This window comes from Oncorhynchus keta, chromosome 12, assembly GCF_023373465.1.
Source record: "Oncorhynchus keta strain PuntledgeMale-10-30-2019 chromosome 12, Oket_V2, whole genome shotgun sequence".
NCBI lineage: Eukaryota > Metazoa > Chordata > Actinopteri > Salmoniformes > Salmonidae > Oncorhynchus > Oncorhynchus keta.
This window is the reverse complement of record NC_068432.1, coordinates 21,124,377-21,187,119: the sequence shown is the minus strand read 5'-3', so window position 1 is coordinate 21,187,119 and position 62,743 is coordinate 21,124,377. Positions and strand designations below refer to the sequence as shown.

At 42.4% G+C, this 62,743-nt stretch overlaps 4 protein-coding genes and 1 non-coding gene across 11 annotated transcripts; 3 read left to right on the top strand and 2 right to left on the bottom strand.

Moving 5' to 3' along the window:
* The first annotated feature begins 2,272 nt into the window (after window positions 1-2,272).
* Window positions 2,273-36,890, top strand: LOC118391120 (histone-lysine N-methyltransferase NSD2). Of its 5 annotated transcripts, none has more exons than XM_035782160.2 (23): window positions 2,273-2,342; window positions 4,616-5,418; window positions 7,394-7,535; window positions 7,754-7,926; window positions 8,059-9,997; window positions 10,233-10,345; window positions 10,438-10,693; window positions 10,894-10,991; window positions 14,933-14,978; window positions 15,152-15,354; window positions 15,609-15,746; window positions 21,599-21,722; window positions 21,981-22,181; window positions 24,739-24,918; window positions 25,154-25,310; window positions 25,621-25,826; window positions 25,984-26,096; window positions 27,182-27,451; window positions 27,947-28,063; window positions 31,034-31,175; window positions 32,647-32,753; window positions 33,003-33,204; window positions 33,478-36,890. In XM_035782160.2, exons 2-23 carry the CDS (start codon window positions 4,633-4,635, stop codon window positions 34,062-34,064), a joined length of 6,300 nt encoding a protein of 2,099 aa, XP_035638053.2. In that variant the 5' UTR covers window positions 2,273-2,342; window positions 4,616-4,632; the 3' UTR covers window positions 34,065-36,890. The 5 variants fall into 5 exon arrangements, with proteins under 5 accessions (XP_035638053.2, XP_035638054.2, XP_035638056.2 ...); XM_035782161.2 differs by lacking the exon at window positions 2,273-2,342 and adding an exon at window positions 3,525-3,611; XM_035782163.2 differs by lacking the exon at window positions 2,273-2,342 and adding an exon at window positions 3,543-3,887 and having other exon boundaries at window positions 4,616-5,265.
* A 1,978-nt stretch (window positions 36,891-38,868) lies between these two features.
* Window positions 38,869-45,813, bottom strand: LOC118391118 (ras-related protein Rab-24-like). 2 transcript variants are annotated; one of them, XM_035782155.2, is made up of 9 exons: window positions 45,065-45,813; window positions 43,910-44,096; window positions 43,701-43,769; window positions 43,425-43,503; window positions 42,871-42,938; window positions 42,665-42,764; window positions 42,436-42,486; window positions 42,256-42,315; window positions 38,869-42,083 (listed from the first exon to the last, which is right to left on the bottom strand). In XM_035782155.2, exons 1-9 carry the CDS (start codon window positions 45,094-45,096, stop codon window positions 42,019-42,021), a joined length of 711 nt encoding a protein of 236 aa, XP_035638048.1. In that variant the 5' UTR covers window positions 45,097-45,813; the 3' UTR covers window positions 38,869-42,018. The 2 variants fall into 2 exon arrangements, with proteins under 2 accessions (XP_035638048.1, XP_035638049.1); XM_035782156.2 differs by having other exon boundaries at window positions 44,776-45,810.
* Window positions 45,814-46,334: 521 nt separating this feature from the next.
* Window positions 46,335-49,280, top strand: LOC118391119 (membrane-associated progesterone receptor component 1). The gene is made up of 3 exons (XM_035782157.2): window positions 46,335-46,675; window positions 47,541-47,696; window positions 48,324-49,280. Exons 1-3 carry the CDS (start codon window positions 46,381-46,383, stop codon window positions 48,416-48,418), a joined length of 546 nt encoding a protein of 181 aa, XP_035638050.1. The 5' UTR covers window positions 46,335-46,380; the 3' UTR covers window positions 48,419-49,280.
* Window positions 49,281-57,232: 7,952 nt separating this feature from the next.
* On the bottom strand, window positions 57,233-57,343 carry trnal-caa (transfer RNA leucine (anticodon CAA)). The gene is made up of 2 exons: window positions 57,306-57,343; window positions 57,233-57,278 (listed from the first exon to the last, which is right to left on the bottom strand). It is a non-coding gene; the product is annotated as a tRNA-Leu (tRNA).
* A 187-nt stretch (window positions 57,344-57,530) lies between these two features.
* LOC118391117 (cytochrome c oxidase subunit 7B, mitochondrial) lies at window positions 57,531-59,002 on the top strand. Of its 2 annotated transcripts, none has more exons than XM_035782154.2 (3): window positions 57,531-57,683; window positions 58,373-58,491; window positions 58,747-59,002. In XM_035782154.2, the coding sequence occupies exons 1-3, from the start codon at window positions 57,542-57,544 to the stop codon at window positions 58,828-58,830; spliced, it is 345 nt and encodes a 114-aa protein (XP_035638047.1). In that variant the 5' UTR covers window positions 57,531-57,541; the 3' UTR covers window positions 58,831-59,002. The 2 variants fall into 2 exon arrangements, with proteins under 2 accessions (XP_035638047.1, XP_052313795.1); XM_052457835.1 differs by having other exon boundaries at window positions 57,533-57,683; window positions 58,376-58,491.
* The last annotated feature ends 3,741 nt before the right edge of the window (window positions 59,003-62,743 follow it).

Genomic DNA, 62,743 nt, shown 5'->3' with positions numbered 1-62,743 from the left:
ACAAGTACAGTATGTCCGCTCTTCTACTTCTTCTACTTCTAGTGTCTACTTCCTTTTTTGAGGAGCATGAGAGAGGTTGTATTTTGTCAATATAGTAGAAATCTCACTATAATAGTGCAATTTAATAGATATATGTTATACAGAAAAGGTATGGTGCTTTCTATGTAACCAAACAACTTGTGATTAAAGTGCAAAAACTTTTTTAAAGGATCTTATCTAAAATGTATTCTATTGCACTGGATGTTTAAATAATTAAGAGTAGGAGTTGTAAGGTCTTCGTGATTCTAATGTTCATAAGTACAGCTGCATGTCCTCTGAGCCAACGGGCTCATGTCTCATACACAATGCTGCAGGTGGAAGGGGGAAGAAATGGCGCGCCACTAACTAAGCGACGGCCTAGTTCCTGTTCCCAAGGCCGCAGGAAACAACCTCCATACGTCCTCCCTCCTTCCCTTTCTCTCTGGCCTCCACAGGAGCGACAGAGCGTGGCAGGAGCCTGGGAGTAAAACAACCAGGGCTTTAACAAGCTGCTGCATCCACCGCACAAATAGACAACAATAATAACGCACTGGATGCACCGTTTTTTACACACAACATGTTACATATGGTGGGTGGGTGGTTCTACCCACTTCCTTCCCCACCTGAATAAATGTCTGCTTTAAAGAACACTTTATGGTGTTACGCTCCAATGGCTCAGGTGAAGCACTGATTCTTATGGAGGAGAAGGAGAGATTGTTTTGTTCAAGGACACTGGTAGCAACGTGACAGATGACAGAAATAGAAACTGTTACTCCTCTGAGGCATGTCATTTACTTGTAATAACAACCGTTTCTGTTTCTTTGCCAGATGAGTCATGACTCATAAGCAGGTTGGGAAGGTGATGGAGAGCAGGGAGGAGTATGGCATCATCATTAAGGTGACAGCGTCACAGTAGATTTGAAGAGGTGACTGTCACCATCCTCAGAGCACAAAACCTCATTTAAGCAGTAACTGCTGTTAAAAGCTCTAATTTGCAGTTACACAATTACACTCATGCAATCAGGAGGTCGTATTAAGTATAATCAATGCATCATGACTTAGTTGTTTACTTTTCAGGGTTTTGCATTCACCACCACCAATAGCTGTTAGATCTGATTGACCCACTGACCTCGAATTATCAATGGGCCAATTACAGTTTTCAATGTGTTTAGTAGTGTATTGAAAAAAAGAGTTACATTTTATACTACAAATAACACTGTTATAAAAATGACATTACTTAATGTCATTAACAGTCATGACTGTTGGTGTGCGCTTGTGACACTGTTAATTCAATCAAATGTAGTTATAAAGCCCTTCTTACATCAGCTGATCTCACAAAGTGCTGTATAGAAACCCAGCCTAAAACCCCAAACAGAAAGCAATGCAGGTGTAGAAGCACAGTGGCTAGGAAAAACTCCCTAGAAAGGACAGAACCTAGGAAGAAACCTAGAGAGAAACCAGGCTATGAAGGTGGCCAGTCCTCTTCTGGCTGTGTCAGAATTGCCTAGGTCAGTTGGGCTATTTTAAACCTAGCTAATTACTTCATTGTGGCATATGCCATCATAAGTCACACAAGCTAAACTAATGTAGTAGGCGTAGAAATACGCCAGAGCGGAGTCCCCACTTCCCCTTTTCAGGGGAAACAGCAGTTAGGTTTGAAATACTGTATCCCTGAAAACCGGCAACTTCCGCTTTCTTACAACACTGCTAAGGGTGGTTATAAACTGACTTCAAAAGCTTACTGTTAATAACACATGGCAGTGTTAAAAGTGTTATAGGCCTAACAGTGTTATGTAGCCCTTATGACACAGAGTTTTAGTAAAGGGTTACCAAATAAAGCACGAGTATGGATACTGACATATGACTGAATTACATTATAGTCCTGTCATGGACTCATAGAGGACAGTTCATTAACATAAGTGACTAAATCAAGCTGTCAGTAAGTAGGCTAATAGGCAGTGACAGACTTTAGAATGGGCCTGTCAATCACTCTCCCCACAAAGAGGCATGATGAACTCGTTTACAGATAAGATACTTGTAAGAGTCCACATTGTACAGGTGAAGAGTGAAAACAACTCGTGTAGAGGTGGAGGAGCACAGGTGTATAAATCAGGCATGGCAGCATGTGGTGTAAAATAAGATAAGAATAAAGTGGTCCATAAAAAGGCTTACTTAAACCTGACTAACTTCATCAGAAACTCATGTGCTCCTGTCTCAAACCACCATTGTCTTCTGCTATGACTGACTTTGCCGACATTACGAACTGCACAGACACAGAGACAGCACAGCACAGAGGAACACACGGCTCACAACAAGATGATGATGTAAGAGTTTACTTTAAGTCGATTTCTTGACGGATATGTAAATAGATAGGCTTTACATCGTGTTATATATATTTTTCTCGTTACAGTGCAGTCTAAAAGGAAAGAAAGACGCGTTTAGTAGGGCTTGTAGACGCATGAACGTGTTTGATCTGTCGGGGCGCTATTTTGACTGTGTGTGTGCCCATCGCCGTACACTGCAGGCCCTCTCTCCCACCAGGCTCATGCGAGCGAGGCTGAGCAGGCAGCGCAGCTCTTCCGTGAGGCTTCAGATTTCCCCCTCGATCAAAAATATCGCAATTAATTTTATGGAGAGTGTGAAGACATAGCTTGCCTTCTCGAAATATAGAACTGTTATTTGATTAACATCTTTGCATATTTAATGGTTGTACATGTATCTAGGACGACTCCACTCCACCCCCTATCCACGGTCTCTACCAATATAATTTCCTTTGCAACAATCCACACAAATAAGACAATACGTGATTCAAACTCTCTTTTTACGTTCAGGGCATGATGGAGTTTATGGAAATGCCTGCGAATTATGGAACACTGTCTCCCTACAACACACACCAGTTACATTTGCCCGTCGTGAACCTTTCTTCTGTAACCTGACATATGATATACACTAAATATTATTGTGGAAAGTGGTTTATTCAATGGTGTTTAATGAATGAATGCAGCTTTGCATTGAGGCTTTGGAATGTTTTGGATGGATTGGAAATGTGTGCGTTGCGGTTCAATCTTTTTCGCTTTGATGTGAACTTCATATCGAGCATATTAACACTTTGTGGCCTGTTTTTTCTGAACCGACTCCATTTTGAAGGACCCGGTGAGCAGAGAAAAAGGTTTTGCAACTCGTATAAAGACAAGGAAGCCATCTGTTTTCTGGGTAGCCTATATTAGAATGCATTTACATGAAAACATTCTAATCCCATAATTTAAAAGCGCATGAGATGTCCATATGGGGTATGATATGATGCCATTGTTGGCACAGATTGAGCAAATGACAGGCATGTCATAGTGATTAATGTGAATGACAGCAATTGAAAATCTATGTGATAATTAAAAACCAGTAGAGCGGAATATGCCCGTAATTTTTCCATCCCAAATATTTTTGGTGGAACTCAAAGCCTCAGCATTACTCCAAACTGGGGGTTGGGAGGCAGTGCCGATTGGTCCGCTCTCACACAGACACGGGCAGGCAGGGGCTGCAAGGGGCAGGTCGACAGCTAGGAAATAGTCATAATTTAATAATGCATTGAATATGAGGTAACAAGGAATTAGAAACTTATAGCACTGTATGATATGTCGCTGTAAATGGGTGGTTCTCTCAGTAAGTGAAATGCATGCATATATTTATCGTTTGAAGGGGCCGCCGGTGGTGTAAGAGCTATCGCAAGTAGAGTATATGTCCACAGGATCCTGGCCTAGTATTGCTGCTGCTGGGATTCTCCTCATCCGCTTTCACAAAATTCGAAAATAGCATATTTAATGATAGAAATGAAAGGTTTGACAGTTGTTTTTGCGGTGACCGACATTTAAATGGTAAGATTCTCGCGGCATATCATTGTCATACGTGTTTTTATTTGTTTAAACATTCCGTCATTGTGCACAGTATACATCTGTCGGTGGAAGTCTGTACGTATGTGTGGTAGTGTGAACTTGTGTTTCGATACTGTATGTTCGCGTGCCAGCTATGCACTGAACCGATATCTCTGTGGTGCCTCGTGAGCCATGGCACACAGAGTTGATGCACAGGCGCTGTCAGGAGCTGTCCATTTTATTCTTGGTTTCGCGATTTCTTCATCAGTCTTTTGAAATCAACTTAACCCTTCGTTGTTGCTGGGCAGGACAGCGTGTCATTACAGGTACTCTGGTCTAATTTTAACATGACCAGCGGCCTGCCAAACGCGCAATAGGTTGCCACAATTCCACGTACTTGGCGGTGTAGCGAGGAGTGGAATGCCTAATACTTTATTTTCATTTTTTTTAGGTGGGGAAAGATAACCATATCACACTTTTATATATAACGAAACTCAGTCATTTAAAACTTTCCTAATTTTACAACACTATTGTTTTTTTTATAACATTTTTAATAACTTTTCAATAATATACCATTACCATCCCCATTTTTGCCACCTTCTATAATAGCTAACGACGAACAGTAAAACAAATTGTATGTGATCAATAATTGCAAATCCATGCAATTAAAGTTGCTATCACTTATTTTTAAAAATATTGTTTTGGCCTATTTTCTGTTTTTTCCTGTTTAGGATGGAGCCTTACCAGGATGAGTCAGCCCTATGAACTACCCATCAGCAATGCTCAGGCCTGTCACACTGACCCAACAGTGACCTCTGCCCCCAATGACCCCTTCTCTCCCTCCTCAAAGCACAATAACCCCAATTCTAGACTAGACCCTCCACGTGCCATGCAGCTGTCCACCACCCCTGCCCTCAAACCTCCATCCACCTATGGGTTCATGCCCAAGAACCTATCCTCTTCCTACAGTCCTCTGAGAAGGCTACAGCACCTGACCACCATCGTCAGCCACCCGGACCCGATACAGGTTGGAGAGGGGGAGAGGGAGGTCTCGCACACCCGGAATGCTGTTGGGAAAACTAACTTTGGGAATTCCTTGGCCCTCACAGCTCCCCAGCCAGGCAGGAGAGACACAGACACCAGTAAGACTAATCCTAGTGTGGAGAAGAAGAGTGACTGTTGCTTCTCTGACCCACCTAGTCCAGACTTTTCACTGGATAGCAATAGCCCTTTTGCGAATGGCTGCCTGCACTTTGAGTCCACTTTGTTTGATGATGATGATGATGAAGATGAGGATGAGGATACAGCTTTACCTCTGACAGACAGACATAGCAAAGTTGGAAAGTCACCTGAACCTCTTCCTGAATTGTTTAACTTGAAGGTAAAGAAATTACTGAAGCCAGGGCTATCTGTGGGTAAAGGCTTGCAGTCCCCTAGTGTCCCCCCATTAACGGCACATGAAGGTTCAGACGAGGACTGGGGGAGTAACTGTGAGCCGCTCTCTCTTGGGAATAGCCCCTCTGGGCCTCCAATGGCAAGTCCTACTACTGTTATGAACCTTTTACATAACATGGCTATTGACAGCAACATCATGCAGTACCCAACAGCCCTCAAATGTAATCCTGTAACATGTCACAGTTCTGGCCTGGGTACTTCCTTTTCAGTCCAGATCACCTGTTTTACTGTGCAACATAAATTGTCAAGCTTATTGGTTTTGATTATATGTGAAATGTCAATGAAGATAGTGAGAGGCCTAAATCCTAACTAATTAGCAAGAAAGGTCAAGCGAGGTCACTTCCTCTACAATAGATAAGATCCTCAGAGCTGGAGATGATCCATGTAATTCCATCATATCATATGGTGAATTACAATCAATAGTTGAAATTATACCTTTTGAAATACCTTTTGAAATTAATAAAACACCTGCACAGAGAAAAGTCATTAGTCAGGCCATATCCAGAGCTTTGTTTAGTGGCTGGAATGTTATGCATGATCAGTTGATACACGTTTAGTAAGGTTGACTGACATCTAGGCTAGAGAGTGTGCACAGAGCTGATATATTCATTTTAGTGTTTAAAAGATAGTTGGTAATATAATGTGGATTTGCACATCTTGCATCTGGTGAAAATTAGGATAGAGTTGCAGGGATTTAACTTTACCTAACCTAATTTACAAGGACTTTGGTCCTGGCAACTCAGCAACCGTATAGTCTTGGAAAATATTGGAATGCTTGCACATGTTCACATTTGCGTATATAAATTGGCATGTAAATTCTGATGTAATACTTTTTTTACTTACAGTACCAGTCAAAAGTTTAGACACACCTACTCATTCAAAGGTTTTTCTGTATTTTGTACTATTTTCTACATTGTAGAATAATAGTGAAGACATCAAAAATATGAAATAACACATATGGAATAATGTAGTAACCAAAAAAGTGTTAAACAAATCAAAATATACTTTATATTTTAGATTCCTCAAAGTAGCCACCTTTTGCCTTGATTGCAGCTTTGCATGCTCTTGGCATTTTCTCAACCATCTTCATGAGGTAGTCACCTGGAATGCTTTTCCAACCGTCTTGAAGGAGTTCCCACACATGCTGAGCACTTGTTGGCTGCTTTTCCTTCACTCTGTAGTCCAACTCATCCCAAACCATCTCAATTGGGTTGAAGTCGGGTAATTGTGGAGGCCAGGTCATCCGATGGAGCACTCCATCAATCTCCTTCTTGGTCAAATAGCCCTTACACAGCCTGGAGGTGTGTTGGGTCATTGTCCTGTTGAAAAACAAATGATAGTCCCACTAAGCTCAAACAAGATGAGATGGCGTATCGCTGCTGAATGCTGTTGTAGCCATGCTGGTTAAGTGTGCCTTGAATTCGAAATAAATCACTGACAGTGTCACCAGAAATGCACCCCCACACCATGCTTCACGATTGGAACCACACATGTGGAGATCATCCGTACACCTACTCTGCGTCTCACAAAGACACAGCGGTTGGAAACAAAAATCTGAAATTTAGACTCATCAGACTATTATTTTTAACTGTTCTTGCCATAATATGGACTTGGTCTTTTACCAAATATGGCTATCTTCTGTATACCCCCTACCTTGTCACATCACAACTGATTGGCTCAAAAGCATTGAGATGGAAAGAAATTGCACAAATGAACATTTAACAAGGCACACCTGTTAATTCAAATGCATTCCTGGTGACTGTCTCATGAAGCTGGTTGAGAGAATGCCAAGAGTGTGCAAAGCTGTCATCAAGTCAAAGGGTGGCTACTTTGAAGAATCTTAAATCTAAAATGCATTTTGATTTGTTTAACACTTTTTTGGTTGCTACACGATTCCATATCTGATATTTCATAGTTTTGATGTCTTCACTATTCTAGAAAATAGTAAAATAAAATAAAAACTTGAATGAGTAGGTGTGTCCAAACATTTGACTTGTACTGCATATAACATGAATTAAAACATTTCTTGAAGTAATTTAAATATTGATCAACAGATGGACAGCCCAAAGAAGAAGTCCCTTCCACCTGTAAAGTTTTTAGAGGGTGAAGTTATATGGGCAAAGTTCAACCGAAGACCCTGGTGGCCTTGTGAGATGACAGTTGACCCAGTACAGGGAACCTATCACAAAATGAAAGGTAGGCCCTGGTCCTGGGTATTATTTTAACAACTTATATATTTTTTTAACTGATCTTGTAGAACATATTTGTACTAGCTTGGAAGTGTTATATTTCACAATCCACTTTACATTGAAATGGACACATCTCTTCTTGCAAAATGTATTTTATACCTGTGATAAAGGTTAAATGAATATGAAATCTACCGGATCCTTTGCTCCTGTGTGGTGATGTTTCAGAGCCCAGTGATAGGCCTTGTCGGCAGTACCACATCAGGACCTTTGGAGAGCCGTTGGAACTGGCCTGGGTCGCAGGAAAAGCTACACACACTTTTCATGGAGGCTTTGAGTTTGAACAGCTCCCCTTGATACGCAGGAGAGGAAGGCAAAGAGACAAAGACTACAAATACACTGTAATTATCAATGTGAATCAAACATTTGGCTCAGCTTTTTTGGATGTTGGACAATAACCAATCATGTTTTACCTGAATATATCCAAAATACAAATATTTGTGATTACAAAAACACTTTATTTTCCTCCATAGATACCCAAGCGTTTTAAAGCATCTTGGGGAAAAAGTGTGGCTGAGGCAGAAGCTGTCCTCCCAGAGCGGCCCAAAATGGGGCCCTCTAGACCTGACTCCATAGATACAACCCTCCATGATGGGTCCATATTAGAGAACAAGGACCTTCCAATTCCCCCTTCCTCCATTCCATCTGCCTCTATATCCCCTGCACCAAGTCACATAAGAAACGGAACTGTGTCACCACAAAGTAAATCTTCCCCAAAAGGAAGCATTTTCAAGAAGCCTCAGAGGAAGAAGAATCTAACTAAAGCATCAAAAGCTAAAAATGAGTTCTTCAACACCGAAACATTTGGAAGCACTGACAAGCCAGAGGGGGACATCAAAGAATGTCCGTATTTGGACATTGACTCTATCCCCAATATTTTGTGTCCTAAAGCACTTGAGCGTCAATCCAAGCCCTCTCAGACTCAGCCCTCAGTTCCAGTAGTAGAAAAAGTGAAGAAGCAGCCTGAAGTCCAAACTGGCCTGTGGTTCAGCAAACCAGGAAAAGACAGGCGACTCATCACTACCACCTCCATATCTAAACACAATTCCTTTAGCAAGGGCCCCTGCAAGAAAAATACTCAAACTGCAGCTGCTGTCAACAGACAGACACAAGTGTCCAGTGTGGCAATCAAGGAATGCTCTAGTCATCAGTTGAAGACTTCAGTGTCCAGTGTAATAGTCAAAGAACGCCCTGCTGATCAGTCGAAGACTCCAGTGTCCAATGCAACAGTCAAAGAAATGACTGGTAATCAGTTTAAGACTCCAGTCTTAAGTGTGCCCAAGCTCACGGATCAGTCGAAGGACCTGGGCAAGCAGCCTGTGCATCTGCCCGCTAGCAACCGCCTCATGACCAGAGCTCTTAAAGCTATGGAGGAAGCTGAGCGGAAGGTCTCATCTTCCACAAACACGCCCTCTGATAAACCAGAGACCAAAACAAACTGTTATACAGAGGACAAACCTTCAAAGGTTGACAACGATAATCAGATCATGGCTTTTCCAAATGGCTCTTCATCAAAGTTCACCAGGTCGAAAGACTTTGAGGCAGAGGTTAAGACAGAAAATGAGAGCTTCTTTGTATCCCAGATGCCTGCGGATTTCATACCTCTAACTTCTGGGAAGGAAAAGAAAGAGAACCGTGTGTCTCACATCTCCTCCTGTTCCTCTCCCTCGCCATGCTTCTCTCCCATCAATGTCTTCAAAGACATCAAAGAGTTATCCTTCAAGTCCCTGGAATCAAGTGATGGTGATGGAAAACATGTGTCTTTTAAACCAGACACTAACTACAAGTTCAGTACTTTCCTCATGCTGCTGAAGGACGAGCACGATACCAGGGAGAAACATGGTACACCCTTGGAGCTGGAAATCGGACCACCCACTGCCCATGTAAAAGAGGAGCCTTCAGTAATTCCACCCTTACTAGGAGAGGAGTCACTCAGTCAAGGCCCTAGTCTCAGTAAAAGTCAACAGTGCAAGGGCAAGACAAAGGCCAAACCCAAGCTCAAGTCTTCTCTGAAAGTAGAAATCCCACAACTTGAAGGCAGCATAAACCAGGACTTGAAAAGGTCAGCCAAAAAGAGAGGCTTGTCTGGGACTAAAAATAACCCTAATGGAAAAGAGCCTTGTGGTAAGAGGTCTCCTGGACCTGGCTACCTTGGGATGGAGGCCTCACACCATCTTTCTAGCAATGCCTGTCTGAAGTTTAACCATGATTCAGGGACATTAGGGGGGTTGGGGGAGGGCTGCAGTGGGCTAATGAATGAGAGACTACAGAACATGGTGCCTTTGGAGCAGGGTGGTGCAGACCCATCGGTGTCCTTTCAGACAAAGAAAAGGTTGGACCAGCAGATTATCCCTGCCATCAATTCTGCAAACACTACACAAAGTACTGGGGAAGGCCAGGAGGCTCCCACAGGTAAGGAATAGTTTTTTTCTTCTTCTTGGTTTGACAGAAGGGTATCCCAAATGAGATTATGACTGATCAATGCATTGACTTTGCTTTGGGAATTATACCATAATGAAAATATCAAAAGCTATAATGTGATAGCGTCCGATTTAGGGCCATGATGCCAAATTCTGTAGATCATGAAATGTCATGGTTTTTACATGTGTGGCATATTCATACTTTTTGCACACTTGTCCTTCATCAGCACATAAACGAATTAGAAAACCAAGCAAAAGACTCATAGAATGGACAGAAGAGTATGATCAGATATTCTCCACAAGGAAGAAACCGAAAAAGGCCCTGCAGTCTTTGGGAAAGGTAGCTCACTCAAACATACAGTATTACATCTCTTGGATTTTCAGGGTTTTGTATCATGATACCAGTTCTATACCCTCTTCATGTTTTTCCAGGTGGCACAGTCCAACAGCAACAAACCAGATCCCCTACCATCAGAGAAACCCACACATGACCATGCCCCTCTGAACCCACTTCCTGAAATACAATCCCTGTCCCCAGAGGAACCATCCAAGACCCCAAATGGACAAGCCCCTCCCCGAATAGAGAACACTCTCCCTCAGGATGCACCTATCCTGTCCATAGATACTCTAACCCTGCCTCCTGAAGCAGACCCTTCGCTGTTGTGTGACAGTCTTACAAAGAATGTTGGTGAGAAACCATTTACATATCAAATGTATACTTTGGTTGAATTGCAAAAAATTACAAAATGTTTTCGGAAGCAATGTGCCCTGAAACCAAGGAATTACTGGTTTTATTACATTACTCCTCTGTAGTAGTGGTCTTAGATCCTAAACACCTCATTATCCCAGATGTGTGTAAAGGTCCATAATAATGCTGTCCTGTGGCAGGTGACGTTCCTTACTTGGAAACCATCCGTAAGAGACAGAGAAAACCCACTCTGAAGATTCTGGAATACTCAGAGGCTGCCACAATCCCAAAGAAAAAGGTATGGAGGGGTTAGGGAATGGTTGTGCTTTGTTCATTAACCTTTTTGGTATAGGGGGCAGCATTTTCACTTTTGGATGAATAGCATGCCCAGAGTGAACTGCCTCCTACTCTGTCCCAGATGCTAATATATCATATTAGTATTAGTATCGGATAGAAAACACTCTGAAGTTTCTAAAACTGTTTGAATGATGTCTGTGAGTATAACAGAGCTCATATGGCAGGCAAAAACCTGAGAAAAATCCAACCAGGAAGTGGGACATCTGAGGTTTGTAGTTTTTCAAAGCTTGGCCACCGAATATACAGTGGGATATGGATAAAGTTGCACTTCCTACGGCTTCCACTAGATGTCAACCGTCTTTTAGAAACTTGAATGAGGATTCTACTATAAAGGAGGGGCTCATGAGACCTCTTTGAGTCAGTGGTCTGGCAGAGTGCCTTGGTCTCATGGCCTGCGCTCCCGACAGAGTTACCTCTCGTTCCAGTGCTTTTCTGAAGACAAAGGAATTCTCCGGTTGGAACATTATTGATGGTTTATGTTAAAAAACATCCTAAAGATTGATTGCATACATCGTTTGACATGTTTCTAAAGGATTGTAACGGAACTTTTCGAGTTTTTGTCTGGACGAAGTGTCTGCGCCTCATGAAGATGGATTATTGGGCTGAACACGCTAACAACAAGTGGCTATTTGGACATAAATGATGGATCTTATGGAACTTTATGGAACAAATCAGTCATTTATTGTCGAACTGAGTGCCGTTCTTAGATTATGCTTTTTCCGTAAAGATTTTTTAAAATCTGACACAGCGGTTGCATTAAGGAGAAGTCTATCTTTAATTCTGTGAATAACACTTGTATCTTTTATCAATGTTTATTATGAGTATTTCTGCAAAATCACCGGATGATTTGGAATCAAAACATTACTGCACGTAAGGTGCCAATGTAAACAGATATTTTTGGGTATAAATATGCACATTATGGAACAAAACATACATGTATTGTGTAACATGATGTCCTATGAGTGTCATCTGATGAAGATCATCAAAGTTTAGTGATTAATTTTATCTATATTTCTGCTTTTTGTGACTCCTATCTTTGGCTGGAAAAATGGCTGTGTTTTTTCGACTTGGCTATGACCTAACATAATCATATGTTGTGCTTTCGCTGTAAAGCATTTTTGATATCGGACACAATGGGTAGATTAACAAGATGTTTATCTTTCATTTGGCTGTATTGGACTTGTTAATGTTGGAAAGTTACATATTTCAAAAAAATATTTTTGAATTTCGCGGTTAAAACTTCTTATGGCTTGTGGGCAGTATTTCGACATCTGGATGAGAAGCGTGCCCAAAGTAAACTGCCTGTTACTTAGGCCCAGAAGCTTTGATTTGCATATAATTGGTAGATTTGGATAGAAAACTCTCTTAAGTTTCCAATTAAAAACAAAATGTCTATGAGTATAACAGAACTGATATGGCAGGCGAAAACCTGAGGAAGATCCATCCGGGTAGTGGGATTTTTTAGATGTGGGTCGTTTTCAATTGAAGAGAGTATAGAGTATCTATTGTGTTAGGACCCAGATTGCCGTTCCTATGGCTTCCACTAGATGTCAACAGTCTTTAGACATTGTCTCAGGCTTGTTTTCTGAAAAATTAAGAAGAATGAGACCTTTCTGTCAGTGGACTGCAGAATCATGCAGTGCTGGTTTGTGCGTGTGACCAAGTGCGCACCCTTTGTTGTTTTTCCTTTCTATTGAATACGCTTTTGTCCGGTTGAAATATTATCGAAATATTATCGATTATTTAGACAATTGACAACATGAGGATTAATTTTAAACATCGTTTGACATGTTTCGACAAACTTTACCGGTACTATTAGGATGTATTTGTCTGTATTTTTTTGATCGCCTTTGAGCCAGTTGATTACTGAACAAAACGCGCCAACAAAACTGAGTTTTTGGGATATAAAGAGGGACTTTATCGAACAAAACAAACATTTATTGTGTAGCTGGGACTGTTGTGACTGCAACTATATGAAAATCTTCAAAGGTAAGTGATTCATTTTACCGCTATTTCTGACTTTTGTAATTCCTTTACTTGGTTGTAAAATGTTTGTCTGCTTTTGTGGGGCGCTGTCCTCAGATAATCGCATAGTATGCTTTCGCCGTAAAGCCTTTTTGAAATCTGAAAAAGTGGCTGGATTAACAAGAAGTTAATCTTCAAGCCGATGTATAACATTTGTATTTTTTATAAATATTTATTATGACTATTTCTGTATTTTGAATTTGGCGCTCTGCAATTTCACCGGATGTTGTCGAGGTGGGTCATTACATTTACATTTAAGTCATTTAGCAGACGCTCTTATCCAGAACATCCAGTAGAACAGTCACTTTACAATAGTGCATCTAAATCTTAAAGGGGGGGGGGGGTGAGAAGGATTACTTATCCTATCCTAGGTATTCCTTAAAGAGGTGGGGTTTCAGGTGTCTCTGGAAGGTGGTGATTGACTCCGCTGTCCTGGCGTCGTGAGGAGTTTGTTCCACCATTGGGGGCCAGAGCAGCGAACAGTTTTGACTGGGCTGAGCGGGAACTGTACTTCCTCAGTGGTAGGGAGGCGAGCAGGCCAGAGGTGGATGAACGCAGTGCCCTTGTTTGGGTGTAGGGCCTGATCAGAGCCTGGAGGTACTGAGGTGCCGTTCCCCTCACAGCTCCGTAGGCAAGCACCATGGTCTTGTAGCGGATGCAAGCTTCAACTGGAAGCCAGTGGAGAGAGCGGAGGAGCGGGGTGACGTGAGAGAACTTGGGAAGGTTGAACACCAGACGGGCTGCGGCGTTCTGGATGAGTTGTAGGGGTTTAATGGCACAGGCAGGGAGCCCAGCCAACAGCGAGTTGCAGTAATCCAGACGGGAGATGACAAGTGCCTGGATTAGGACCTGCGCCGCTTCCTGTGTGAGGCAGGGTCGTACTCTGCGGATGTTGTAGAGCATGAACCTACAGGAACGGGCCACCGCCTTGATGTTAGTTGAGAACGACAGGGTGTTGTCCAGGATCACGCCAAGGTTCTTAGCGCTCTGGGAGGAGGACACAATGTAGTTGTCAACCGTGATGGCGAGATCATGGAACGGGCAGTCCTTCCCCGGGAGGAAGAGCAGCTCCGTCTTGCCGAGGTTCAGCTTGAGGTGGTGATCCGTCATCCACACTGATATGTCTGCCAGACATGCAGAGATGCGATTCGCCACCTGGTCATCAGAAGTTGGAAAGGAGAAGATTAATTGTGTGTCGTCTGCATAGCAATGATAGGAGAGACCATGTGAGGTTATGACAGAGCCAAGTGACTTGGTGTATAGCGAGAATAGGAGAGGGCCTAGAACAGAGCCCTGGGGGACACCAGTGGTGAGAGCGCGTGGTGAGGAGACAGATTCTCGCCACGCCACCTGGTAGGAGCGACCTGTCAGGTAGCAGAACGCCTGTGCGAGAAAGATTAAGGGGACAATGTGCAGTCCAATCAATAACAAAGCATACACCCCACCACCTTTTTGGGTAAAGAGCTTAGGAATGGAGCTGGAGAAATGTAACCACCAAATTTATAGATGGGGCAATGGATGCAAGGACCGACCATCTATGAGATCAAAATTATAGTTTTAATCATGTTTTTAAGCTATACAGTGTTTGTTTACAATGACATTGTTTACAAACAGTGGAGGGAAAAATATATATATTTTGGGTCTGATGGGGTTAGACAGTTGAAATAAGCTCATGAGGCATTTATACGTTACATTCTTCAAGAAACAATTGCTATATATAATTAATTTTAAAGTAAAGAAAAAAATGTACCAATTACAGATTGCCCCTTTAAGGATTTGTGTATCTTATGGGTCCATTGATTTTCACAGTAGTGAAGGCCTTACAGCAGGGGTTGACTGGTTAATTGTGTATTACAGGTCAAGTCCCTGAAGTCCAGCTCATCAAGCCAGGCTGTTCATTCAGGTCAGTCAGGCCACTGTTGTGTAAGATGTGTACAGGAAAAGCATTAAGAAATGTAAGGCTATACACTGTTTATCACAATGCTTTGAGATACTGCTTTCATTTACCTCATGATTGTCAATTCAAAGGTTTGATTGGTCTTGGGGTCAAAGTTGACTTGACTGTTTTTTCCCCAGGCTCTGGACAACACTCCTTTAAATCAAAGATCAAGCAACCAATGACATCCACCACTACATCCTCCACAATGTTGCCCTGCAACCCTGCACCCTGCCCCCAGACACAGAGTTGCATGGAGAGGGGGTCAGACATCGACCTCACCACGCCCCCCACTAAGGACACTAATCTCCATGACGATGGGAGGGACACCATAGACCCAGAGGTCAGACAAGAGGTTAAATCTGCAGCTTAATTTGATGGTCCATATGTTTTACCTGATAATAACATAGAACTTACATGGTCAAATTGTAATTACAAAATAACGACCCAAAAAAGAAAACAATAACACTAAAACATGCATCAATATGTACCTGAAAAAAACCATTCTGCATCGAATAGTGTTACGGCATGATTGCTTGCAATGTGGCTTTCGGTGCTTGAACTGTCCTGCTGATTGTCTTCTTATTTGCACCTCAGGGTTTTGCATCCAGTTTCGATGACAGCTTTTCATCCATGAGGGAGGAGTCTTCACAGTGCGATGACACACTCTTCCCCAATAAGAAGATCATAGTGGACAGAGGGGGCGTGGCCTCATTGAAGGAGAATGTGTGTCAGGTGAGTACGTCTAACATCACCAATATAAGAGTGGTAAGGGGCCTCCAGAGTGGCGCAGTGGTCTAAGGCAAATTGGGGGACTACGAAAAAATCTGGGGAAAAAATATAAAAAGAGTGGTTACCTTGTGTTTATTTAACCCTTTGACATGTACCAACAAACGGGTGTGATCATTCTACAGTGGTCCCTGCAGGATATGCTCAAACCGGTGTGATTAGAACTATAATTTAGAACGTCCAGTTTCGATTGACGAAACAGTCTGCGATTGAGCTGGCCACACTGTTTTTTCACAGAAACATTTTGCACAAACACAGTCCTCACAAAGTTATGTCCTGAATGTGAGCAGTGTATTTTTGGATGCAATGTTCAGACATTCACAGAAGTAGCAACGTCATAACACAATCATTCAGCCGGGAAAATGTAGGCTACATTAGTCCTAGCACTAACTCTCGGCTGACAGAAACCACAATATGAATTATCTAATAGCAATTACTATTTATAATTCATCACATCATGGGTGAGCTCACCATTGATCGAAATAATTGAGTAAAACACTTTCTAAAAATCTTAAGTAATCCAGCGATATTTCGTTTGTGCACGCCACCATGTTTGTTTTTTCACTCCAACCAAAGATGTGAAGAGGAGGCAAGATGAGTTTGGTCTGTTTGCAGTATGCATGTTGAAGTGGTGTGTCGTCTACGATCAATCACTTCCATTCAATTGCGGAAGTTTACTCGAAAGATAAGTGAACCATTCCTTCATCTCATTATAACATCTTTGGTCTGACAGATGTTTACGTGACACCCAGAATGCATTGTATAATGTCAACAAACATGGTGCCACACATAGCTGGCAAATACTTTAGCATTAGCTCATCATAATTTGTACAACCTTAAAAGAGTATTTTACACATATCGCAGGTATCTATTACAATCTATGCAATAATCGGAATGCATTATTTGTCACAAGTACATGTCTGTAACGTCGTTCTTCGTTTGTCGAAAGAGAGTCGGACCGAAATGCAGCGTGATTGTTACTCATGTTCTTTAATGAATGAAATGACGATACATGAAATAACTATACAAAATACAAAACAACAAACGGAACGTGAAACCTATTACAGCCTATCTGGTGAACACTACACAGAGACAGGAACAATCACCCACGAAATACAAAGCGAAACCAGGCTACCTAAATACGGTTCCCAATCAGAGACAACGAGAATCACCTGACTCTGATTGAGAACCGCCTCAGGCAGCCAAGTCTATACAACACCCCTAATCAGCCACGATCCCAAATACTACAAACCCCAATACGAACATACAATATAACATAAAAACATGTCACACCCTGGCCTGATCAAATAATTAAGAAAACACAAAATACTAAGACCACGGCGTGACAGAACCCCCCCCTAAGGTGCGGACTCCCGGACGCACCTCAAAACCATAGGGAGGGTCCGGGTGGGCGTCTGTCCATGGTGGCGGTTCCGGCTCGGGACGTGGACCCCACTCCATTAAAGTCATAGTTCCTCCCCTTCGCGTCCTGGGATAATCCACCCTCGCCGCCGACCATGGCCTAATAGTCCTCACCCAGAACCCCACAGAACTGAGGAGCAGCTCGTGACTGAGGGGCATCTCGGGACTGAGGGACAGCTCGGGACTGAGGGGCAGCTCGGGACTGAGGGGCAGCTCGGGACTGAGGGGCAGCTCGGGACTGAGGGGCAGCCCGGAACTGAGGGGAAGCCCAGTACTGAGAGGAAGCCCAGTACTGAGAGGAAGCCCAGTACTGAGAGGAAGCCCAGTATTGAGAGGAAGCCCAGTACTGAGATGAAGCTCAGGCAGGTAGTAGGCTCCGGTAGATCCTGGCTGGCTGGCAGATCTGGAAGAGACTGGTTGACTGGCAGATCTGGAAGAGACTGGTTGACTGGCAGATCTGGAAGAGACTGGTTGACTGGCAGATCTGGAAGAGGCTGGTTGACTGGCAGATCTGGAAGAATCTGGTTGACTGGCAGATCTAGAAGATCATGGCTGACTGGCGGATCTAGCTGCTCTATGCAGACTGACAGCTCCTTGCAGACTGACAGCTCTGGCAGCTCCATGCAGGCTGACAGCTCCTTGCAGACTGGCAGCTGTTTGCAGACTGACAGCTCTTTGCAGACTGACAGCTCTGGCTGCTTCATGCAGACTGACAGCTCTGGCTGCTTCGAACAGACTGACAGCTTTGACTGCTCCATGCAGGCTGACAGCTCTGGCTGCTTTATGCAGACTGACAGCTCTTTGCAGACTGACAGCTCTGGCTGCGTCATGCAGACTGACAGCTCTGACTGCTCCATGCAGGCTGACAGCACTCTGCAGACTGGCAGCTCCTTGCAGACTGGCAGCTCTTTGCAGACTGGCAGCTCTGGCTGCTTCATGCAGACTGACAGCTCAGGCTGCTCCATGCAGACTGACAGCTCAGGCTGCTCCGAACAGGCAGGAGGCTCCGGCAGCGCTGTAGAGGAGGAAGGCTCTGATAGCGCTGAACAGGCGGGAGACTCCGACAGCGCAGGAGGGAAGGAAGGCTCTGGCTGTGCTGAACAGGCGGGAGACTCCGACAGCGCAGGAGGGAAGGAAGGCTCTGGCTGTGCTGAACAGGCGAGGCGCACAGAAGGCCTGGTGCGTGGTGCTGGAACTGGTGCTACAGGATCGAGGACACGCACAGGAAGCCTGGTGCGGGGAGCTGCTACCAGAGGACTGGTGTGTGTGGAGGTGGCTCTGGATAGACCGGACCGTGCAGGCGCACTGGAGCTCTTGAGCACCGAGCCTGCCCAAGCTTACCTGGCTCGATGCCCACTCTAGCCCGGCCAATAGGAAGGGCTGGTATGAACCGCACCGGGCTATGCACCTGCACTGGAAACACTGTGTGCTCCATAGCATAACACGGTGTCTGCTCGGTCTCTCTAGCCCACCGGTGAGCACAGGGAGTTTGCGCAGGTCTCCTACCTGGCATAGCCATACTCCCATTCAGCCCCCCCAATCATTTTTTTGGGCTGCTTTTCGGGCTTCCATCCGCGTCGCCGTGCTGCCTCCTCATACCAGCGCCTCTCCGCTTTTTCCGCCTCTATTTCCTCCTTGGGGTGGCGATATTCACCAGGCTGAGCCCAGGGTCCTTTTCCGTCCAGTTCCTCCTCCCATGTCCAATTCTCCAAGTGGTGCAGCCTCTCCCACTGCAACTGCTCTTCACAATTAACAGGGAGAGTTGGCTCAGGTCTGACTCCTGACTCAGCCACTCTCTCTCTGAGCCCTCCCCCAATAAATATTTGGGGGTGACTTTCGGTTTTCGCTCTGCGCTGCCGTGTCTTTCTTTTCGACTCCATTCGCCTATAGCCCTCTTCGCACTGCTCCAGCGAATCCCAGGCGGACTCCTGCACTCTCTCTGGGTCGGCCCACCTGTCGATTTCTTCCCACGTCGTATACTCCATGCCTCTGCTGTCCATAACGTCCTCCCTTCGCTGTTCAAGCTGTCGCTGCCTGTTAACACGCTGCTCGGTCCGTGTGTGGTGGGTGATTCTGTAACGTCGTTCTTCGTTTGTCGAAAGAGAGTCGGACTGAAATGCAGTGTGATTGTTACTCATGTTCTTTAATGAATGAAATGACGATAAATGAAATAACTACAAAATACAAAACAACAAACGGAACGTGAAACCTATGACAGCCTATCTGGTGAACACTACACAGAGACAGGAACAATCACCTACGAAATACAAAGCGAAACCAGGCTACCTAAATACGGTTCCCAATCAGAGACAACGAGAATCACCTGACTCTGATTGAGAACCGCCTCAGGCAGCCAAGCCTATACAACACCCCTAATCAGCCACGATCCCAAATACTACAAACCCCAATACGAACATACAATATAACATAAACCCATGTCACACCCTGGCCTGATCAAATAATTAAGAAAACACAAAATACTAAGACCACGGCGTGGCATGTCAATGTGAATAAAACTGTAAATACATTATGCTCTACATATACTGTACATACAGTACCAGTCAAAAATGTGGACACACCTACTCATTCAAGGGTTTTTCTTTATTTTGTACTATTTTCTACATTGTAGAAACTATGAAATAACACATATGGAATCATGTAGTAACCAACAAAGTGTTAAACAAATCTAAATATATTTTATGTTATAGATTCATCGACATTGCCACCCTTTGCCTTGATGACAGCTTTGCACACTCTTGGCATTCTCTCAACCAGCTTCATGAGGTAGTCACCTGGAATGCATTTGAATTAACATGTGTGCCTTGTTAAAAGTTCATTTGTGGAATTTATTTCCTTCTTAATGCGTTTGAGCCAATCAGTTGTCTTGTGACAAGGTAGGGTTGGTATACAGAAGATAGCCCTATTTTGTAAAAGACCAAGTCCATATTATGGCAAGAGCATCTTAAATAAGCAAAGAGAAACGCCAATCCATCATTACTTTAAGACATGCAGCTCAGTCAATACAGATAATTTGAAGAACTTTGAAAGTTTCTTCAAGTGCAGTCGCAGAAACCATCAAGCACTATGATGAAACTGCCTCTCATGAGGACCACCACAGGAAAGGAAGACCCAGAGTTACGTCTGCTGCAGAGGATAAATTCAGTTACCAACCTTAGAAATTGCAGCCCAAATAAATGCTTCACAGACACATCTCAACATCAACTGGTCAGAGGACACTGTGTGAATCAGGCCTCCCTGGTCTAATTGCTGCAAAGAAACCACCACTAATAAGAAGAAGAGACTTGCTTGGGCCAAGAAACACGAGCAATGGACATTAGATGGGTGGAAATCTGTCCTTTGGTCTGATGACCTGCATCAGATGACCTGGCCTCCACAATCACCCTATCTTAACCAAATTGAGATGGTTTGGAATGAGTTGGAGCGCAGAGTGAAGGAAAAGCAGCCAACAAGTGTTCAGCATATGTGGGAACTCCTTCAAGACTGTTGGAAAAGCATTCCAGGTGAAGCTGATTCTGAGAATGCCAAGAGTGTGCAAAGTTGTCATCAAGGCAAAGGGTGGCAACTTTGAAGAATCTCAAATATAAAATAGATTTTGATTTGTTTAACACTTATTAGTTAACTACATGATTCCATATGTGCTATTTCATAGTTTTGATGTCTTCACGATTATTCTACAATGTAGAAAAACCCTTGACTGAGTAGGTGTGTCCAAACTCTTGACTGGTACTGTACTGTGAAACGACAACATGCTATACAGAAAATAAGGCACTTACTTTGATAGCAACACACATGGCCAAAGTTATAATTTTTGGGGAAAACAACAATAGTGGCATTGTGAGCGCCAGCCAAAAAAAATGTGCCAGAGGGAAAAAGTTTGTGCAAGACTGGGTAAATGTCTGCATACTTGATCTGCGTAACACTGAGGAAGTGCTTGGGCTCTCCTTGAAGAAATTTGTCCAGCTCAGTAAAGCCTCAAACATAAATTGTCTGCAACAGTGAAATGGGATACTTCTATGTGAATTAATGAGGAGGCGGAACACACCTCAATTCAAACTGTTGTTAGAGAATAAAACTTGATAGAAAATCATTTGAAATTGACAAGTTGAAACATAACCTACAGATAATTATCAGGCAGCATGTGATAACTATCACGTTGCGAAACAATCCCATTTTGGAATGTGCATAAAACAACTCACGCTGGGGTGACCGTTAGGGATATTTGGAATTCACATGTGAAAAGGTTAAAGTGCTATAAGTGATTGTGGAGTCTATTTGCTCTTTGCCCATCAGAAAGTTTCAGACAGCTGTGTACATTGTTCTAATGTTGTGTAAACCTTTATGGACTGTACGGGTAGGTATGTGAGAAGACTGGGGAGCTTCTGCTGTGTGATGGCCAGTGTTGTGGGGCCTTCCACCTCCAGTGTAGCGGCCTCACAGAGCCTCCTAAAGGGAAGTTCGTCTGCCAGGAGTGCAAGTCTGGTGGGTCAAGCATATATTCTGTAAAAACACAACCACTGTATCCTCATTAACATATTTTTTATGCCTCATTCCTACTTGGACAAAATTGTGGAAAGACTATTATTAGTTGCATCTAGAGTTATCAGTGTGCTATCTGATTGTTTCACACATAATTTTGCTGATTCTCTCCCCTCAGTTGCCCTCTCATCCTAACATCCACCATTCTCTCTGGCTTGTAAAAGCAAACCAGTTTATTAAACTTGATATGTTTGTTGCTAGGTGTCCATACCTGTTTTGCGTGTAAGAAGCCCGGGGAGAACGTGAGGCGCTGTATGATCCCAGTGTGTGGGAAGTTCTACCATGGAGAGTGTATCGCCAATCACGCTCCCGTTGCCCCCCTGCACGGGGGCTTCCGCTGCTCCCTCCACGTCTGTCTGTCCTGCTTCATCACTAACCCTGTCAACCCCTCCGTCCCCAAAGGTGTGTGCTGCTCCGCTCCACCCAGCACAGTTCAGTTTAATTAGATTTTATGCGAATCTTCTCAATTGCAATCACCTTACCCTGGTAACTCTACAGGAGAAAGGGATGAGGTTAGAGTTGGAAAACTGAAAAATGTTTGCAAACATATGTTTTCTCAAATAATTTTCATTTTGCACAAGAAATTCAGCTAGTTCATATCAACACCATGATAGAAAGACCCACTACTTGAAATTAGTTGTGGGAAGTAAATATACATTACCAGTCAAAAGTTTGGACACAACTACTCATTCATGGGTTTTTATTTATTTTGACAGTTTTCTACATTGTAGAATAAAGTGAAGATATCAAAACTAAGAAATAACACATGGAGTCATGTAGTAAAAAAAAAAGTGTTGAACAAATCCAAATATATTTTATATCTGAGATTCTTCAAAGTAGCTACCCACTGCCTTGATGACAGCTTTGCAGACTCCTGGCATTCTCTCAACCAGCTTCACGAGGAATGCTTTTCCAACAGTTCCCACATATGCTGAGCACTTGTTTGCTGCTTTTCCTTCACTCTACGGTCCAACTCATCCCAAACCATCTCAATTGGGTTGAGGTCTGGTGATTGTGGATTCCAGGGCATCTGATGCAGCACTCCATCACTCTCTTTGGTCAAGTACAGCCTGGAGCTGTGTTTTGGGTCATTGTCCTGTTGAAAAACAAATGATAGTCCCACTAAGAGCAAACCAGATGGGATGGAGTATCACTGCAGAATGCTGTGCTAGCCATGCTGGTTAAGTGTACCTTGAATTCTAAATAAATCACTGACAGTGTCACCAGCAAAGCACCATCACACCTCCTCCGACATGCTACACTGTGGGAACCACACATGCAGACATCATCCGTTCACCTACTCTGTGTCTCACAAAGACACGGCGGATGGAACAGAAATCTCAAATTTGGACTCATCAGACCAAAGGACCGATTTCCACCGGTCTAATGTCCATTGCTCGTGTTTCTTGGCCCAAACAAGTCTCTTCTTATTATCGGTGTCCTTTAGTCGTGGTTTCTTTGCAGCAATTTGACCATGAAGGCCTGATTCATGCATTCTCCTCTGAACAGTTGATGTTGAGATGTGTCTGTTAGTTGAACTCTGTGAAGCATTTATTTAGGCTGCAATCTGAGGTGCAGTTAACTAACAATTTATCCTCAGTAGCAGAGGTAACTCTAGGTCTTCCTTTCCTGTGACAGTCCTCATGAGAGCCAGTTTCATCATAGCGCTTGATGGGTTTTTCGACTGCACTTGAAGAAACTTTCAGTTCTTCAAATTTTCCATATTGACTGACCTGCCTGTCTTAACCTCTCTTGGGTAGAGGGCAGTATTGTAAGTGTTACTCCAGGTGGACTCTACTGTTTTGGTGTGCATGAACTGGAGCACGCTTCACGTTGTTTTTATCCGGTATTAGAAACAGTTTATTCCGTCTTAAATTGTATTGATTATTTACGTTTTAGGGTACCTGAGGTTGGATTAGGAATGTTGTTTGAAATGTTTCGACCAAGTTTACAGGTAACTTATTAGATACTTTGTAGCCATGTTGGACGAGTTGAAACCAGTGTATTTCTGAATCAAACACGCTAAATAAATTGACATTTTTGAGACATAAAGAAGGACATTATCGAACAAAAGGACGTTTTGTGATGTTTCTGGGAAGAATATCTTCAAAGGTAAAACATTAATTATATCACTATTTCTGACTTTTGTGGCGCACCTTCCTGGTTGAGATATGATGTTCATGTGTTTATATGCGGGGTTCTGTCCTCAGATAATCGCATGGTTTGTTTTCGCCGTAAAGCCTTTTTGAAATCTGACACAGCGGCTGGATTAACAAGAAGTTAAGCTTTATGTTGATGCATAACACATATATTTTCAAGAATGTTAAATATTTGAATTTGGTATTTCTGAATTTCGCGCTCTACAATTTCACCGGATGTTGGCCAGGTGGTACGCTACCGTCCCACCTGCCCATAAGAAGTTAAAGTAATAATGGACTGTCGTTTCTCCTTGCTTATTTGAGCTGTTCTTGCCATAATATGGACTTGGTCTTTTACCAAATAGGGCTATCTCCTGTATACCAATCATACCTTGTCCCAACACAACTGATTGGCTCAAATGCATAAAGAAGGAAACAAATTCCACAAATGAACTTTAAACAAGGCACACCTGTTAATTGAAATGCATTCCAGGTAATTACCTCATAAAGCTGGTTCTGAGAATGCCAAGAGTGTGCAAAGCTGTTGGCAAGGCAAAGGGTGGCTACTTTGAAGAATCTGAAATTTAAAATATATTTTAATTTGTTTAACTATTTTTTGGTTACTACATGATTCCATATTTGTTATTTCATAGTTTTGATGTCTTCACTATTATTCTACAATGTAGAAAATACTAACAAATAAATAAAAACTCTTGAATGAGTAGGTGTGTCCAAACTTTCGATGGGTACTGTATGTGTACTAGATATTCTAACTAACAGCTCATTCTGCCTCTGTCTCCCCTGTGTTGTGTGTCCTGTAGGTCGTCTGACACGCTGTGTGCGATGCCCTGTGGCGTACCATGCCAACGATTACTGCATGGCAGCGGGCAGTGTGGTCCTGGCCAACAACAGCTTCCTGTGTCCCAACCACTTCACCCCCCGCAGGGGATTCCGAAACCATGAACACGTCAACGTCAGCTGGTGCTTTGTCTGCTCTGAAGGTACGCCGGCCTCCACATATGTTGGGTTGTTAGAGTCCGATATGCATAGATACACTCAGTAAATACTTACCTACATATGTAATGTGTATTACATGATCAGGGTACAATTTTCGCAGAACACATGATCAGAGTTCATATGTACTATAGCCCAGTTACATCTCTGTTTGCTCATCTGAGTTTTTAATCTCATAGACCAGTCCAGTCGACAAACTGTTATTCCTCTCCCATGCTCCAGGGGGCAGTCTGTTGTGCTGTGAGTCGTGTCCTGCTGCCTTCCACCGGGAGTGTCTGAACATCGACATGCCCGAGGGCAGCTGGTTCTGTAACGACTGCCAGGCCGGGAAGAAGCCCCACTATAAGGACATCCTGTGGGTCAAAGTGGGCCGGTACAGGTCAGTTTAGCCGCCTGGGGACCAACCTCACTGGCTAACCATTGGTTTGGCAAAACAACAACAAGTTGCCAAAAGACGAAACAGATGGCATCCAGGATATTAAGTCCTCCCCTGCCTGAACCACATTCCTCATGATAAAGTGTCCTTTAGGTGTTCTGACATTACAAAACCACCAAGGTACTGAGAACTGAAATGCACCTGTATTTCTCTTCACAATATGGCAGTGGTTGCAAATGGTAGTGGTTTTTCTGCCATGGCCCATTTCCTTTTCTCGTGCATATCGTCTTTTCCCTTCCTATCTTCTGTCTAGGTGGTGGCCTGCGGAGGTCAACCATCCCAAGAACATTCCGGAGAACATCCTACGTATGAGGCACGACGTAGGCGAGTTCCCTGTGCACTTTTTTGGCTCCAACGACTACCTGTGGACCTACCAAGCCAGAGTCTTCCCCTACATGGACGTAGACACCAACAACAAGGAGAAGATGGGGAAAGGTGTAGACGTCATCTACAAGAAAGGTATTTACACCCATTTTTATTGGCAATAGAGGAAATTTGAAGGGGAGGCTTGAGCTGTGCAAGTGTGTGTAGCGTGGGTGTGTGCAGAGAGTAAGAGTGTTTTGTCAAAGGGAATTGTGACATGGTTGTCGTTGACTTTATGTTAATCTTTTCCCAGCTTTGGAGGAAGCTGCTCGCAGGTTTCTGAAACTGCAGGCAGAGAAAGAACTGAGACAGCTTCAGGAGGACAGGAGGAATGACAAGAAACCCCCTCCATACAGACACATCAAGGTACCATAACTGCCACATCTCTTGCTGCACAAAATGTATACATTAAAGGCCCATTGAAGCCAAAAACATGACTTTCCTGTGTTTTATATACACTGAGTGTACAAAATATCAGGAACATCTTCTTAATATTGAGTTGTACCCGCTTTTTCCCTCAGAACAGCCTCAATTCATTGGGGCATGGACTCTAAAAGGTGTTGAAAGTGTTCCACAGGGATGCTAGCCCATATTGACTCCAATGCTTCCCACAGTTGTGTCAAGTTGGCTGGATGTCCTTTGGGTGGTGGACCATTCTTGATGCACACAGGAAACTGTTGAGTGTGAAAAACCCAGCAGTGTTGCAGTTCTTGACACACCCCATTCAAAGGCACGTCAATATTTTGTCTTGCCCATTCACCCTCTGAATTGCACACATACACAATCCATATCTCAAGACTTAAAATCATTCTTTAACCTGTCTCCTCCCCTTCATCTACACTGATTGAAGTGGATTTAACAGGTGACATCAATAAAGTATCATTGCTTTCAACTAGATTCACTTGGTCTGTCTATGTCATGGAAACAACAGGTGTTCCTAATGTTTTGTACACTCAGTGTGTATTTCTACTATGAAGTTGCAATAATACTGTAAAATTGTGAAAATTATAATAATGGCCTTTTAGTGTAAGAGCTGTCTGATAAGACTGCCTGAAATTTGAGCCTGTTTTGGAGGGATGAAGTTTTGGCCTGCCTGGTAACGTCACCAGATGGTAAATTAGTTAATAGACCAATAAGAAGGAGAGTTACAAACCTTTCTGCCAATAACAGCTAGTTTTCAGTTTTTCCTTCCCCACTTAGACCACTCCCAGACTCCCAACTAACAGAAGTCGTGCTTGAGAAATTGCTCTTTGCTAACAAGCTATTTTTGTACATTTTTGTCCATTTTTATTGAAAACAGTAAGGTACTTAATTGTTACCCAGAAATGATTTGATATTGAGATTTTAAAAAGTCTACGTTGGACCTTTAAGTTTTAGTTTTGAGCTGTAGAAGTATTACCACACCCCCTTTGCAACTTCATTCCTCTGAAGTCACTCGCCTAACCCCTCAGGTGAATCGGCCAATCGGGAAGGTGCAATTCATCACGGCCGACCTATCAGAGATCCCACGCTGTAACTGCAAGGCTTCAGACGAGAACCCGTGTGGCATCGACTCTGAGTGTATTAACCGCATGCTGATGTATGAGTGCCACCCCCAGGTGTGCCCAGCGGGCAATGGCTGCCTGAACCAGGCCTTCACCAAACGCCAGTACAGCCAGGTGGAGATCTTCAGGACTCTGGCACGAGGCTGGGGCCTTCGCTGTGCCCATGACATCAAGAAGGTAATGGTGGAGGTTTTACCATTAATCATGTAAAGTAGAGATCAATGTGCCACCATGAAACTGTATCCCCTGGGGCTTAAACTATATTTTCAAAAGGCTATGGATTTGAAACAGGCTTTGTTTGATTCTTCTTCAATCCAGACAGATTTCAATTCCAGCAGACTTTTTTTCTAGAAAGTGTAATCAATATTTTGGATGTTAAAGGAATCATGAAGTATGACTTTTGAAATGGTAATCAGTGATATGTTAATCTAATCATCAAACCATAAAGTTGACGAAGCCCTGTCATCAATGGCCATCATGGCTTTGAAACATTGATCTGCACAAGTCTATCTGCTATGATCTTTACATGTAAATGACCCTTTCAAAAGTCAGTTAAACCCAAGGGAGCTCTCAGATGAATCCAAGAGTAATTATTTGAGTAGTAGAATGATTGGTAGTAGAATGAGTTTTCCACTGTGTCTCTCATGCTGACGGTCATGGTGGTGTTCTCAGGGGGAGTTTGTGAATGAGTACGTAGGAGAAGTGATCGATGAGGATGAGTGCCGGGTCAGGATAAAACACACCCAGGATAACGACATCTGTAACTTCTACATGCTGACTCTGGACAAGGTACGCCTCAGGAGTCAGGGTTTCAGAGCTCTCGTGGGACTGTCTCTTGGCCTGAAGTTACCTCTGTAATTGTATGACCTTTAACCAGGATTTCTGTAACTAGCTACAGGAAGTTGTCATGGGTTATTAATGCTATTGGCTATGTTATTGGTTATTATCACTACTATTGACAATTGTTCGTTTCTTGCTCTCTTAGATGTTAAGTCCCCGATTCCGAACGATATTTCTGTGAACAAGCCGCTCTATGAACGCGCTGGTTGTCCTGATTCATATGCGCTATTGCAAGCGCAGCTGTGAGTTTCACGGACACAGGAAATCTGGTATTTGCATAGGGAGCGACGCGTCACATTTTCTTTGCCTGTGAATCTCACAGCACATGTAAAAAATCAAGCGGATGCAACAACAGTGGTTTCAGCTCGCTGTGATGTTCTCAGGCGGATTTATAGCTCTGAAGTTGTAACGAGTCTGCACAAATTTGAATGGTATCTCAACGCCGCTCAGAGGACGTTTGGCAGAAAAGTCTGTCGTCAGCCATATGAAACAGTGCCAATATTGTACTGTCACTAAGTATGCTCATATTTATTTTACAGTTATAAGAAAGGTGAAATCTTATAATAAGTCATTTATAATTTGATGTTTTACTGTATTTAGAAAGCATTTCAGTCCTTTCAAGCCCTATTGCCCCATTTCTTTGAATAGGGGAACAAATCATAATACACAGCTGCCAACTCTAACGCAGTGGCCGTGAGACACGCATTTGACCCTCTTCTCACGGCACACCTCTTATATTTCACGCATTGAAAAGTACTGCTTTTATCTAGTCCATTGAAAAGTACTGCTTTTATGTAGTCCATTGCATAGTCAGCGCGTTAACCTTTCATCTGTGCTCCGAATCGTTTTGAAATCGGAGCATCTGCACATTCAATTTAACATCATCACGAGCGTAACCTCTTTCATTGTCCTGTCTTGCCACAGCACTGTGAACCGCGGCACATTGAAGCATATGATTGGCCTAGTTATATAAGGGATCAGGGGGGTTGGTTGCATGTTTTAAAGATACACCCCTCAAGATTAGAGTAAAAAGAGCTGCACTGTAGCGCTGTTTTATGTACAATGTTGTCAACTAAATTAGGTGGCTGTTACTCCCGTCCGCATTGCAGAATGCAGCCTTTTGACAGCATGTACTAAAGTCGATTTAATCCACACTTGCATTAGTCCCCTCTTTTGGTGATTGGCATTTAGGATAAAAGCTCATTTATGCTTAATCCAAAATGTGTTCGGAGGCTCCGTATGGATAGTGTGACGCAATCATGGATCCTCCAGAGACATGCAGAGGCCACATTTAGCTCCATACCGCATCGCCGTACAACTCCCAAATTTGGTAATAGTGCGGAGGGTTTCTTATATCGCTGTATAGCTCCGCATTGACATGATTGGTTGACGGTAGGTGGGGGCGGAAGGTCCTGTTGAAACACAAACTAATTTCCTTGACAACTTCCTTCACAACAGCTCTGTGCTGTTTCGTGAAGCGCAAGAAGTATGAATGCACTGACTTCTGCAGAGGCCGTATCGCCATAAATGCTGCACTGCCAATGCAGACGTCAGATTGACAATGCATTGCCTTTCAGGCTATTTCAACGAAAAGGCAGCAGACAGACCTACAGTATGTTTTATCAGGGAAGTTTGGTAGGGTGACCTGATTTGTAACTATGATAATAATTTTGTCAAACAGACTGTGAACCGAAAAGTGTAAGTTTGATTCTAGACTATACAAATTCTAGACTATAACTATACCAATAATTTGGTTAGTGTGTAGGGGCAGATTTATGTAATCTTGTTTTCGGGAGATTTTATTATCTACAGTATTTACTTGATCTAGTCTGATCAGTGGAACAATTCTCATTCTTAACAGTGGGCTAAAATATAGGGTAATTAGTGTGGCTTGTCAGCAAGAAGACTTACTGTTATTCCCCACACGTATTTTATTATTACACTTCTTTCCAATTTTGACAGTGTAATCACATATTTGAAATCTGATATGACTACTTGTGTCTTTTGCAAATAAATTGTATGACGCTATGTATTAATGCAGCCATTCGTGGACAGTTTTGAATAAGTCATATTATTCCATATTAAATGCTCCAGAAATCAAATGTAATTTATCAGATGAGAACAGGGATCAATCTCTTTTTCCAACCTTGGCCTTGTTTGTAGAATTTGCCGGTCTCTCTATCTCATTTCATTACTGTCTGAATAAAGCGTCAAACAACCTACAAATATGTTAACAAAAAAATGTCAGCATACTTTAAATTTCATCCCACCCCAAAAATAATCATCTCAAAGAAACAAAGTCATCCAATTTTGAGTGTTTATTTGATGTTGAAAGCATCCTGAATATACCTGACCTGTGGTTTTTATTTTAAACTTTTCCACCCTGGTCATGGGCCTATGCCATGTCAAAGATCGTAGAATTGCAGGAATTTATCTTAAAATGAGGAACATTTTCCAGGGGGAGGACACCCAGTCCTCCATCTAGGGATTGTGCCAGGACTAATGAAATTCACATAGCAAATCTCACTCCAAGCTTTCTTCAAAAGTTGGCAATCCTGTCATATTTATATTTTTTTATATTTCATAATATTTGAACTATGTACTTGAGCTTAGGTCCTCAAAAGTGAGTACACCTCAGCTATTTATTGTTTAAAAAAGTATCTTAGAGGTGAGTTCTACACCTTTCTAAAATTATGCAGCATTACCATTTATGTTTATGGCCATCTTATGAAAAATTATTACTTTTGGGTATGTCTATTTAGGCAGAAAGCTGCATTTTGCCCTATCATTCAAGAGAGGGGATTCTTTTGGTTTTCTGTATTTCATCTCAGAAAATTACATCTGCTTTGCATGGTATCATAAAGACACCCAAAATTAATGATGTTTGAACAGTGTTGTCCATGTCGGTGTGTTGATTAGGATCGGATCATTGATGCTGGGCCAAAGGGGAACCAGGCCCGCTTCATGAACCACAGCTGCCGGCCCAACTGTGAGACACAGAAGTGGACGGTGAATGGAGACACGCGTGTGGGACTCTTCACTCTCATAGATGTCCCTGCAGGTGAGCGGAGCTTTGGCTTAAGGAGTTTGTGTTATATTATAGCTTTGGTTTTTGGCAACACTTTTCATTATGTAGGCATTGGCAGGAGAACTACACTACATGACAAAAATTATGTAGACACTTGCTTGTCGAACATTTTCATTACAAATTCACTGGCTTTAATATGGAGTTGGTCCTCCCTTTGATGCTATAACAGCCTCCACTCTTCTGTGAAGTCTTTCCACAAGATGTTGAAATATTGCTGCAGGGACTTGCTTCCATTCAGCCACAAGAGCATTAGTGAGGGCACTGATGTTGGGCATTTAGGCCTGGCTTGCTGTCGGCGTTCCAATTCATCCCAAAGGTGTTCGATGGAGTTAAGGTCAGGGCTCTGCGCAGGCCAGTTCTTCCACACCAATCTCGACAAAACATTTCTGTATGGACCTCGCTTTGTGCATGGGGGCATTCAGGACAGGTCCTTCCCCAAACTGTTGCCACCAAGTTGGAAGCACAGAATCATCTAGAATGTCATTGAATGCTATAGCATTAAGATTTCCCTTCAATGGAACTAAGGGGCTTAGCCTGAACCATGGAAAAACAGCCCCAGACCTTTATTCTTCCTCCATCAATCTTTACAGTTGGCACTATGCATTCCGGCAGGTAGCGTTCCCCTGGCATCCGCCAAACCCAGATTCACCAGTCAGACTGCCAGATGGTGAAGCGTGATTCCACGGCGAGCTTTACACCACTTCAGTTGATGCTTGGCAATGCGCATGGTGATCTTAGGCTTGTGTGTGGCTGCTCGGTCATGGAAACCCATTTCATGAAGCTCCTGACGAACAGTTATTTTGCAGACGTCGCTTACAGAGGTAGTTTGAAAAACGTTAGTGAGTGTTACAGACAAGTTTTAAGTGCTTCGCGCTTCAGCACTCGGCAGTCCCGTTCTGTGAGCTTGTGTGGCCTACCACTTCGCGGCTGAGCAGTTGTTGCTCCTAGACGTTTCCACTTCACAATAACAGCACTTACAGTTGGCCGGGGCAGCTCTAGCAAGTCAGAAATTTGACGAACTTACTTGTTGGAAAGGTGGCATCCTATGACGGTGCCATGTTGAAAGTCACTGAGCTCTTCAGTAAAGCCATTCTACTGCCAATATTTGTCTATGGAGATTGCATGGCAGTGTGCTCAATTTTATACACCTGTCAGCAACGGGTGTGGTTGAAATAGCCGAATTCCCTAATTTGAAGGGGTGTCTACATACGTTTGTATATATAGTGTATAAGGGTAGCATTGTATCAGGTATATAAGAAAAGGAAGTTACATAATATTTACCACTGTGAGAGCAAAGTAGGCCATAATTAGTGCATTTAAAAAAAAAAATCTTACACGGTAATTACACAGGTTATTCCATCAGCAGTTCATATCCATCTCTCCATCACTTGCTGTGGATACTGGTTTATATCTGTCCTCTATGGGTCGTTTTGTCTGTCTCCAGACACAGAGCTGACTTTCAACTACAACTTGGAGTGCCTTGGGAATGGGAAGACTGTGTGTAAATGTGAAGCTCCAAACTGCAGCGGCTTCCTAGGAGTTCGGCCAAAGGTGAGAGGAGACACTGGAACCAGATGTTGTTATTTATGACATTCATCCACAGAATGAATAAGATACATCAATAGTAGAAACAATCATGATTACGATTTTAAATGATCTTTTCACAAATCCAAGAGGCCTTTGATACAGTATTCAAAAGAGTACTCATGTCAACGGGAATGAGATAATTGAATGAAAGGGCCATCTTCAGTTTGGGTTTCTGTGTCTCTATCAACATCCTGACACTTCGTCCTTCCCCAGAACAACCCTCCAGCAGACGACAAGGGCCGCAAACTGAAGAAGAAGGTCTTGGCTAAACGGAAGAACAAGATGGAGGTGACCAAGGAGAGGGAGGACGAGTGCTTCAGTTGTGGGGACGGGGGACAGATTGTGTCCTGTAAGAGACCAGGCTGTCCCAAGGTCTACCATGCAGACTGTCTCAACCTCGCCAAGAGGCCTGCAGGTCAGTGGCACAGTTAGATTCCTGTCAGAGGAGATGATATCGTAGTATTATAACTCGTAATGGTTTGTTATATTTCCCCTTTGTTACTGTAGGTTTGTGTGATTGAGAATGATATGCATGACATATTTCATGCATTTTCACTATTTGAAGTCTGCCAGATCCCTGGTTAGCAGTCTCAGTGAGCTGATTACTTCTCTGTGTTACTGCTGATGTAGTTGTGTCTGACTGCCCTTGTCTGATATACTGTATCTATCTCCCTGCTCTGTGCTGCAGGTCGGTGGGAGTGCCCGTGGCACCAGTGTGACCTGTGTGGTAAGGAGGCAGCCTCCTTTTGTGAGATGTGTCCCAGCTCTTACTGCACACTGCACCGCGACGGCATGCTCTTCATCTCCAAGCTGGACGGACGGCTGTCCTGCAGCGAACACGACCCCTGTGGACCAGACCCCCTGGAGCCAGGGGAGATCAGGGAGCACCTACCCGACATCTGTGCTCTCTCACCGGGCCTGGGGGCTGGTGTAGTAATCCCTGGTGTTGCTGCTACAGTTACTACTACAGGGGACCCCGAGCCTTGCCCTGGTCCTGAGTCTGAGTCTTTCCCCCCTCTCCCCAGCTCTAGCCCCATCTCTAGCCCCATCTCTGGCCCCATCTCTGGTCACTTTTCTGTCCCAATATCTGGCCCCATCAGCACCCCTCTAGCCAGCTCTGAGGCCCCCGATAGCTCTCACCTTTTCCTTCCCCAGTACTCACCCATCTCTTCCTATGAAGATGAGAAAGAAGAGATTGAGGATCCTTTGGGTGATGAAGAGGGGGATGGAGAGTTGGAGGATGGCGAGATGGAGGGTCTTGAGTTGAAAGATTAAGTAGAAGAACAAGTGGAGGAAGAGGAAGAAGAGTAAAGACATAATTTTTCAACAACTGCATGGTGGCTTATCATTCCACACAGTTCATACAGGGTGGAGGGGACATGGACACTGATCAGCCAAACCACAGAATAGCCCCGTCAATCACTGCTCTTATTGTCCAGTGAGCATGTGATTGTCCTGAAGGTCTACCATGTGGGGAAAAGGGCTACCTGCTTGTTCTTGAGGGTGGGCCAGAGCTCAGCATCATGTAGATTCACTCATCTTTGTATATAAGGATCTGTTCTTGTCCAGAGGATTTATAGATCTGTGAATTCATACACCACCTTGTTCAGTCAGACCCCCGAGAAATAGCAGGATGTTACAATGGAGTCTGGGGCTGGTGTGTCGAAACGAAGTAGGATGGAGTTGCCGCTGGACACTGATTTGTGGTCACGTCTAGCGTTTTCCCCCTAATAGTCAAGGTTACGGTTTGGGGTGGGTACACTGATCCTGGATCTGTGCTTAAGGGCACAATGGAGTATGATGGGAACTGTATTCATATAGCTAGGCCCATTTGGATCTCTTCATGGTTCGTTGTCAAAGCTGCTGGTTTTTGTTTTAGAACATGTTTACACTTCTGCACCTCCTCTTTGAGGACACAGCAACTAACTTATCTGAAGGGTCATCTTTTTCAAAGGGGAGACTGAAGAGAAGCGGGACAGTGCTGTCAAAGGCACGGATATCCCCTCATGAGCAAGTAGCCTATAGTTGAGTCTGTCAAACTGTTTCTCTCTGAAGCAACTCTCCTGCATGGCACAAATGAGTAATGTTGTGAAATGAGTACATCAGCCATGGAAATGATTAGTCACACTATCAACCAGTCCTTTCATCCTTGTCATTGTTGTGCAGTGCACAGTCTATATCCGTATCTGTTTGATGATCATTCATCTACTGTCTCTGCTGCCCCCTGCCTTACCACACCAAATGATACAGACACCTAGACAATACACATGCAATCAAATGGCTTAGTTAGTACATGTGGGTAGTACATCAAGGAGATGGCTTGATATTGAACATGCCCACATCCTAATCCATGACAGCACTTTGCGTTCCCCCCTAATCCCGGCATTGCATCACCATTAGCTCTTCTGTACTGATATCTGTTTGAGTGCAGTTGGCTGTACTGTAGGTCTTGGAACACAAGCTTCCTCACATGGTGGAGCTTTGTCTAGAAACTGAACTGAACCTTCAATGTGAAAGTGCCATTGTACTCAGCTGTTGAGTACGCTGCTTGACGTAACCTTACATCTAAGATAGCTAGCTCTTGTGTGTGAATTATACTCTCTATGACATATTTATGTAGACCTTTATAACGCACAAATTAAGACGGGACTGGTTTATAGTAGTGGCATTACTGTGTCTCTTTATATCATCCATACTTTCCATTTGAAAGGCTATACTCCTGCCTTTGGTTTAGCACTAAAAATGACAGATCTGTTCTGTTTCCCGGCTAAAAGGCTTTCACTACAGTATGTTTGTCTCTGCTATGTGTTTTGTCCCTCTTGAAGCTTGTCTCTGTCTCGCTGTCTTTGTTGTGTCCTTTTCTCATCTCTACTTATGCCTTTTCAATTGAGTCTATCAGTTTTGGGGTTTCTATGAAAGAAGGGAGGTGAAGTTGGTTCTGGAGGACCATAGAACAGAATGAAGTGGATTTGCCATTTCCCTGTTATGGGGATGTTGTTTCCATTTCTGAAGCTTGTATCATGCCTTTACAATAAGCAATATTTGTAGTGATTAATATCACCCAATCTTGTAACTTTAGTCATGTCGAAGTATCTCTAGCAGCCTTTATGTATTAAAACTTAACTGGCTTAGTTTTAATTCATCATGCAAATATGTGCAATTTCTTGCATTTGAATAGAAATCCAACCCGTTTTTTTTTATGATTTGAAAAATGTATGAAACAGTTCGGTCCCTTCTTATCCATATACTGTACTGTGAAGGTCACCATGGTGCCCACTGCTGTTGCTCCAATATAGAGATACAGGCACCATCGTCATGGCCTGACTTGAACATCTTCACCCAGGAGTTATACAGTAACTCATAATTGTATTTTAATAGCACTAAAACAAATACGAATTTTAACAACGCAGATATAAGATCCTAACTGATTAATACATGTGTTGGAAGAATATTTGTGCCTGTATATAAAAGCTAAATATGATGAATGAAAAAAACAAGACCTTCAAATAAGTCTAGAGCCAGAAGATATGCGTTCTCTGGTCTCAGCTCTGTCATCAACCTGTCCAACGAACAAGATCACTTCAACTTTAATACATATTGGTTTTTGGTTGAGTTACTGTCAACAGATGTGGTAAGTAACACTTTATATTGCTGTAACAATATCACAGTCATCAAGCAGATAATAGTAGGCTACGATAGCACAGTAAGAGGAGGTCGAGGGTCATTTCTGGTCACATCACATGAGACGAAACTCCCAACTATCACCACAGTACTTTGGAACTTGTGATACGATAATGAGCTGTATATCTTTTTCTACATGGTCAGTTACTCCTCCGTCCTCTTTGAAGGGTTGTCTGATAATGCACAAAGAGTCGGGAGGCTGTATCACTGTTTATATACATTCATACACATGTAACAAAGCTTCTTTTTTTGCTGTCATGCTTCTTGTCTTCTGACTTCCTTCCCTCTGCCTTATTCAGACGTGTAATTAATCTGTTCAAAATGTAACCGTTGAGAGTTCAATAATATCCTTCTGCCTTGTGAGGAGATTTAAAGGTGTTGTATTTGTTTGTACATAATAAAGAAAAAGCTAAATTGCAATCACATGATCTGAACGTTTTTCTTCAACTGTTTTTGGCATTTTGATTTTGGACCGAGTTTGTATTGTTATTTTTCAGAAGGTACATTTTAAGTTAAAAGCAATCTTACTGTAATAACAATTAACAAATGATTGTATTGGGCTGGGGTAGATAATAATCCACATTAGAGGTGCTTATGTTATAGCAACTGGCTTTAGCAGTTGTTTTTAGTTTTAGCTCAGTGTACTGTTCTCCTTGTTAATAAAACTGACCGCTGTGCTCACCCCTGTTTCACCTCACATGTTGCTTGGATGTTTTCATAGACCTTAACCAAATACATTTAAACTCAGTTTTTCATCATTCCTGACATTTAATCCTGGTAAAAATTCCCTGTTTTAGGTCAGTTAGGATCACAACTTTATTTTAAGAATGTGACATGTCTGAATAATAGTAAAGAATGATTTATTTAATACTTTATTTATTTCATCACATTCCCAGTGGGTCAGAAGTTTACATACACTCAATTAGTATTTGGTAGCAGTGCCTTTAAATTGTTTAACTTGGGTCAAATGTTTTGGGTAGCCTTCCAAACTTCCCACAATAAGTTGGGTCAATTTTGGTCCATTCCTCCTGACAGAGCTGGTGTAACTGAGTCAGGTTTGTAGGCCTCCTTGCTCGCACACGCCTTTTCAGTTCTGCCCACAATTTTTCTATAGGATTGAGGTCAGGGCTTTGTAAAAGGCCACTCTAATACCTTGACTTTGTTGTCCTTAAGCCATTTTGCCACAACTTTGGAAGTATGCTTGGGGTCAATGTCCTTTTGGAAGACCCATTTGCGACCAAGCTTTAACTTCCTGACTGATGTCTTGAGATGTTGCTTCAATATATCCACATAATTTTCCTACCTCATGATGCCATCTATTTTGTGAAGTGCACCAGTCCCTCCTGCAGCAAAGCACCCCCACAACATGATGCTGCCACCCCCGTGCTTCATGGTTGGGATGGTTTTCTTCGGCTTGCAAGAATCGCCCTTTTTTCTCCAAACATAACGATGGTCATTATGGCCAAACAGTTCTATTTTTGTTTCATCAGACCAGAGGACATTTCTCCAAAAAGTACGATCTTTGTCCCCATGTGCAGTTGCAAACCGTAGTCTGGCTTTTTTATGGCGGTTTTGTAGCAGTGGCTTCTTCCTTGCTGAGCGGCCTTTCAGGTTATGTCGATATAAGACTCGTTTTACTGTGGATATAGATACTTTTATACCTGTTTCCTCCAGCATCTTCACAAGGTCCTTTGCTGTTGTTTATCTCCTAGGAGACAGAACCCGTCTCCTTCCTGAGTGGTATGACGGCTGCGTGGTCCCATGGTGTTTATACTTGCGTATTATTGTTTGTACAGATGAACGTGGTACCTTCAGGTGTTTGGAAATTTCTCCCAAGGATGGACCAGACTTGCAGAGGTCTACAATTCTTTTTTTGAGATCTTGGCTGATTTCTCTTGATTTTTCCATGATGTCAAGCAAAGAGGCACTGAATTTTAAGGTAGGCCTTGAAATACATCCACAGGTACACCTCCAATTGACTCAAATTATGTCAAGTAGCCTATCAGAATCTTATAAAGCCCATAACATCATTTTCTGGAATTCTCCCAGCTGTTTAAAGGCACAGTCAACTTAGTGTATGTAAACTTCTGACCCACTGGAATTATGATACAGTGAATTATAAGTGAAATAATCTGTCTGTAAACAATTGTTGGAAAAATTACTTGTGTCATGCACAAAGTGGATGTCCTAACCGACTTGCCAAAACTATAGTTTGTTAACAATACATTTCTGGAGTGGTTGAAAAATTAGTTTTAATGACTCCAACCTAAGTGTATGTACACTTCCGACTTCAACTGTATATGATATAGTGGAGTTAAACAATATTGCGTGCAGCGGTCAGTCTGGTTGACCAGGCTAATGTACTGTAAGTGTCACACAGACACACTAACAAAGAGACTTGCAGAAATGGAATCTTTATTTTCCCAATTTACAACATGCTAGAAAACACAGTCACTGGAGTCCACACAATGAATGATCATATCAGCAGACTCTGTGGACCTGTAGTGTTGGAAATATATGCATGTTATCTACAAGGCCTCAAACACATGTGGGACTGCAAACAACCTCTGGCTTCATGCTTGTACACATTGCACCTTCTAATAAGAGTCCTGTAAACCATTCAGAAAATGAAATATGTGAACTATCCCTCTTTCTCAGGCACCAGGTCTGCGCCCTTGGGGACTGACAACATAGAAGATGCTGTGTATGTAAACAATAATGGAGTCTGCTATACACCGCTAATGATGGATATGTGATTCATTACTCAAGGGAAAACCAGCCTGTGGGCCCATTGCTGCTGCTTACTACTAGTCTCCTACATGCACAACTTCAGTGGGACTGAGAAAAAACCTCAGTGAGGTTTCAGTATTTCCTCTCATTTATCTTTGCACTCAAATTCAATAGTAGTTCTAACTAAGCTAATTTGAACACACATTGGTAAAATCTAGTAAAAATCAGCCATTAGCTAGACTGTCTCAAAAGGTCAAAGGTGTCTCAAAGTGTAAACATTAACAATACATTCACAGAACGTTTAAACTTCCCATTGTGTGTGAAGTAACGACAATGGTCAGCCACGGTTTGATGAGGTGTCTGTAAAACATTAAGTTAGTGACTTGCTGGATATTAAATACATTAGCTACACATAGCTGTCTGTATATAGGGTTTCATTTTGCAATGGCATTATCTAGTACTTTTAGCCATGGCGACGTAACTCTCTTATAACAACATTTACCCATAAACTTTTTCCTGTGTTGGTGCATTCCATATACGTTCAACTGTATGAGAGCTTATGACAACAGAAAAATATATGTTACATGACAATAAATGTGCAGGTACATAGTGTGGCAAGTCCATTGCAACCTAGAGTAGACAATGAAAATAGTCTATAGTTTAAAGCCCCAAAACCCACAGAATGGTCATTGAAATCAAGTACATAAAAAGCACACTCACTCAAGGCATTTGATTATGGGATAAAAGCTATACATGTCATTGGCATAATTATATAAGGGAAAGTTTGAGATTTACTGGGGTGGGGTGGTCCAAAATAGGGGTGTCGTCTAACGTTTTTCTTTCTTTATTTTTGCTTTTGGGAGGGTTGTTTTTATTGGGCACAGGGGAGGGTAGTGTGTTGTTTCCCTGGTTTACATTTGTCCCTTTGCAGGTTTTACTATATAATTTCTTCCATCCTAGACAAATGTCCTCATCCGCTTGCATGCGCCTCCCTTATATCAAGTTGCTTTGGTACTTCTCTTATGCACTATGCTTTTCCGTGAGTTACCTTTTACTATACCACAGGTCAGTATAGTATACCAGTCTATCCTGCCTTCTATCCACCATTCATAGTGACAATAGCGCTAGGTGGATCATTTGTCCAGATCTACAATAGCCTAAGTAGCATCATACCACAGATAAAATCATTCAAAGTTGCACCAATTTTCACTATCAGCAGAGGCCAGGTGGGTCATTGCGCATGAAAGAACTGTGAAGAAATGAGACACGCAACTCAAAAAGTTCCCCTAGTCATCTGGTTCTGGGACAATTATGTTTCAATTATCCTACATAGACTAGCCTATAACACCACAATGCAATGAGATATTACATTATTGTTTTCAAGTACAAAATTCAACTCTAGGCTATAAACTGCAGTGAAAATGTTATTTAAATAATGGTGCAAAAGCCCTGTGATTTGAATGTTTCATTCCATTTGGATCACTTGTGGGTCTACTCGCCTGTTAATAAGGTATAGAAAGGCAGAGTAGCAGGCCAGTTTGGCTGTATTTTAAGTTCTGATACTGATATGCATTGTCTGTTGCGGATCATCATTCTCCCAAGTCATTCTATAATAAAAATGTGGCCACATATGCTCCCAGCAGGCCATTATTCAGGAAAGCTTAACGTGTGCTCTGCCTCAAGAGATCCATCCCAGCGGCTATTTCTCACGCACCTAGAACCTAACGCTTCAATGTAGCCTAAATATTTGTCATTTAACTTCTTAAAATTTATTGAATTTTATGTGTGGCATAAACACAACCAGTCACAATGTTTTAATCAAAAGTAGGCTACCTGCGCACGTTCGTCCTACATGTAATTCCAGCATCCAAACTGTGCAGCAGCCATTTGATGAATGGAAAGAGACATATGTTTAACACCAAAACGTGTAATGACATTTGGAGACTGCCAAGCCAAGCCTTCGATACTGGGTAGGCCTGCAAGGTAGGGCAGGATCTAGGCCTATTTTCTGTTTGTCGAGATTGACAGTATATTTCATTGTAGTGTTGAAAACACAAACCATGAACTTGAAGCGCCTGAAATGGGTATGCTTTGCTTATGGGTTGTGTGGTGCATTGAAATTAGATTTCTAGCTAGCTGAGCATTGTCTGCAGCCGGCTCTGATCGTAGTGCATCGACTGTGCCACAAAACCATGCTGAAGTGGCAAGTCGATATCCACATTTTTAAACACAGTTATTGTTATTTGTGGTCGTACATTTTTTTTTTTCCTGACACCTCGGGTTGGACACTCTAACCCCCCCCCCGCCCCAGTAAACTTTGAACTGTCCCTAAATGGCCCTATACACCTCTATCCAACTTCATAAACGCAGCGACAGAGTAGTTGTCACACATAGTTCTACGTATATATTTGTTTGGCAAAAATTTGGGAATGGATCATATGCGATGCTCCGTTGCTCTGTTTGCATGAAGTGTGTAGCGGCATTAAGGTGAGTTGATAGACACTAAGGAAAACAAGGCTTTTTAAAAAGTGGGGTTGAAGTGCTATTTCCTTGTCTGCTTCATTCCGATATCCCCCTTGGCAGGTATTTTGTCCTGAGAGAGGGGAAGTCCAATCATTATGAGCACTCCTTTAAATGCAGTGAGCATTTAGCCTTCTATGGCAAAACTGAAAAAAGCAATCAAAAAAACACAGTACTACTTGGACTCCTCTCTTTCTTTCTGATTTTAAATTAACAGGCTCCAGGTGGGATGTCTAGCATCCATCCAACATTTCCAGGTTGGTTTTAGGGCAAGTGACTGCTGTCTACCAGTAAAGGTTTAATTGTGGCAGCAGGAATAGAAATAAGAGTCCTTCTTCTGACCCAAGTCAATACCTGTCTCTTCTGTAAAGAGAGAGCAGAGAAGTATCAACCAGACCTATTCAGGAGAGCAATAATTCACCACAGTAGAGATTGAGAATGATAATTCATGACAGTAATACTACCATTGCAGACTAAATGTGCACAGACAGCTAAACTATAGAAGCAATATCTAAGAAGAGAGCCAAAGTCTCACCGGTCATGAATTGGAAGGAGATGCTATTAAAGTCCTCTGCAACTTTTTGGAACAGCTCATCTGGAATGTGGTTATAAGAGAATATGAGTCTACTGCTGCAATGAATATTTTTGGGAAATGTAGTTTTATGAGACTATACACTAGATTTGAAATGAACTGACCATATGAGGTGTCACTTACCCACGTTGTTGCCTGTTTTACTGGATGTTTCAAAATGCTGAGCCCCAATCTCTGTAGATGAGAATGTTGAAAGAATAAACATAAACTACTCTAAAACAGCCAGTCCTTATACTAATCTGCCGGTGTAAAAAGGGCTTTATAAATAGATTTGATTGATTGATGTCTGGTAAGACACTCAGACTCCATGATTAAGTGGGAGTTAGTGATGATGATTATCATAGCAATTTACCATCAGTAAAGTCCTGAACGTCATGGTAGTCTACTTGCCGCAGGCCCCGGTCACTCTCAATCAGGTCAACCTTTGTGCCACACAGGTATATCTTGCAGTGCTTCAATGGAGGTCATAGAGGAAATTGTGAGCAGTTACATAGGATAATTTCCAGGGAAATACCCATCATGGAAAGTGAGTTGTGTTTTTATAAAAGGGTCTCTAACCTCTTCACAGTTTTGCACCTCCTTCACCCAGAATTTAGCTCGCTGGAAACTGCTGGTGTCTGTCAAATCTTACAGGAGGGAAAGTCACACAAAGAAAGATCAATGAAAACACAAAACTTGACTAAAACATGATATGTTTTCATAGTTATAAAAGTATATTCAACCTAGAATATCCTGTATTACTATTACTAGATAGTACTGTTGCAATGTAAATCAGCCCATAAAAACCACACTAAAAACAGAACCAGCTACAACCAAAAAAGAAGCAGAACAAATTGAGTCATCAACTGTGGTAAATGCCTCATCAGATATTTTCCAAACCACGAAAATTCCCCCAATGAGGGTTATATGAGTGCAGTACACGTGAGCACAATTCACAACATGCAGAGACGTTAATTGCTCTCAACAAGAATTTCCTCAATGAAACATTTTGGATATAAGAACTCCATAGTAGCAAAATAAAAATAAAATGTAGACAATGACAAAAAAGTAAACAATAATAAACCTAGACAGAGTGCTACTGACAGTGTCATTCCATGGGGATTAGGATTTACCATAGCAGACAATGGCAGCCCTGGCTCCTCTGTAGTAGATTCTACTCATAGCCTCGTAGCGCTCTGATCCAGCCGTGTCCTGGGTTGCAGAGAAAGAATCACTTATAGTGATCCACACATAGCCAGTAACTACCCCATATCAAGCTACAATGGATTCATTCATTTATTTTCCAGGGATTATAATTCACCAGACAGTGCCATAAGGCGTATAGAGACTCATGCAAATGTATTTGCCATTGTATTTTACGTAGGATGACATCAGGCATTGTCACTCACCCATATTCCCAGGGTAACCACCTTGTCTCCCACCTGGATTGGTTTGGCAACGAATGCAGCCCCAATAGTCTATCGAAGAAAGACAGATTGCAAGAAAAAAAATGTAGCAAGTCAAATATTGAGAAAGAATCTTCACACATAAGCAGAGAGAGCATCCCACACATCCAGTTGGAATCACACACTGTCCTAGGAAATTAACTGATACTCACGTTCTGGTAGGGGCCGACGAGAAAGCGATGGTGGACATATCTCTCTACAAGGCTGGTCTTACCTACACTCTCCTTCCCAAGCATAACTACTTTGGCATCCACACGCATTGTCATACTGCACAGGACCAAGATGAGATAGGAGAGGAGGAGCAGGAGCAGGAGAGGGGTAGACCAGGATGCTGAAAAGCTGTGCAACAGAAAGAGAGACAATACAATTCGTATTTTATTCAGCAACAAGTAGCGACTAAGATTATGTTGGGCCTGTAAACCCATGCTGCGTGAAGAAACAAAACTGCTGTAAAATGTGGTAGTCTGTTCAAGCTTGGTCCCTAATGTAATCTCCAATTGAAAATAACTGAATGACGGGTTAATCTGCTAGTCGGAACTAGGAAACTGACATTTCCGATTTACTAACAGGTTGTAGTTATACACGTGCCGCATTGAACCAGTTAGCCAGTCGGACATCTCCGAGTTTCTTAGTTCAGACTAGTATGTGAACGCGCCAACTGTATCATACATTTCGAAAGCAGATTTTTTTCCAAGAGAGCAGCATATATTTCATGTCATTACATTTGTGGCTCCTGTCAACAATTTCCAAGAAGTTCAAATGGGCATGGGTGTGTAGCTAGATAGTTAAAATATACGTAATGTTACCAATACGATAACGTTAGAGAGGTCAACAATCAACAAAATGGTACACACAATTAGCAGACCTGACAGATGACACAAAATGCGAATTAACTGTTCGCTAGCTAGCTTGACAGTTGCAATAGGACTATTAGCTAGCTAGCCAACGTTTGCCATCCAACGTTACATTAGCTAATGATGACTTGCTAGGTAACGTTTTCTAAAACCAAAACACTTACCTGCTTGGCAAACTCAGCTAAATGTGTTCAAATTGAAGAATGAGAACCGAGTCGGATTATACTAAACTAAATGTAATAGTGAACGAAATGTTCTTATGTGAACATTTCGTTAAAGTTAGCTATCTAACTAGCTGGCTAGCCAGTGTTTGAGCCACTCGAGGTTGCTCTTGTTGTTGTCAGCTTACGCAACGTCAATTGTACTACAAACTAAAATTACAAGCAACAGAAAGATCCCTAACACGTACTGTTTATTGTCTATGACATTGCTATGCGGTATGGCAAATCTTACTCGACATGCATTTCTGGCAGGCTCAGCCTCATTCGTTAGCTTGCAAGAGGCTTTGTTATGGGGAACTACTTAGAGGAGAGACATTCTACATAATAAATAAAGGTTAAATAAATAAATAAATATGCAGGATGTGATGTCATTAATCACCATTACGATGACGTCGTATTCAAAGTCCCCATTTTTTAACACAAAATGGTTCAAATCATTTTAATTACAGTTAAATGTTGTTTGATATAAAAAAAAATATTTAAAAAACATCAACTCACCAGGCAAGATGATCATTCTTCAATCAATTACGGTCATATGAGTTGCCCCCAAAATTCTGATTTGAATGTATTTATGCTTTGAACATTTTATATAAAATAGATGAATATGTGAAATATGCATCAAATTGATGTAGTACATTTCTCAAAACTACAGTTCCAACACAAAGCCCATTGATCATTATTTATTGTCGTTCCTGTCTCTCATCATCATTGAACCTCTGCTAGCTAGCTACATGTCAATTATTATAATTATTATTATAATTATTATAATATAATGATTAGAATTAAGGACTGGCTCAAAACATGAGAAAATAACTAACGACCAGGCTGAGTTTTCTACCACCCTTACGAAAAAAGACTGCAGTCAGAGAGCAGTATAACTGTAGTACAATGCAGTTAAAGTGCAGTCTAACTGCATTATGTTGTAAATACTGCGTCCAAAATAACAGTTTTTTACTACAGTAATTTTTCAGTATAACGGCAGTTACAGTGAAGTATTTTGGACGCAGTAATTGCAGAATAACTACACTGTAGTTATTCTGCAATTACTGCGTCCAAAATATCACAGTCGACTGCAGATACTGCACTTTTACTGCAGTTTCAAAACGGCAATCTTTTTTTGTAATGGCAAAAACGGTGTATAAATGCAAGAATGCCCTCGAACACACGTATTATCTATCGTGTGACAACTCCTCCCAAGGGCTGTGTCCTGCCGGGAATCAGAACATCCATTGTCGCAACGTTCGATGTGCAATGAGTTTCTTCTATTAGTAGGTCTACATAAAAACATTCTGCTTATTTGTCCATATGGTACATAGTTAATGAGAGCATGGTTTGTGTTGGGACTCGTGAGTTGTCACACGATGTTTCCCGGGTTCGCAGGTATTATTTCTTAAGTAATACATTTCTCAAAACTACAGTTCCAACACGAAGCCCATTGGTTAAAACTGCATAACAGTGTATTTTTGGTCTCTGTGATTGGTGCATTGATCCCACCCTCGAAAAGTCTCATGTCCCAGTACAGTCCCAACCAAGCATAGAGAAACAAACATGGCTGATACAGAGGGAGCCGAGGAAATGTATCCAGGAATTTTGCAAGAAATTTTTACTTCACCGTTGAATTTGAGTCTGCTTGGCCTCTGTATATTTCTTTTGTACAAAATCTTCCGCGGAGACAAACCTGCAGATATGGGCGAGGTCGAGGAACCTCTGCCTAAACTCAAGAAAAGGGATTTCACGTTAACGGAGCTGCAACCGTACGATGGGCTGCAAAATCCAAGAATTCTCATGGCTGTCAATTTTAAGGTGTTCGATGTAACCAGAGGAAAGAAATTCTACGGGCCAGGTAAAATACGTTTGTTTTCATGTGCTGTCCGTCGAGCAAGGACTTGGCTATTTCCGCCTAGAATAATGGTTGGCGCAACTGTAGCCAAGTAGCTTGCTGGTCTTTCGATTGTATTACTAAATGTGTTAATTATATGTATGTGTGTATATTACTAAGTTGTTACATTGTAACTGCGACCATTCTAAAACGCCACTCCCCCTCTCTCTTATTCATGAATCATTTGCCCAGGTTTGAATTTCACAACACGCGAGCTGCTAGTGACGTGGTCAGTCTAGTTGGCATGTAACCTCTCACCGAGTTGATTGATCCTGCACTGTCACGCAACCCCTCCTGAGGAACGCCCTCTCTGAAAATATGTATAAATTGCAGTATTTTCAGTCTATTATAGTCTATGTCCCTTATTGCTGCTCCTCATTTATGATGTTGTGTTTCAGTTACCTTCATTCCATTTTAAAATAAATAGTTTAACACAGGTGAATGCCTTCCACAAAGGTTTCAAATGAAATTCAGCCAGACCAGATGGTTGCACAAAGTTAGGCTTGTTGAGGCCTATTAGAGAGCAATGCTAGTTCTCATGTCACAGATTCAGACTGTCCCTTCTGTCAACCTCAACATCTATAAAAAATGGGTTACTGTTGGGGCTATATCTGAAGCTGTCATAGAATACAGTCAGCTATGTCTGTTGGAGAGCTTGTGGAATTTAATTTACACTATAAAACTGCATACTTTCAGAAAATGGTAGTCATCGGCCAATGTATACACACTGATAGTTTATTAGAACCTGTCTATTCGCAATCACATTTTAGTTCATAAAATACTTGGCTGAATTTCAAATCAAACTTTATGTCTGTGTGATGGTTTCCAGAGGGTCCCTATGGAGTGTTTGCTGGTAAAGATGCCTCCAGGGGCCTGGCCACATTTTGTCTGGAGAAGGAGGCCCTGAAAGACACCCACGACGACCTCTCGGACCTCAACGCCATGCAGCAAGAGAGCCTCAACGAATGGGAGACCCAGTTCACTCGTGAGTTTATGCAGGAGTTGATAGAAGTTGCTACAAAACACTGGTTTAAATTCTGATACTGTATTTCCTACTTCTACCTCAAGCGGAATGAACCTCTTGCAGTGAACATCACACACACCACTCAACAGTCTTTAAAAACAAAATGTTTAGGCAAGTCAGATAAGAACAAATTCTTATTTACAATGATGGCCCAGTGCAAGTTCTTCATGTCCCCGAACAGTTTTGATGGCTTAGAATGATTGGTGTTTAAAATCCATTTCTGTATTGTGCCTCAGGGCATAGCTAGTGTTTGTGTGATCCAGTCTTTTTGTGCTTTAGTCAACTCCTCTGTGTTCCTCAGTTGAATGGCTTGGCAACGACAGAAGAGTTCGCACAAGCAATAGTATAGTGCCATGCCTGGGCATAATGTAATAGTACTTTGCATCAAAATGAATCTTTTTGATACACTTTCATCTACATACCATTGAGTAGTGCTGTGAATTTAAAACCACACATGGGAGTCTTTCTGGGCCAAGGCTGATCTCCACCCAGTGATTACCATGTCCTTGATAATGGCTCTGATGTTGTGTCTGGCGAAGGTCTCTGAGGGACTCAATGTAATTTTCTTCTTCTTCCTGTCTTTCACAGAAAAGTATGACTACGTCGGCAAACTTCTGAAAGCTGGAGAAGAACCTACCGAGTACACAGATGACGAGGAGGTCAAGGACAAAAAGAAGGACTAGAACTCAAGTACACAAGGGAAATTCAGATGCCTTAATTTTTTCAGGATAATGTGATGGATATTGCCTTGTGTTGCTGCATTTCAACGCAATGCTTTCTCCTGTATGGTTTTTGTATTATCACATTTTCATGGACCATCGCCTCTTATGCTAATTTCAAATGCTACAGACCTTAATTTACCAAATTCTAGTGGATTTTTGGTTAAGGTTTGAATAATTCTTGAATTTTGTGGTGTCTTTGTAAAGTTATATAGGTACTATTAATTGTCATGTAGATGCTGATGGAAGATCTATTACTGTAGCTTGAGATGAACGTATTTCATTTTTGTAATCATGAGATGACCACAGATTTTCAACAAAAGCAGATAACATTCCATCAGAAATATTTTGTTTGTTTTTTGGCTCTGGTGTTAGAGTATCTATAAAAAAAATCTGAGTTATCCATCACTAAGCATAGCTAAATATCACATACTCGGTCTGACTGAACTGCCATTAGTTTCTCATATGCGTTAGAGAAGATCATGCTTGATATACTCACTCTAGCATTCACTTTCAGCATAACTTTGTAATAATAACACAATTGGTCTGATAATTCCACTCACTGCTAGTGTAGGGCTTGCACTGGATGAAGTATGTTTTATGATGTTCACACTGTAGCACAAAATATAAAAAATGTTGAGTGCTTCCTGTACCAATTATGTATGCCATGGCAAATACTCCCTGGAATTGGCCAGAATCTGGACTCAAATACTGGTAAACACAGGAAACACTCTACAAAATGCATTACAAAGGAATGTCCTAGTTTGTGTGATCATGACACTGATATTTTGATATGATAAATAAATCTACCCAAATGTTTAATCAACCTGTGTATGGTGGTTATCAGTGTTTTTTGTTGATGTGTGTTTATGAATGTTGGGTCTGAGCATGATATATTCAGGACACACTAGTGACAAAGCTCTGGATTGATGATGGGCATGATTGTGTGCATAGAGCCCACCTGAAATAATAGGTGTTTTTTTAATCTATAATTCTGAACAGTATTTACTCAGTGGTGAAGAAAGTATTTTCCAATTGTCATACTTGAGTAAAAGTGAAGATACCTTCAATAGGAAATTACTAAAGTAAAAGTGAATATCATCCAGAAAAATACTACTTGAGTAAAAGTCGAAAAGTGTTTGGTTTTAAATATATTTACAGTGCATTCGGAAAGTATTCAGACCCCTTGACTTTTTCCACATTTTGTTACGTTACAACCTTGTTCTGAAATTGATTTTCCCTCTCAATCTGCACACAATATCCCATAATGACAAAGCAAAAACACATTTTGACATTTAAGCATATGTATAAAAAAATATCACATTTACATAAGTATTTAGAATCTTGACTCAGTACTTTGTTGAAGCACCTTTTGCGGCGATTACAGCCTCAAGTCTTCTTGGGTATGACGCTACAAGCTTGGCACACCTGTATTTGGGGAGCTTCTCCCATTATTCTCTGCAAATCCTCTCAAGCTGTGTCAGGTTGGACGGGGAGCGTAGCTGCACAACTATTTTCAGGTCTCTCCAGAGATGTTCGATCATGTTTGATCCCCAGTCTGATGTCCTGAGTGCTCTGGAGCAGGTTTTCATCAAGGATCTCTCTGTACTTTGCTGCACTCATCTTTCCTTCAATCCTAACTAATCTCCCAGTCCCTGCGGCTGAAAAACATCCACACAGCATGATGCTGCCACCACCATGCTTCACTGTAAGGAGTTCCATCTTAGTTTCATCAGATCAGACAATCTTGTTTCTCATGTTCTGACTCCAAGGGGGCTGTCATGTGCCTTTTAATTAGGAGAGGCTTCTGTCTAGCCACTACCATAAAGGCCTGATTGAGATTGATGGAGTTTTGCAGAGATAGTTGTCCTGGAAGTTTATCCCATTTCCACAGAGGAACTCTGGAGCTCTGTCAGAGTGACCATTGGGTTCTTGGTCACCTCCCCGACTAAGGCCCTTCTCCCCCAATTGCTCAGTTTGGCCGGGTGGCCAGCTCTAGGACGAGTCTTGGTGGTTCCAAACTTCGTCCATTTAAGAACGATAGAGGCCACTGTGTTCTTGGGGACCTTCAAAGCTGCAGACATTTTTTGGTACCCTTCCCCAGATCTGTGCCTCGACACAATTCCTTCAACCCCATGGCTTGGTTTTTACTCTAACATAAACTTCTTGTGGATTTTATATATTGGTTGGCAACCAACGTTAAGGTGCATTACCGCCACCAACTGGACTGGAGTGTGGACCAGAGACAGTGAAGGTCTCCATAATTAAATACTACATCCCCTGAAGATTTCCCCAGCAGTTCACTTAATCCTGGCTCTTCAACCCCATTACTCCTCAAATCTAATAACAATCGCTCCCTTTCTCTCACATAATTCTGGGACTGAAGTAGAATATCCTAAACTGTCTCCATCTCCTCCTGACAATGATCACAGATCACACCTCCCAGTCAGATGTTTCCCCACCACTTTCAATGTAGTATTAAGCTTTGTGTGTCCCAGTCTCAGCCTTGTGAATACCCTTTCCTCCCTTCTCTCTCGGCCTGAGGACCTCCCTGCCCCCACCTTTTCCTGGCTCTTATACAGGTATTTCCCTTACTCTCCCTGTTCCACAACTCTTGCCACTTATTTTTAACCACTGTTATTATTAATCCCTTGGCCTCTGCTTTACTGATTGACAATTCCATCTCAACATTAGAATGTTTAAGAGCCTGCTTAGCGATCACATCCACCTCCTCATTCCCCTTTACTCTCACATGAGCTGGTGCACAGAGGGACATCACAAATACCCCCATCTGTTTCATCCTATACAAGCACTGCAAAACCTCATACAATACATCCTGTCTGCTCTGAGACACATGAATTTAAGCTCATTAGTGCTGCACAGGAGTCAGAACAGATGATACCATGTCTGGCCTCACCTCTATCACTGGCTGAGGGAGAAACCAAGGTGGAATAGCAGGAAGAACCATAGAGGGACTAAACTCCCTCCCAAACAACCCCATCTCTCTCGCCACGCAATTGCCTACTGAAAGCTTGTATTCAGATTTTGTTCATGTCCCCAACACTCTAGGAGTGTTTTGTAGGATGTGTAACCTTATGTCTACCTGCATCACTGCCACTGGGGAGGCCATGAGTGCTCCAAAACATATTCTTAGGGCTTGGACTGGATAACATCAAGCTTTTTTAAATATGTCTGAGCAGCTGATCCATCTGCTATACTTCCAGAATCAATTGATGACCTTAACAGCGCTAATATATATATATATATATATATATATATATATATATATATATATATATAATTTTCAATGCCATTCTATCTGTTCCCCACTCCATTCTTGACAAGCAACGCATCACATTCAATATTTTATTTCTATTGAGAACTACTCTGTTAATATGCTCCGCCCATGTCATTCGAGTGTCAAACCTGACCCCCAGGAACCTAAACACTCCCACCCTCTCCTGATTCCTTCCATACAACTTCAAGTATATTTCCTCCCCAACCTTCCTTCTAGAAAAAAAACACAATCTGTGTTTTCTCAACTGAAAACTTTTAAGCCCCACCTGAGGGACCACTGCTCAACTTCACGAATCGCTTCTTGAATTCTTATGGCTGTATGGGTAATATTTCTCCCTCTCTTCCACAGCGCTCCATCATCCACAAACAATGACCTCCCAATATCAGGTCTCACCTGAGAGAATACATTGTCATTCATAATGGAGAACAACAAAGGACCAATGACACCTCCTTGGGGGGTACCATTATATACCTCATAGCCTTCTGACATAGAGCTCCCCACCCTCTCTTGTATTGATCGACCAAAAAGAAAAACCCTTCCTCCAACACCCATTTTATCCAGCTTGATAGGGAGGCCTTCCTTCCACATCATATCATAAGCCTTCTCTACATGAAAGAAAACAGCTACCACCACCACCACCTTATTTGCCTGTGCCTTACGTATGACTGACTCAAGTCACAGTACAGGATCCATCATTCCCCTGCCTTTCCTGAACCCACTTTGATCAGGTGACATTAGTCCTCTCCTCTCCAGAAAGCAAGTCAGCCTTTCCATTATCATCCTTTCCATAAGTTTACATACGTGAGATGTCAACACTATCGGCCTACAGCTTGAAGGACTATTGTTTTTTTCCCCAGGTTTATGTATTGGTACCTCTACCGTCTGCTTCCAACTTCCAGGCAGTTTCCCTTCCTGCCACCCCTTATTGAAAAGGCCCAATACTTTCCCCATTGCAATGTCACTGAGATGAGCCATCATGATGTAACACATCTCATCCTTCCCGAGGAGATGCTACCCCAGCTTTAGCTAATGCTCTCTTCATCTCAGCCAACATAAAAGGGCCGTTCAATGTATCCCCCACCATCTCTTTCTGATCCACAAACCCCGGATGTTCTCCTCTGACCCATCTCTCCCACGTTGCCCCTCTTCTGTCAGATTATTTGAGCTGTGCACCTTCACAAATGCCTGGGCTAACATCGCTGCCTTCTCAGTATCTCTCACTGCAACAATCTCCCCATTTTTCAGCACAGGGAGATCCCAATCTCTTCTGACCCCACACATCCTCTTAATAATCCCCCATACTTTTCCCGCAGGAGTGGTCCTGCCGATGCTTCCACAGAATCGGTGCCCACACTCCCTCTTAGCTGTCCTAATGATCCTCCTTAATACTGCTTGTGCTTGTTTATATTGAATCAGGTGCTGGTAATTATGGGACCTTTTCAACATTCTGAAAGCCCTGTTCCTACACTCTTCACCATGGGACTGCGTTACTCTTTCTCCCCTGTACCCATAGGAATCACCTTATTCCATCATTGACCTGAGACAGCTCCTGTTCACTCAACTCCTGAAACTGACGCCACTCCGCTTTCCCAAAAATCTCCTCAATCCATTTCCTACTGAAACCTCCACCCTCATTCCTACAGTACAAATGATAGGATAGTGATCACTACCCACTGTAGTTGGGAGGTATTGGAGGAATCTACCTCCGCCTGCCATTGAACTTGAGATCAGAGTAAGATCCAGAGCAGATTCATTTCCAGTTATTGGGTCAATCGTGGTTCCCCGGCCGTCATTAAGACTCACAAGCCCTTTCTCATCTAGTAGTTCCTCCAACAGTTGTCAGTTTACATCAGTCCGTGACCCTCCCCATAGTGTACTATGAGCATTAAAATCCCCACACCACAATACCCGTCTCCTATCTTGACCTTCTACATTCCCAAGGGCCAGCAAATCTAGTCTCTTACACAAATTGTAATGGTTCACTATTACCATATTCCCCCCTGGCAACCACACCTCTACCACAACATATTTCTGCTCCACACCCTCTCCCACACACCTATATGGGATCTCCCGCTTTATAAAGGTAGCACACCCTCCTCCTCACGATGCCACCCTATCTCTACGGACTGCAACATAACCTAGTAATACAAAATCTAGAGTAGGTTTTAGCCATGTCTCCTGGAGACACATCACATCAGGTTTGGCTGGTAACTCCTCAAGAAACTGCTTGAACTCTTGCCCATTAGCAATCAAACGTCTGGCATTCCATTAAAGGATTAACACCATAATGCAAATTAACCAATACATGTTTCCTGACTGTGTCATGGTTCCACCTGTCACCAGAGGGTGTCAGAGACCGTCCTAGAGACATTAACGGCACTTAGGTGTGTCCTATTTACTCATTATGATTTCCCTGTTAAAAGTGGTGTGTTTTCTATTGCTCTTTGAAGAAGCTTGAATTATTTACCATGTGCGGTCATTTCCTGAGTATGGTTGTCAATACTTAGTGTTTGTTGTTTTTCAAGTGCACTGTGATCCTGCGGCTACTGTTTCTCAGTAAAGTATTATGTTAATCCTTAACCACTGATTACTCATCTGGTCTATTCTCTCATCTGGTTTCTTCTCTGCGCCCAACCTCACCACGTCACAGGCTGGACTGATTCTCAATCTTATTGAGGTCATCCTGTACATTTTCCCATGTCAGTCCTGTAATCCCAAGATATCTTTATCTTCTTAGTCCTCGATTGTAATTTCTGTGCAATTGGTTGCTGATGTCACAAATGTAACACACTTCCTCATGTCCAGTCTTGTGTTCTCCCCCATTCTGCTCCCTCCATCACACCCAACCTGCATCTCAATCTGCCCTGGAATACCTGCTCTTCTAGGTGCCTCGATTGTTTCTGTGTGAACTACCTTCATTGCTTCTGCATACGAGATGTTACGCTCACTCCTCACCTGCTGCACTTCAACCTGTCTTTTCATCACTGAACAACCCCCATACACTACACTATGGGTGCCACCACAGTTACAGTACTTTACCTGAACCCCATCTCCACATACATGTTCTCCCCCACACTTTGTTCATCTCCTTTTGTCTTTACACACCACATGCCCAAACCTTTGGGCAAACATTTATAGTAATTCAATGGTTTCGGAACATATGCTCGCAAAAACTCAGCAAAAAAAGAAACATCCCTTTTCAGGACCCTGTCTTTCAAACATAATTTGTAAAAATCCAAATGACAAGACATATCTTCATTGTAAAGGGTTTAAACACCATTTCCCATGCTTGTTCAATGACCCATAAGCAATTAATGAACATGAGTCTATGGACAGTCATTAAGACACTAACAGCTTACAGACAGTAGGCAATTAAGGTCACAGTTATTAAAACTTAGGACACTAAAGAGACCTTTCTACTGACTCTGAAAACCTCCAAAAGAAAGATGCCCAGGATCGCTGCTCATCTGCGTGAAGGAACGCTCAACGCACCAGGAACGCACAATCCCTCCATCAGTGCTCAGACTGTCCACAATAGGCTGAGAGAGGCTGGGCTGAGTGCTTGTAGGCCTGTTGTAAGGCAGGTCCTCAGCAGACATCACCGGAAACAACGTCGCCTATGGGCACAAAACCACCGTTGCTGGACCAGACAGGACTGGCAAAAAGTGCTCTTCACTGACGAGTCGCGGTTTTGTCTCACCAGGGGTGATGGTCAGATTCGTGTTTATCGTCGAAGGAATGAGCATTACACTGAGGCCTGTATTCTGGAGATGGATCGATTTGGAGGCAGAGGGTCCGTCATGGTCTGGGGCAGTGTGTCACAGCATCATCGGACTGAGCTTGTTGTTATTGCAGGATATCTCAACGTTGTGCGTTACAGGGAAGACATCCTCCTCCCTCATGTGGTACCCTTCCTGCAGGCTCATCCTGACATGACCCTCCAGCATGACAATACCACCAGCCATACTGCTCATTCTGTGTGTGATTTCCTGCAAGACAGGAATGTCAGTGTTCTGCCATGGCCAGCGAAGAGCCCGGGTCTCAATCCCATTGAGCACGTCTGGGACCTGTTGAATCGGAGGGTGAGGGCTAGGGCCATTCCCTCCAGAAATGTCCGGGAACTCCGTGGAAGACTGGGGTAACATCTCACAGCAAGAACTGGCAAATCTGGTGCAGTCCATGATGAAGAGGTGCAGTACTTAATGCAGCTGGTGGCCACACCAAATACGGACTGTTCCTTTGATTTTGACTACCCCTTTGTTCAGGGACACATTATTCCATTTCTGTTAGTCACATGTCTGTGGAACTTGTTCATTTTATGTCTCAATTGTTTAATCTTATGTTCATACAAATATTTACACATGTTAAGTTTGCTGAAAATAAATGCAGTTGACAGTGAGAGGACATTTATTTTTTGCTGAGTTAAGTAACTCATATACCCAATCCTAAATGTTCTTGGCAATAACAGATCCTCAAGGTTTAGTGCTTGAGTTTGAGTGCCTTATACTATTTAGCATTGATACACACCACCACCACCAAACCTCTCCAACTTTACTCTCCAAATCCCTAGCCAACGCGGTCAGAATCACCGCCGTGACTCCACCATAATTTCACCAACACCTTGAACTCCACTTCTCTTAGTAAAACACTGCGACCCCAACCTCCCTCATCACTGCTCTCCTCTGACAAGACCTGCAAAGGCTCCTCAGGCTTTCTTTTCTTAACCTTTACACTTACTGTACCTCCACCTTTTTCCACTCCACCACTACATCCCATCCTCCTCAACTCCTAACCTCCCTACCTTTCCTTCCATCTGCTCCAGTCACAGCCCAGTGTTGCTCAACCACCTCCACCAGATTTCCTCTCCTCTTTCGTTTATCTTTGTTCAAATCTGTTAACTTTGCTATATTGAATAATTGTTGTTTATCTATCCTAATTTACCAAACGTGGACAGCTCAAATCAAGTTGTCATCTCAAGGATGATCAATGGAAACAGGATGCACCTGAAGTCAATTTCAAGTCTCATAGTAAAATGTCTGAATACTTTTATTTTTAATACATTTGCAACAAAAAAAATGTTTTCACTTTGTCATTATGGGTTAGTGTGTGTTGATTGATGATTTTGTATTTATTTAATTCATTATAGAATACGGCTGAAAAGTAACAAAATGTGGGAAAAGTCATGGGATCTGAATACTTTCCGAATGGACTATAAGTATCATTGGGTGTCAAGAAAAATGTTTTGAGTAAAAGGTACATTACTTTCTTAAGGAATGTAGTGAAGGTAAAGGTTGTCAAAAATATAGATAGTAAAGTACAGATTCCCCAAAAAGCTGCTTAAGTAGTACTTTAAAGTATTTTTACTTAAGTATTTTAAACCACTGTATTTACTCATCACAATGTCCGAGTTCTCTACAGTGTGTAAAACATTTTATCACGTAACTACAGGACCTGTATGTTATAAAATGTGACAAAAGGTATGTCAGAAGTGGGATTTGAACCCACGCCTCCATTCGGAGACCAGAATTCCCGTTCATACGGAAGGAGATGATCCTTGAGTCTGGCGCCTTAGACCACTCGGCCATCCTGACACTGATGTGAAAACTAGGAAAATAATGGTATTTAAAAATGAGAGCCTGCAATAATTTCAGGGAATTATTATTTTGTGCATTATTATTATAGATGGTTGAATATTTATTTACAACATAGTGCATTACGCACCAACAGTAAAACATACAGTAAGACATAAAAAATAAAATAAAAAACGCTCATGTGAGTTTGCGTTAGTTATGCGCATGAGCGTAGAGTGCTTTTTATATAGTTTCCGGTATTTGTCGCCAACGTTCTTCCATTTTGTTCTTCAAGGGTATCTACAAACCTCAAGTCGAGCCAACATGTTTCGGTTTGTTAAAGCAGCGCTGAACGTCTCCGGTAAGACATCGTTTAAAGTTATAAAATCGGATCCCTTCATCTTGTGTTCGTTTGAAAATGTATGTAAACGAGCAATTATTGTGTTACTGTGCTAACAGTAGCTGTCTGAAGGTAGCTCGCTAGCCTACCTAATGTTACCAAGTCTTTAGCGCTTGTAATTTTGACTGCGTGAATGTAGCAGCCAAGCTAGCGCTACTAGTTGGCATGCTGTTTACTTAAAACATGTTTTTACAAAAACTTTACCTTGATTTGACATGTCTGTTTTTTATTCTGTAACTTTGTCATTGTTAGCTTAACTTGCAGGCAGTGAGGGGAACAATCAGACGGTCATTTCCAATGTCAACTTCCTTCCTAGCTAACTAGCTAGACTCTCGTTACCTTATCCCCAAAGCCAGGCGTTAGGTTGGGTATTGCACCAGTTTAGCGTACAAATACATACTACAGATCCAACATGACAATGTGATAGTCAGTGGAGAAGTCACATTGACATTCCATCTCACGACTCTTTGGATACGATAAGTCCTGTGTGCTAACACATTTGCGTTCCATGACCCTGTTAATTGTTTTACGCCTGTGTTAAACAGTATAACCAAGGGCTCATAACCTCCTCAACAATGATAATCACTCACTGTGTGGATGTTGTTCCCTGCGCAAACAATGCAGCTATATTTTGTTTTATATATTCAAAGCAGGACAAGGTGCCCGTCAAGTGAGGCTCAGTTCGACGCACTCCCCCGAATTCCATGCCAAGTATGGCACCGGACTGATGATCGGAGGATTCGCGTTTTGTGTGTCTGTCTGGGGATTTGTACGTTTTAATCTCTTAGTGCACATTTCTTGTAAAACACCTTGTGGTATAGAACAATGTATACATTTGTATAGTCTTGTGTGTATTATTCCTTTCCCAAAAGCTATGCATCAACATCAAATGTATTTATAAAGCCCTTTTTACATCAGCAGTTATCACAAAGTGCTTATACAGAAATCCTCACTTGAGTATTCATTCACTTGCTATGTACGCACATCAGTTGTGTTTTGTGATTCTCAGTCTCCTCGTTTTCAGGTACTGACACAAACCGGCATCACATGGAATCTGTCTCCAGTTGGCAAGGTCCAACCCAAACCATGGAGGGAGGTAGAAGAATAATGGACTGAGGCTGCTCCCTTTTCCTCTGTGGACATAGACCACAGTCAACCACACAACCCTTAACCCAGATATCCCTATAAACATTCTGGTTGTACAGATGGATACCCACATTTTCAGCTTGTTAGCGTGCTGGCATTACCTATATATACATTAAATTTAAACTAAAAACGTTGACTGATTATTTCACTTAAGCACACTGTGTCCCCTTTCATGTACCTTTTCACATGGAAGGGTCTACACTTGTCAAATGGAATCAGGAAAGTTAAGAGTCAAGAACTTTATGGACAATACCTGCTCAATGTTTAGACTTTATCTGAAAATACTTTCACATGTTATTTGTCAATGTTCAGTGTATTTATGGATGTCATTCTACGTAATTCTGAGGTTCAGGCTTGGATGCATGTCCTGTCACTACTGACTTTTTCCCCACCCCCCTTTCTCCCCAATTTTGTGGTATCCAATTGGTAGTTAGTCTTGACCTTCGCATCTCCCGAGTCCTTATGGGACGAGAGCCCTGCGTCCTCTGAAACCCAGCCCAGCCACACTGCTTCTTGACACATCTTAACCCGGAAGCCAGCCGCACCATGTGTCGGAGGAGACATTTCTGACATGCCGTAATTGCCTGACCAATATGTAACTGAGGGTGCTGTTGCTCGGTGAATGTTTTCACCCCATGTCTGATACAGATGCAGCCATGAGATGTATAGCCAGGCAATGCTCACTCATCAGAATCACCTTTATTTACACACACACAGAATTATTAGGTAATATGGTGCTGCTAGTGATTTTAGAGACCATGCAGACTGCATTAACTTAAGTGATAATGCCTGAGAAGCCGGTGTTTGGAGGATATTGGCACAAACACCAGTTGAGGGCATTATCACTTTTCTACAACGGGTTAGCAACATATTTAAATAATGATTGATATTTTCATTACCGCTCTGATGAATTTAATCCTTCCACAAGATTGTCCCGAAACAAATCTAGGATTGCTACCCAACGTGGCTGGTCGCTCATTTTATTGGTTCGGTGGCCAGAGTCGTTCAGTCTTTGTTCTGTATCTATGGACGCGACCCTGTTAGTTTTAAATGTTCGATTGTACAGTTAATTATCACATAGCAAAAACTATGGTGAAAATTGTTGTGTGTGTGTAGGCATGCATGGGTGGCCAGAGTGCATCGGCTGCCTCCATCGCAGTGCTGCACGACTCCAGGACATGGAAGCATGCAGGAAAGATTTTTGCTGAACCTCTGGCAGGCGGTTCAGGCCAGTCATGACCAAAATCAACCACCTGAAAAGTCTCTGTGCTGTGGCCCTCAAACAGCAATGTGGCACAGACTATAGGACTATGCATCTCTGAACTGTACACAAAATAACTGCACTTGCACTCTGCTCATCTTTCTGCATTTAGATCTATTTATTCTGATACTGTACATTTCTACATCCACTGTGGGCTATATCAACTGTAGCCACTGCTCAGTCTAGTATGTATAGAATGTGCAGTATGTGAACTTTGTTTATACAACGGGTGGGTCTAATCCTTAATGCTAATTGGTTAAACGCATTCCAGCCGATGTCTATTCCACAAATTAACACCTGCTAAATCTGACGGTAAAATGCCTATTTACTCTGTTCTATCCGATTGCGCAATCCACTGTCAACCCAGGCAGGAAAGTTAACTTGATCTCCACTATAAAAAGCATCTAGACATTCTCACATTTCTTGAAGACTTAACATTTAGATTTCAACAGCGTTTTCAACAACTGTCTCTGATATCTGCAACATTGTTTAAATATTCATATTCAATCTCCAACTATCCCACAGGTCATGTGGTTTGATAAGAAGAATGCCGCTCTCCCCACAGTTGTGATTACTACCTCTGAAGGTTTAGAGCTTGAGGTAGTCACCTCATACAAGTACTTGGGGGTATGTCATTCTCTCAGCACATATCAAAGCTGCAGGCTAAGGTTAAATCTAGACTTGGTTTCCTCTATCATCACTCTTCTTTCACCCTAGCTGCCAAACTAACCCTGATTCAGATGACCAGCATACCCATGCTAGATTATGACAACGTAATTTATAGGTCGGCAGCTAAGGGTGCTCTCGAGCAGCTTGATGTTCTTTTCCATTCGGCCATCAAATTTGCCACCAATGCTCCTTGAGGAATACCATTGTCAGGCCAACTGCACTCTATACTACTCTGTAAACTGGTCATCTCTGTAGACCTGTCGCAAGACCCACTGCTTGATGCTTATTTATAAAACCCTCTTAGGCCTCACTCCCCCCTGGGATATCTACTGCAGCCCTCATCCTCCACATACAACACCTGTTCTGCCAGTCACATTCTGTTAAATGTCCCGAAAGCACAAAGATCCCTGGGTCGCTCGTCGTTTCAGTTCGCTGCAGCTAGCGACTGGAACGAGCTGCAACAAACACTCAACCTGGACAGTTTTATCTCAATCCCTTCATTCAAAGACTCAATCATGGACACTTCCTGACAGTTGCGGCTGATTTGTTTGTCACTACCTTTGTGCTGTTGTCTCCACAGTAATGTTTATACCGGGTTTTGGGCTGCTACCATGTGCTGTTGCCATGTGTTGCTGCAATGTTGTATTGGTGGGATATAACTGGGTTTAGGCCTCATTTAAAATGCTCTTCAAGTTAAAATAGGATTTATTTTATGTGATGCCTATGGAGTTGACAATGGTATTCCTCAAGGCAGTGCTATTAGTTGTATTTTGGCTATTGGGGCTTCCCTATACAGTGGCTTGCAAAATAATTCACACCCCTTGGCATTCATCCTATTTAGTTTCCTTACAACCAGGAATGAAAATAGATATTTTGGGGGGGGCTTGTATCATTTGATTTACACATTATGCCTACCGCTTTGTTGATTCAAAATGTTTTTTATTGTGAAACGAACAAGAAATGAGAACATTAAAAACAACTTGGGCGTGCAGAAATACTACCCCCCCCACACACACACACAATTAGATTCTGGGCTTTGACTAGGACATTTTAATGTTTCCCCTAAATCCACTCGAGTGTTGCTTTAGCAGTATGCTTAGGGAGGTGCTGGAAGGTGGATCTCTGTCCCAGTCTCAAATCTCTGGAAGACTGAAACAGGTTTCCCTCAATAATTTCCCTGTATTTAGCGCCATCCTTAAATTCTGACCAGTTTCCCAGTCCCTGCCGATGGAAAAACATCACCACAGCATGGTGACGGTGTTCTCAGGGTGATGAGAGGTGTTGGGTTTATGCCAGACATGGCGTTTTCCTTGATGGCCAAAAAGCTCAATTTTAGTCCCATCTGACCAGAGTACCTTCTTACATATGTTTGGGGAGTCTCCCACATGCCTTTTGGCGAACATCAAATGTTTGCAGATTTTGTTCTTTAAGGATTGTTTTTTTTCTTCTTAACACTCTTCCGTAAAGCCCAACTCTGTGAAGTGTATAGCTTAAAGTGGTCCTATGGACAGATACTCCAATCTCCACTGTGGAGCTTTGCCTTCTCTGTACCTTCTCTGCTATGCAATCTGGTTTCCAAGCTGGTCATGGGTGCACCTCAGTCACGCTCAAGGTCCTAAACGATATCATATCCGCCATCGATAAAAGACAATACTTTGCAGCCGTATTCATCAACCTGGCCAAGGCTTTCTACTCTGTCAATCACCACATTCTTATCGGCAGACTCGACAGCCTTGGTTTCTCAGATGACTGCCTCGCCTGGTTCACCAACTACTTCTGAGACAGAGTTCAGTGTGTCAAATCGGCGGGCCTGTTGTCTGGACCTCTGGCAGTCTCTATGGGGGTGCCACAGGGTTCAATTCTGTATACATCAATGATGTCGCTCTTGCTGCTGGTGATTCTCTGATCCACCTCTACGCAGACAACACCATTCTGTATACTTCTG

Coding starts and splice junctions, on each gene's coding strand:
- LOC118391120 (XM_035782160.2), top strand. CDS start 4,633: ATGAGTCAGCCCTATGAACTACCCATCAGCAATGCTCAGGCCTGTCAC. Junction 9,998..10,232: donor AGGCCAGGAGGCTCCCACAG/GTAAGGAATAGT, acceptor GTCCTTCATCAG/CACATAAACGAATTAGAAAA. Junction 21,723..21,980: donor CTGCCAGGAGTGCAAGTCTG/GTGGGTCAAGCA, acceptor GTTTGTTGCTAG/GTGTCCATACCTGTTTTGCG.
- LOC118391118 (XM_035782155.2), bottom strand. CDS start 45,096: ATGAGGCTGAGCCTGCCAGAAATGCATGTCGA. Junction 43,504..43,700: donor TGGTTACCCTGGGAATATGG/GTGAGTGACAAT, acceptor TCTGCAACCCAG/GACACGGCTGGATCAGAGCG. Junction 42,316..42,435: donor TAAAACAGGCAACAACGTGG/GTAAGTGACACC, acceptor ACCACATTCCAG/ATGAGCTGTTCCAAAAAGTT.
- LOC118391119 (XM_035782157.2), top strand. CDS start 46,381: ATGGCTGATACAGAGGGAGCCGAGGAAATGTATCCAGGAATTTTGCAA. Junction 46,676..47,540: donor AAAGAAATTCTACGGGCCAG/GTAAAATACGTT, acceptor GATGGTTTCCAG/AGGGTCCCTATGGAGTGTTT. Junction 47,697..48,323: donor ATGGGAGACCCAGTTCACTC/GTGAGTTTATGC, acceptor TGTCTTTCACAG/AAAAGTATGACTACGTCGGC.
- LOC118391117 (XM_035782154.2), top strand. CDS start 57,542: ATGCGCATGAGCGTAGAGTGCTTTTTATATAGTTTCCGGTATTTGTCG. Junction 57,684..58,372: donor AGCAGCGCTGAACGTCTCCG/GTAAGACATCGT, acceptor ATATATTCAAAG/CAGGACAAGGTGCCCGTCAA. Junction 58,492..58,746: donor GTGTGTCTGTCTGGGGATTT/GTACGTTTTAAT, acceptor CCTCGTTTTCAG/GTACTGACACAAACCGGCAT.